Source organism: Nicotiana tabacum, chromosome 4, assembly GCF_000715075.1.
Source record: "Nicotiana tabacum cultivar K326 chromosome 4, ASM71507v2, whole genome shotgun sequence".
NCBI classification, from domain to species: Eukaryota; Viridiplantae; Streptophyta; class Magnoliopsida; order Solanales; family Solanaceae; genus Nicotiana; species Nicotiana tabacum.
The window spans coordinates 40,964,456-41,036,544 of NC_134083.1; the positions used below are offsets into that span (position 1 = coordinate 40,964,456).

Below are 72,089 nucleotides of genomic sequence, written 5' to 3' on the forward strand. Positions count from 1 at the left end.
CTCTCGAGGTACCGCCTCGTAGTCCCAAATCATAAAAAGAAATCACAGCCTTTCCTTATATCAACGCGGGAGCCTTTACATTTAGTTTTGAAAATTATTTTTTCCGAAATAGCACCCCGCGTTTTAGCCCACCTTATCACACCGCATGGCTTCTAGTAATTCCCCTACTAGCCACGCGTATCAAGCCCACTTTATCTCACCGCATGCGTTTTAACACCTAGTTATACCACCGCATGCGTATCAATACAGAATGATACGGCAGAAACCTCGTGCAAATAGTAACAACCGCACGGCAAAAACCTCATGCAAACAATATACAATGACATGGTAGAAACCTCGTGCACATAACCAAACAATCACCTCAACAATAACACGGAAGCCAAAACATAACAACTAAATAAAATTATATTTCACAACTTACACCTTGCCTCAATAGAAACCACGACCTTTGCAACTCAACACCAAACTCAACAGCAAGGTATTTCAAGGATAGCAAATTTCAAGTAAAAAATTTTCATAGTTAAATAATGAATACAGAATTAAGAAAGTAAGTAATTCAACTAAACATGTAGTACAAGTCGCAAATAAGAGATAAGACAAGTAGCCATACGAAATTAGGCTAAATATGGTGATTATAACATGCTAAAGTAACTCAATTAAGGTATGAAAAGGAAACTACGTAGCTAAAATCGAAATTTCAACATTTAGCCCGTGTATACTCGTCACCTTGCGTACACGGCTTTTACATATCACAAATTATCTCAACAGTACCCAGTCCTAAGGGAAATTTCCCCCACATAAGGTTAGACAAGTCACTTACCTCCAACCATGCTAAATCAATCAATTAGAAGGCATTTTTCTCGATTTTCTAACTCTGAACGGCTCGAATCTAGCCAAAACAATTTCATACTATAAATATAACTATAGGAAACTAATTTAAATAATAAAATAATAATCTTAGCTAAGAATCAAAAATCCCAAAAAGTCAACTCGGGCCCGCGTCTCGGAACCCGACCAAAATTATAAAATCCGAACACTCATTCGATATCGAGTCCAACCATACAAGAATTACACAAATCCAATACCAAAATCTCGCTCAAATCCTCAAAATTCGGCCTAAGAAGTTTCCTCCATTTTTTCCAATTCTTTTTCAACCCAAATCCCTAATTAAATGATAAAATCAAAGATAGATTAGTGAAATTTAATCAAAAATGAGTTAAGAACTTTTACCCCAATAATCCCTCTGAAAATCCATCGAACATTCGCCTTAAACCGAGCTTTCAAAGTCCAAATTGAGTAATATGAAATAAACCCTCGATTTTGAAACTTAAGTTTGCTGCCGCGTTATTTACACTATGCGATCGCGGAAATTCCTTCACGATCGCGAAGAACAAAATTACCAACAACTCAAAACCTTATACGCGAATGCGGAACACTAGTCGCGATCGCGGTGAGAACTTTTCCAAAGACACACGATCGCGAGCACACCTTCGCGACCGCATAGAGTAAGGCATCCATCTGCCCAGGTCCTTCCTTCCTTCGCTGTGAACACGGTAACTACCAGAGAAGGCAATAAATAAGGGATCGGGGCTAATATACTCAAAATGACCGATCGGGTCATTACATCCTCCCCCTCTTAAAATAAACGTTGGTCCTCAAATGAGTATAGAGACATACCTGAAGTGGTGAAAAGATAAGGATAACTGTTACGCATATCATGCTTAGTCTCCCAAGTCGCCTCCTCGACTGGCTGACCCTTCCATTGAACCTTCACTGAAGCAATGTTCTTCAACCTCAACTTTCCAATCTGCTTGTCCAAAATAGCCACCGGCTCCTCAACATAAGACAGATCCTTGTCCAACTGGACTGAGCTGAAATCCAACACATGAGACGGATCGTCGTGATACTTCCGGAGCATAGAAATATGGAACACTTGATGAACTACAGCTAGACTAGGTGGTAGTGCAAGCCTGTAGGCCACCTCTCCAATCCTCTCAAGAATCTCAAAAGACCCGATATACCTAGGGATCAATTTGCCCTTCTTTCTAAACCTCATAACACCCTTCATGGGCGAAATCCGGAGCAAGACCCGCTCCCCAACCATGAATTCCACGTCGCGAACCTTCTGATCCGCACAATTCTTCTGTCTAGATTGGGCTGTACGAACTCGATCCTGAATTAATTTAACCTTTTCCAAAGCATCCTGAACCAAGTCCGTGCCCAATAGCCTAGCCTCGCCCGACTAAAACCAACTCACCGGAGACCGACACTGTCTATCATACAAAGCCTCGTACGTGGCCATCTAAATGCTTGACTGGTAGCTGTTGTTGTAGGAAAACTCTGGAAGTGGCAAGAACTAATCCCAAGGATCCCCAAACTCCATCACACATGCACGAATCATATTCTCCAATATTTGCATAGTGCGCTCGGACTGCCCGTCCGTCCGAAAGTGAAATGTTGTGCTCAACTCCACCCGGGATACGCAGTTTACATCGCAGTGCTGGAGGGCCATTCAGCATGAGTTATGTATGTCCATCTGAGGGTGAAATGATGTGCTCAACCCCAACCATTAAGCCTGACAATCTCGCGAATATAAACCTGATCCAGCTGCTCTGAAGAGTAAGTAGTCACCACTAGAATAAAATGGGCTGACTTGGTCAATCTATCCTCAATCACCCAAATTGCATCGAACTTCCTTTGAGTCCGTGGGAGCCCAACAACAAAATCCATAGTGATCCGCTCCCATTTTCACTCTGGGATCTCTAACCTCTGAAGCAATCCACCTGGTTGCTGATGCTCACACTTCACCTGCTGACAGTTTAGGCACCGAGCTACATATTTCACTATGTCCTTCTTCATTCTCCTCTATCAGTAATGTTGACTCAGGTCCTGATACATCTTCGCGGTACCTGGATGAATGGAGTACCGTGAATTGTGAGCCTTCTAGAGAATCAACTCACACAAACCATCTACATTGGGCACACATAGCCTGTCCTGCATCCGCAATGCACCGTAATCTGTAATAGTGACCTCCTTGGCATCACTGTGTTGAACCGTGTCCTTAAGGACAAGCAGATGGAGGTCGTCATACTGCCGCTCTCTGATACGATCATGAAGAGAAGACCGAGAAACTACACAAGCCAAAACTCGACCCCACTCAGAAACATCCACTCTAACAAACTAGTTGGCCAAGGCCTGAACATCCAAAGCTAATGGCCTCTCTGCTACCAGTAGATATGCTAAGCTGCCCAAACTCTCCGCCTAGCAACCCAAGGCATCACCACTGCATTGGCCTTCCCGGGATGATATAGAATGGTGATATCATAGTCATTAAGAAACTCTAACCACCTCTGCTCCCACAAGTAAAGATCCTTCTATTTGAACAGATGTTGTAGACTCCGATGATCGGTGTAGACCTCACAATGGACACCGTACAAATAGTGCCGCCATATCTTCAAGGCATGAACAATAGCTGCTAACTCGAGGTCATGGACAGGATAGTTCTTCTCATGCACCTTTAGCTGTCTAGACGCGTAGGCAATCACCCTACTGTCCTGCATCAACACCGCACCGAGACCAATGCGCGATGCATCACAATACACAGTATAATCCCTCGAACCCGAAGGCAACACCAACACTGGGGCTGTAGTCAAAGCTGTCTTGAGCTTTTGAAATCTCTCCTCACACTCCTCGGTCCACCTGAACGGAGCACCCTTCTGGGTTAGTCTGGTCATAGGTACCGCAATAGACGAGAAATCCTCTAAAAATCAACGGTAATACCCCGTCAAACCAAAAACACTCCGAATCTCCGTAGCTGAAGACGGTCTGGGCCAACTCTGCATTGCTCCAATCTTCTTCGGATCCACCTTGATCCCCTCACTCGACACTACATGACCCAAAAATGCCACCAAATCAAGCCAGAATTCACACTTTAAAAATTTTGCATACAACTTCTTTTCTCTCAAGGTCTGAAGCACAGTCCTCAGGTGCTGCTCATGATCCTATCGGCTCTGGGAGTACACCAGAATGTCTTCAATAAATACAATGACGAATGAGTCAAGATAGGGATGAAGTACAATGTTCATCAAGTGCATGAATGTTGCTGGGGCGTTGGTCAGCCCAAAAGACATCACAAGGAACTCGTAATGTCCATACCGAGTCCTGAAGGCAGTCTTCAGGATATATGGCTCCCGAATCTTCAACTGATGATAGCTTGAATGCAAGAAAATCTTAGAGAACACTCTGGCACCCTGTAGCTGATCAAATAGGTCATCAATACGTGGCAATGGATACCTGTTCTTCATTGTAACCTTGTTCAACTGGCGATAATCAATACACATGTGCATAGAACCATCCTTCTTCTTTACAAACAAGACTGGAGCACCCTAAGGCGAAACACTGGGCAGAATGAAGCCCTTATTAAGCAACTCTTGCAACTACCCCTTTTAACTCTTTCAACTCTCCTAGGGCCATATGATAGGGTGGAACAGAAATGGGCTGAGTGTCCGGTAACAAATCAATGCTAAAATCTACATCCCTGTCAGGCAGCATGCCCGGAAAATCCGCCAAAAATACATCTGGATAATCCTTCACTACCGGAACTGACTCCACAATAGGAGTATTAACACTAACATCCCTCACGAAAGCTAAATAAGCATTACACCCCCTCTCAACCATATGCTTGTTACACTATGTGCATCCCAAGGTGACGTAATGAATATGAGACTTATTAATCATGATGTTTGGATAGAAAATATGATTTTTGGGAAAAATCGGATTAAAGTTGCGGAAAAATCGACTAAGGATTTGTCTTGTAAAGAGCTTTTTGAGAAATATATTTCGTGTGCTATATGAGGTATTTTTGGGACATATTATATATAAAATTGAAGGTCTTGAAATGTAGTTTCCAACACTCTTAATCGTTCATTCATTCGACACCCGAATAAAAAGTTATAAGCGTTGGAAGAAGGACCAATACTAGGGTGCCAAGTAGCACCTTTTGACTTTTCAAACAAAATGGATATTTATATCCTTATCTTGTTTCTTTCTTCAATTTTCCAGAACACACAACCAAATAAAATCCCTAACTTTACTCTTAAGCTCTCTGCAAGAGCTTCAAATAATATTATCATCCCGGGCATGGAATCGAGAAATGATAACATTAAAACGATCCCTAGGATGTAAGTATCGCTATATCGCCTCTCTTTTTCTTTGTAGTTTGAGTTTTGGAAGGTACTTCATAGTTAGGAAAACGTGTAATTTCTGTATTTAAATGTTTAAATATCAAGGAAGGTTGATAAATTCATTTCCTAATAGTTAAAACTCACGGGACGGTGATCGAAAGCCGTGAGTTCGAGTTATTCACTTGTAGCGGACTATTTTGTGGATTGTTTTGTGTTGTTGTTGGGCTACGTGTTTTACTACTATTTTGTGGAGTTTTGGAGGATCAAGGTTGTGTAGAAACACCACATAAATTCAGGGTGGTGGGCCGGTCATTTGTCATAATATTTTCAGACCGCTTGACACTACTACGGTAGTCGTTTTGTGTATGAAGAGATTGGGGTGTGTTGGGCTGTTTTGTAATATTTTGAGGTGTATATAAGGTTGAAAAATAATGTATACATGTTGATATTGTTGTGTTTGGTGTTATCTTGAATTTGAAGGAAGTAAGGATTATAGGGGAGATGCTGCCATTTTTAATACAAAATAAGCTTGTCGTTCATTGTGCGATAGTTGTACCTTTCGTAACTTAATGATTGTATTATTATTGTTGTTGTAGATTAAGGTACGAAGATGAGAGTTCAACTTGGTGATTGGAAAGATTGTGATAAGGTATGTTAAGTCTATCCCTTATTTTCTTTTTGGCATGATCCATATGATGCAAGAAATGAGCAAGTACGCAACTTTCACAAATAATTCTATTCCTAGAAGTACTAGGGTTGCCTATGTTCTTGATTCCCCATATGTCCTACTATCATATCGTATGTTCATGGGTCTCATGACATTCCAAGAGATCTTATTAACTTATTTCATTATGCACTGCATTCATTTATACATGTATATTGACCCATGACCAGATGGCGTTATATACGCGTATAGTATATGTATATGGGGTATGGGAAAAGGTTATGGCGTTATATATGCACCGCCATCTGATCAGCTGGTATACATTTATGATTTCGCCCACAGAGGCTGAGATGATATGATGGGATGCCATCAGAGGCTTGATGATGTTATGTACGCATATACCTATGCATGATATGATATTTATACGCATATGCATGACATTATAAATGTTTCGTGATTCATAGATCTATTCAGACTTACAGGTTGAGTCCTTTACTCCATGTTTCTTTCATGTCTATTATATACTAATTTTTATGCCTTACATACTCGGTATATTATTCGTACTGACGCCTCTATTGCCTGGGGGCCTGCGTTTCATACCCGCAGGTGCAGGTAGACAGGCTGACGGTCCCCCATCTTAGGATACTTGCTCAGCGAGAGTTGGTGTGCTCCATTTGATCCGGAGCTGCTATTGAGTTTTGGTACGAAACTTTTGTATACATATAGGTATGACGGGGCCCAGTCCCGTCCTTTATACAGTTGTACACTCTATTAGAAATTTGTAGACAGTCATGTATAGTTATATAGTATGTGGCCTTGTCGGCTCGCCCTACCGTATTCCGTATATATATGTATATTTGTCTTTTGGGCATGTGTTTCCCACGTATGTTGTTCATATGAATCAGTAGTTTATTTCCAGACGTTATACATAACCTACACTTATTTCATGTTTATTTCCAGACGTTATGCATGACCTACACTTATTTTATGTTTATACCTTAGACGAATGCTTAGGGGTGTTTGATAGGTAGAACTCGGGAACTCGTCACGGCCCATCGATTTGGGTCGTGACAAAAGTGGTATCAGAGCAGTTCCATCCTAGGGTTGTCTACAGACCGTGTCTAGTAGAGTCTTATTTATGAGTGTGTTGTGCACCACACTTATAAATAGGAGGCTGCAGAACATATAGGATGTTACCTTCCTTTCTTATTTTAGATTATGCGATATAAGAATTCATTTTCCTAACGATATGTTATGTTGTCAGCGATGCCCAAGAAGGCTACAACCGCCTAGAAGGGCAAGTCCGTGGATGATGAGACTAAAAGTAGAGCGCCATGAGTTACCAGGGCTCAGGGAGAGTCACATAATAAGACTCCATCTTAGACTTCACATACTCTACCCTCTCCGGAGGAGATCCGAGGGGCATCAGCTCCAGCGCCAGCCCCAGTACCCCCAGTTCCTTAGCCTGATACACTGGGTCAGAAGATGAGAGATGCTATTTAGCTATTGACTCGATTAGTGACCGCACAGGATCGGCGCCAGGAGGTAGGTTTCGGTCATACAGATAGGGCCATCAGTGCGAGGGTTCGCGATTTCATTAATTTGGACCCTCCCATATTCACTGGAGCAGATCCAGACGAGGATCCTCAAGTATTTATTGATAGGATGCAGAGAACTTAGAGGGTAATGAAGTCCACTGCGACTGAGTTAGTTGAGCTAGCTTCCTATAGACTTCGGGATATTGCAGTTAATTGGTACGAGTCTTGGGAGTTGTCCAGAGGTGAGGATGTCCTTCCAACAGTATGGAAGGAGTTTACAAAGGCTTTTCTTCATCATTATTTGCCACCAAAGCATAGACAGGCCAGAGTTGATAAGTTCCTGACCCTTCGGCAGGGTACTGTGAGTGTTCGGGAGTACAACCTTCAGTTTGATTCTTTGGCTAGGTATGCTCCCACTATTGTAGCTAAGATGGAGGATCGGGTTCACCGATTCGTGATGGGGTTGGAGTCGCACATGCTTGATGATTGTATGTCGGTCTCACTTCATCCAGGCATTGATATTTCTCGTATTCAGGCATACACTCAGGGTGTAGAGGAGCGTAAGCAGAAGTAGAGGGCTGATCGTGAGCATGATAGGGGCCAGAGTAAGAGAGCGAGATCTTCAGGTCCTTCTGGTGAGTTTCGAGGTGGTCAGAGACAGCAGTACCCGAGGTATCCAGCCCATCCATCGGCTAGTGCACCCCCTCAGTTTTTCGGTAGGAGATTTGATTGTTCCACATATTCAGGGTCAGTCATAGTTCCAGGGCCTCTAGTTCTCAGTATAGGGGTGAGTCAAGTCAGATGAGGCCACCCTTTCCACGATGTGCTCAGTGTGGTAAGCAGTATGTCGGGCAGTGCCTCGTGGGGTTGGATGTTTGTTATACTTGTGGTTATCCAGGCCACATTATGAGAGATTGTCCGACGAGAGGTGGTGCAGGTATAGTTCAGCCAGCGGGATCTTTAGTTGGTTTTTCATCATCAGTATGCCCCCTGGGCAAGGTTCACATGCACCAACCGGTCGTGGTAGAGGCAGAAGTGGAGCATCTAGCTCGAGCGGTCCTTAGAACCGTATCTATGCCTTAGAGGGTCGACTGGATCATGAGTCATCACCTAATGTTATTACAGATATATTATCAGTCTCCTCATATGATGTATATGCATTGATTGATCCAGGTTCCACCTTATCGTACGTCACTCCATTGGTTGCTAGTAAGTTTGGGATAGAACCTGAGTTGATTAAACCTTTTGAGGTGTCTACACCTGTTGGGGATCCAGTGACAGCTAGACGGGTATATAGAGATTGTATAGTAGTAGTTCTTAGTCGCTCTACAGTAACAGACCTGATTGAGCAAGATATGATAGAATTTGATGTTATAATGTGTATGGATTGGTTGGCTTTTTGTTATGCTAACATTGATTGTAGATCAAAGATGGTTCGGTTCCAGTTTCCAAGGGAGCCAGTTCTAGAGTGGAAAGGTAATACTGTATCGCCGAGAGGTAGGTTTATTTCCTATCTCAAGGCAAGGAAGATGATCAAAAAGGGCTATATTTATCACTTAGTTCGGGTACATGATGTGAAAGCAGAGTCACCGACCCTTCAATCTATCCTGGTGGTTAATGAGTTTCCCGATGAGCTTCCAGCCCTTCCGCCAGAGTGGGAGATTGAGTTTACTATTGACACATTACCAAATACTCAGCCGATATCTATTCCTCCTTATAGAATAGCACCTGTAGAGCTGAGAGAGTTGAAAGAACAACTGATGGAATTTGCTTAAGAAAGGCTTTATCAGACCTAGTACATCACCGTGGGGAGCACCTGTGTTATTTTATGAGAAAGAAAGATGGTTCCTTACGGATGTGTATTGATTATAGACAATTGAATAAGGCGACGATCAAGAATAAGTACCCGCTCCCGAGGATTGATGATTTATTTGATCAGTTGCAGGGTGCCAGGTGTTTCTCGAAGATAGACTTGAGGTCTGGGTACCATCAGGTAAGCGTTATAGAGAAGGATATTCCGAAGACAGCATTCACGACCAGATATGGGCACTTTGAGTTTCGTGTTATGTCGTTCGGTTTGACCAATGCCCCAGCGGTATTCATGGACTTGATGAACCGTGTGTTTAGACCCTTTCTAGATCTATTCGTGATTGTATTTATAGATGATATTTTGGTTTATTCTCGTTCAGAGGCTGATCATGCAGATCATTTGCGTATTGTGCTCAGAGATCTACAAGAAAGGAAGTTGTATACAAAATTTTCTAAATGTGAATTCTGGTTGAATTTTGTAGCCTTCCTTGGTCATATTATTTTGGGTGAGGGTATCCGGGTCGATACACAGAAGATTGAGGCAGTGAAGACTTGGCCTAGACCCACGACACCGACAGAGGTTCGTAGCTTCCTGAGTTTGGCAGGTCATTACAGGAGATTTGTAGAGGGGTTTTCTTCCCTTTCAACACCATTGACAAAGTTGACTCAGAAGGCAACTAAGTTTCAGCGGACTGATGCTTGTGAGCGGAGTTTCCAAGAATTGAAGGACAGATTGACTACAGCACCAGTTCTGACACTTCCAGAAGGGACTGATGGTTATGCTATCTGTGATGACCCAAAAGGTCATCTTATATTTTAGAACTCGATTCTGCACTCTTAAGCCTTAAATAAATATTCATTTTTACCCTCCTCAATTTGCGTGCGTAGTCCGGGCATGTTTCCGGAAAACTTTTATGTTGAAAATTGATAAAAATAAGAATTTTTGCCTTAAAAGTTGATTTTAGTTGACTTCGGTCAATATTTTTGGTAAACGGGCCTGGATCCGTGTTTTAATTGTCCCGGTGGGTCCGTATCAAATTATTGAACCTGGGCGTATGCCTGAAATCGAATTCGGAGGTCCCTAGCTCGAGTTATGAATTTTTGATGAAAATTAAAAGTTTGAAAATTTATTGTTTTTAAGAATTTGTTTAACATTTGATCTTGTTGGTATCGGGCTCGTATTTTGGTTCCGAAGCCCGGTACAGGTTCATTATGATATTTAAAACTTGTGAGTGAAATTTGGTGAGAAACGGAATTGGTTTGACGTGATTCGGACGTCTGGTTGTGAAAATAGAGGTCTTAAAGCTTTCTTGAAAATTTCATTAGATTTTGTGCTACATTCGTAGTTCTAGGTGTTATTTTGGTGACTTGATCGTGTGAGGAAGTTCGTATGACATTTTTAGATTTGTGTGCATGTTTGGTTTTGAGCCCCGAGGGCTCGGGTGAGTTTCGGATAGGCTACGGGATGTTTTGGACTTAGAAAAATCTGGTATTTTTGCTGTATCTGGTGTCTGCTATGTTGTGCTTCATGATCGCGTAGTCACTCTCGTGATCACGAAGGGAAAACTGGACTGGGGAGTATTTTACTCTACACGAATGCGAGACCATGGTCGTAAACGCGGAGCATTGGGGGGAGTTGCTCTATGCGAATGCGTAGTTTTAGCTAGGCTGGGCAGGGGAACTGGGAAACTCTACGCGAATGCGAGCCCTATCTCGCGAACACGAAGGTAAAGTGGGTTAAGCCTTCATGAATGCGTAAAGCCTCCCGCGATCGTGTAAGTCCTAAAGAGACTGCTCTTCGCGAGCGCAACAGTTTTCACGCGATCGCGATGAACATTTTCGCCCAGCACTTAACAGAATCTAAAAACAGGAATTGGCCATTTATTTCATTTTCTCAAAAACCAAACGGACTAGAGGCGATTTTCAAGAGTTGTTTTCTTCCCCAAAGTGTTGGTAACCATTTTCTTTCAATCACCCATTACAACCTAAAATCTAGAGTTTTCATGGTAGAATTAGGGGTTAGGGTAGAAACTAGGAATTTCAGAAATTTGGGGATTTAGACCTCAATTTAAGGTCGGATTCTAAAACCAATTATATATCGGGGCTCGGGGGTGAATGGGTAAATGGATTTTGGTCCGAACCTCAGGTTTTGACCAAGCGGGCCGGGGGTCGATTTTCGACCTTTTGGAGGAAAATTTGGGAAAATTTAATTATTGCAATATAATTGATTCCTTTAGCAATATTTGATATTATTGAGTCATTTTTGAATAGATACGAGTGGTTTGGAGGAGAATTCTAAAGGAAAAGCTTAATTGAGAATTAAGTGGCCTTTGGAGCAAGGTAAGTGTTGTGTCTAACCCTGACTTGAGGGAATTAGGAACCCCAAACTATTTGTTATGTGAAACTCATGTGAACGGCGTATATATGAGGTGATGAGTACTTATGCACCGCCAAATTACATGTTTTTCCTGTTTCTCCCGTTTTTCTTATATTGACTCTTTCCTATGCCTAATTGCTACGTGTTTATACTAGCGTTGTTAAATTGACTGTTCTTATCACGTTTATGGATTTTCTAGTGATATTTGAGAATTTATTTCAAAGTTGAGATTGATATTGTGGAACCAAATGTTGAAGTAAGGCTTGTACTTGTTATTCTATCTTCCTGTTGTTATTTATGCATTGCATTATGGTAAGAGAGAGTGTTAATGCACGAAGGGTGATGTCGTGCCATATTGTGAGTGTTTATGCACAAAGGGTGATGCCGTGCCACATTGTGAGTGTTAATGCATGAAGGGTGATGCTATGCCATATTGTGAGTGTTAATGCACGAAGGGTGATGTCGTGCCATGATATGAGAGTTAATGCACGAAGGGTGATGCCGTGTCGTTTCTATTGATTTATGGTGAGATTCAGAATAAAAGCACGAAGGGTGATGCCGTGCATTTTTCCTTTACTGTATTCGTTGTTTTTGTTGATTCATAGTATATTGGTTGTTCCAGTTTTCACTCTACTGTGGCTCTTTATTTCGTATTTCCCCAGTATGTCCCCCCTCTTGATAATTCTTGTCTAGCTTTTCTTTACTGTTATTTGTACATACACTGTTAAATTGTACAGGTTGATTTGTAGATGCCTTGCCTTAGCCTCGTCACTACTTTGTCGAGGTTAGGCTCGACACTTACCAGTACATGGGGTCGGTTGTACTGATACTGCACTCTGCACTTTCTGTTCAGATTTTGGTACCGGCTCGGGTTGATTGAGATTTTTGCTATTGGACCGCAATCCGGAGTTTCAATGTAGATCTGTTGGCGCTCATAGACCTTGAATTCCCCGTCTATCTTTTCTGTTCTACTATTTCTTTCATTCAGACAGTTGTATTTCTTTCAGACTATTACTTGTAGTGAATTCTAGAATGTTCGTGAATTGTGACTCCAGATCCGGATGGTAGTAATTAAGGCAGTCTTTATATTATTCCGCACTTATTATATTTCATCTTAGTTGGTTATTGTTATTTACTGAATGGAAATAAGGTTTTGTTTTAATGATTCTCTAACGTTGTCTTGCCTAGCAAGTGAAATGTTATGCGCCATCATGGTCCCCAAGGTGGGAATTCCGGGTCGTGACAAGTTGGTATCAAAGCACTAGGTTGCCTAGGTCTCACGATTTACGAGCAAGCTTAGTAGAGTCTGGAGAATCGGTACGGAGACGTCTATGCTTATCTTCCAGAGGCTATGAAGTTTAGGAACAAATTTCACTTATATTCTCCTCTGTCGTGCGATGTTGTTTTCTCAATACTGATTGAACTCTTCTACTCTTATTCTCTCGCAGATGGCGAAAACACGTACCGCTTCCTCAGCTGAGCAGCAGCCAGAGCCTCCAGTGGCAGCTCTTATGAGGGGCAGAGGTCAAGGCCGAGGCCGTGCCAGAGGCCGAGGCAGGGGCAGGGCTCAGCCTAGAGCTCGAGCAGCAGCCCCAATAGTGGAGCCTCAGATAGATCTTGATGAGGAGATTCCAGCCCAGACTATTCCTGCCGGGCCAGCTCAGGTTCCGGAGGGGTTCATTGCCACCTCAGTACTTCAGGACGCTTTGGTCCGTTTGGTAGGCCTTATGGAGAGTGTGTCCCAGACTGGTGCATTTTCCATGGCACCAGCCATCTCTCAGGCTAGAGGAGGGGCCTAGACTCCCACTACTCCCGCTCCGGAGCAGATAGCTCCCCAGTATCAGGCTCCAGCAGCTCATCTAGTTGGAGTAGTTCAGCCGGTTGTTGCGCCGCAGACCGGTGATGGGTTAGCTATGTCTTCTGAGGCTTTATGGAGATTGGACAGGTTTACCAAGCTCTTCCCAGTTCACTTTAGTGGTGCCCCTTCAAAGGATCCCCAGGAGTATCTTGACAGCTATCACGAGGTTCTACAGAACATAGGTATTGTGGAGACCAATGGGGTCGATTTTGCTGCATTTAAGATGACTGGTTCCGCCAAGAAATGGTGGAGAGATTATTTGTTGACCAGACCAGCTGGGTCGCCTGCTCTTACTTGGGACCAATTCTCTCAGCTCTTCATAGAGAAGTTTCTACCTATCACATTGAGAGAGGAGCGTCGTCGTCAGTTTGAGCGTCTCTAGCAGGGCAGTATGACTGTTACTCAGTATGAGACCCATTTTGTGGACTTGGCCCATCATGCTCTTCTTCTGCTTCCCACCGAGAGATAGAGGGTGAGGAGGTTTCTTGATGGACTTGCTCAGCCTATCAGATTACAGATGGCTAAGGAGACTGGGAGTGAGATTTCTTTTCAGGCTGCTGCTAATGTCGCCAGACGAGTGGAGATGGTTCTTGCTCAGGGAGGTCAGGGGTGAGTTCAGCGGTGCGTCATCTAGAGGTAGGGGTACTTTTGGTATAGGCCATCCTCCCAGGCCATTTCATTCAGCACTCCCGGCATCCCACGGTACCTCAGGTGGTTGTGGTCCTCACATGCCTTATTCCGACCAGTTAGCTTACAGTACACCACCAGCTCCTATTAGTGCATCTCCACTCCAGAGTTATCAGGGTGGTTACTCAGGTCGACGGGGTCAGTTTCAGGGTCAGCAGTCACAGCAGCCGAGGTTATGTTATACTTGTGGTGATCCGAGGCACATTGCTAGATTTTGCCCTCGGGCAACGGGCAGCTCATAGTATCAGAGTTCTCGTGCCATAGTTCCGGCACCAGTTGCTGCACCACCTGCTCAGCCAGCTAGAGGCAGGGGTCAGGCAGCTAGAGGTAGAGGACAGACTGTTAGAGGTAGAGGTCAGGCCGTTAGAGGTGGAGACTATCCAGTTAGAGGTCGTCCCAGGGACGTAGTTCAGAGTGGTGGGGCCCAGCCCCGGTGTTATGCTTTCCCAGCCAGGCCTGAGGCTTAGTCATTTGATGCTATTATTACAAGTATTGTTTCAGTTTGCAGTAGAGATGCTTCAGTTCTATTTGATCCGGGGTCTACTTACTCCTATGTGTCATCCTATTTTGCTTCATATTTGGTTGTGCCCCGTGATTCTTTGAGTGCTCCTGTGTATGTGTCAACTCCAGATGGTTGATTTTGATGTCATACTGGGTATGGATTGGCTGTCACCTTATTATGATATATTAGATTGTCATGCAAAGATGGTGACCTTAGCCTTGTAGGGGTTGCCTTGATTAGAGTGGAGAGGGACTCTTGGCCATTCTGCCAGCAGAGTTATCTCTTATGTGAAGGCTCGACATATGGTCGAGAAGGGGTGTCTAGCTTATTTGGCTTATGTCCGCGATTCTAGTGCGGAGGTTCCTTCCATGGATTCAGTGTCAGTTGTTTGTGAGTTTCCAGAGGTGTTTCCTGCAGACCTGCCGGGGATGCCATCCAATAGGGATATTGATTTCCGCATTGATTTGGCTTCGGGAACTCAGCCCATTTCCATTCTGCCATACCGCATCGCCCTGCCAGAGTTGAAAGAATTGAAGGAACAGTTGCAAGATTTGCTTGATAATGGCTTCATTAGACCTAGTGTCTCGCACTGGGGTACACCTGTGTTGTTTGTAAAGAAGAAAGATGGATCGATGAGGATGTGTATAGATTATCTGCAGTTTAATAAAGTCACCATCAAAAACAAGTATCCATTGCCGAGGATTGATGATTTATTTGATCAGCTTCAAGGTGCTAAGGTGTTTTCGAAGATTGATTTGAGATCTGTCTACCATCAGTTGAGGATTAGGGCATCTGATGTCCCTAAGACAGCTTTTCGGACTCGTTACGGGCATTATGAGTTTCTGGTGATGTCCTTTGGATTGACAAATACCCCAGAAGCATTCATGGATTTGATGAACTGAGTGTTCAAGCCTTATTTAGAATCCTTTGTGATCATGTTTATTGATGATATCTTGATCTACTCCCGCAGTCGAGAGGAGCATGAGCAGCATCTCAAGATTGTACTTCAGACTCTGAGAGCCAGCCAGTTGTATGCTAAAGTTCTCAAAATGCGAGTTTTGGTTGAGTGCAGTTGCTTTCTTGGGCCACGTTGTATCAGCAGAGGGTATTCAGGTGGATCCTAGGAAGATTTAGGCAGTTCAAAACTGGCCTAGACCTACATCAGCTACAGAGATCCGTAGTTTCTTGGGATTGGCAGGTTATTACCGTCGATTCGTGGAGGGGTTTTCATCCATAGCAGCCCCGTTGACTAGGTTGACCTAGAAGGGTGCCCCGTTCAGGTGGTCAGACGAGTGTGAAGCGAGCTTTCAGAGGCTCAAGACAGCTTTGACTACGGCACCGGTATTGGTGTTACCCACAGTTTAGGATCTTATATAGTATATTGTGATGCATCTCGTATTGGTCTGGGTGCGGTATTGATATAGGGTGGCATGGTTATTTCATATGCTTCGTGGCAGCTGAAGGTTCACGAGAAGAATTACCCTATTCATGATCTAGAGCTGGCAGCCATTGTTCACGCGCTGAAGATTTGGAGGCACTATCTTTACGGCATGCTATGTGAGGTGTTCACGGATCATCGGAGCTTGCAGTATTTGTTCAGATAGAAGGAACTCAATTTGAGGTAGATAAGGTGGTTGGAGCTATTGAAAGACTATGATATCACCATATTGTATCATCCCGGAAAGGCCAATGTGGTGGCCGATGCTTTGAGTAGAAAGTCAACTAGTATGTGTAGCCTTGCTATATTCCAGTTGGTGAGAGACCGCTTGCATTGGATGTTCAGGGTCTGGCCAACCAGTTCGTGAGGTTGGATGTTTCTGAGTCCAACCGTGTTCTAGCTTGTACAGTTGCTCTAACTTCTTTGTTTGAGCGCATCCGAGAGCAATAGGATGACGATCCTCATTTACTTGTCCTTAGAGACACGGTGCGGCACGATGGTGCCAAGTAGGTTTCTGTTGGAGATGACGAAGTTTTGAGGATGCAGGGTCGTATTTGTGTACCTAATGTGGATGGACTTCGTGAGTTGATTCTTGAGGAGGCCCATAGTTCACGGTATTCTATTCATCTGGGCACCGCCAAGATGTATCAGGACTTGTAGCAGCATTATTGGTGGAGGAGAATGAAGAAAGACATAGTTGCATATGTATCTCGGTGTCTAAATTGTCTGCAAGTAAAGTACGAGCATCAGAGACCTGGTGATTTGCTTCAGAATATAGAGATTCCTGAGTGGAAGTGGGAGCGTATCACTATGGATTTTGTTGTTGGACTCCCACAGACTCAGAGGAAGTTCGATGTAGTTTGGGTCATTGTGGACAGGCTGACCAAGTCAGCGCACTTCATTCTTGTGGAAGTTACCTATTCTTTGGAGCGGTTTGATCGTCCGTCTTCACGGTTGTCACGCCCCGAACCTAGGAGCGAGACAAGCACCCCGTGCCTCACCTAACCTGGCGTACCAAAATGCGACTAAGGGACTCTGAACACATAATGTCATACTTTGGCCATGGGGCCACCTTGCAAGACAATTTGCGAAGCAAAATATAAAACTAAATGGAAACTAGCACTAACTAAATATCAATATAAAGCTAGGCCGACAAGGCCGTCATAGCTACTACAGCTGACAAACCACCAATTTATACAAACCCAACATACTACACTAACCAACAGGATATGCCTACAAGCCTCTACTGATAGATGTACTGTGATCGGAACAGGGCCCCGACCTACCCATAACATATATACAGATATACATAAGATGTACACAAAACTCTAGTCCTGGCAACTCCGAAAGACGTGGAGCTTACCGATCAGGCGGAACTCGGAAAACACCTACTGAGGAGGTCTACCCGTCTGTCTGTCTGAACCTGCACGCATGAAATGCAGCGCCCCCAAAAAGGGACGTCAGTACGAAATAATGTACCGAGTATGTAAGGCAATAAAATAACTGAAATCTGAAACTGAACTGATAATATGTTAACTGAAATTAACTGGGAGTCAAAGATGATCTGGAGATATACTTACCTGCTGATACTGACTCAACTCCTTCAATATAGTAAGTAAAATAATTGTACGGCCTTATAAGGCTCGGTATATATAACTGCTCTGCCATAGTAGGCTCGCTCATAGGCGCTCGGCCATACTAGGCTATGTATCTCGACCATGCTGGGCTCGCTCATAGGCGCTCGGCCACAGTAGGCTCGGTATATAACTTTCCATCTGATCAGAGGTTGCCCAATAGGGGCCTGCCCATCGATTATAGCTCGATGGTAATGAAAATACTGTAATACTGTATATATAGGCTTGCTGCTCTCTTGACTGGAAGAAGACAATACTAAAATTGAATATAGAGTCTCGATAAGGAATAATATTGTAACTTATGAGACTAGAATAGTGTGAATAAATTCATGAATATGAACTTCTCTTTTTGTCTCATTACTAACACATGTAGCTACGAGATCATGCCAAAATGAAGGAAAGCTTAGCCTTAACATACCTTATCACAATCTTTTCAATCACCAAGTTGAACTCACCTCTTCGCACCTTAATCTACAAGAATGATAATAATACTATCGTTAAGTTACGAAAGGTACAACTATCGCACAACGAACGACAAACCTATTTTGTATTAAAACGGGCAGCATCTCCCCTATAATATGCCCTTCCTCCAACTTCAAGATAACACCAACAATACAAGGACAGAACAATAACAACATATATACATCATTTTCCAGCCCTATATACACCATCAAATACTACAAAACAGCCCAACACACCCCAATCTCTTCGTACACAAAACGACCACCGTAGTAGTGTCAAACGACCCGAAAATGTTATGACGAACGACCAGCCAACCACCCTACATTTATATGGTGTTTATAAACCCCCTTCCTCCTCCAAAACTCCACAAAATAGTAATAAAACACGCAGCCCAACAGCAACACAAAACAGTCCACAAAACAGTCCGCTACAAGTGAATAACTCGAACTCACGGCTTCCGATCACCGTCCCGTGAGTTCTTACAAGTATAGAACGACTTACCATGAATTTACAGCAGAAAAAATGGATGAAAGAGAGCAGTAAACTCACCTTATTTGTTGGATAACTCAGCTCCTATCTTGGTTCTTCAAACTCTAAGTTTTACCTCCAATTGGAACTTGAAAGGGAGAGAAAATCAATTAGGGTTTGTGGGAAATTTTTGGGAGGATTCTTTGCAGAGCTTATGTCTGGTTATTATGCTCTATTTTAAGTCTAATATATGAAGAAAATAGGCCCTTAAAAGGCCTCTTTGGACGACCCGAAATGGCCCAGTTTTGGGCTTTCATTTAAGCAAGTAGGTGACACACCTACTTGTCACCTAGCAGCTTGCGCAGTATCGCAAAAATACACATATCTCTCTACTCTGATGTCGTATTGACAAATGGTTTAATGCGTTGGAAAATAGACTCATAGATCTTTAATTTGATGGGTAGAACACACCATAACTCTAAGTATATTGGGAGAACATTGCAGTTACATTTGACCCAAAGTTTCAGTAAAACTTATGAATGTAACTTGTGATGACTTTCATCGACTTTTGTTCCACAACTCGCTTGACTTAAAAAAATAACACACGGATGTAATACGACTAATATAAATCATAACATAATCTCTTTATCATGTTAATCACCCTAGTCTCACCCCAAAGGTACATGTTATAACATTCCCAACTTGTCGACTTTCGATGAAACATTGTTTTATTTAATTGCTTTAGCTTCTGAACTGTCCAACCCTCTTTGTACTTGTTGTTCATGATCTTCAATATTTGTAACCTCAGAGGTAACATGATTAACTTACTTTATATACTTTTAAATATTATCTCATTTTTTTGTCCTACATTAGTTTGCTTACGACGCATTTTTACATACGAAAATATAGGGTGTAACAACGGTGTGCCCGTGTCTATCATTTCTGATCGAGGTACGCAGTTCAGCTCGCACTTTTGGAGAGCAGTACAACGTAAGTTGGGCATGCGGGTTGAGTTGAGCATAGCGTTTCATCCTCAGACGGACGGGCAGTTCGAGCGCACTATTCAGATCTTAGAGGATATTCTCCGCGCATGTGTTATATACTTCGGAGGATCGTGGGATCAGTTCTTGCCCCTTGTAGAGTTCGCCTACAATAACAGCTACCAGTCGAGCATTCAGATGGCTCCCTATGAGGCATTATATGGTAGGCGGTGCCGGTCGCCAGTTGGGTGGTTTAAGCCGGGAGAGGCTCGGTTGTTGGGCACATACTTAGTACAAGATGCCTTGGATAAGGTCAAGATTATTCAGGATCGACTTCGCGCAGCTTAGTCCAGGAAGAAGAGTTATGCCGACCGCAGAGTTCGTGATGTTGCATTCATGGTCGGGGAGAGAGTGTTGCTTCGGGTGTCACCCATGAAGGGTGTAATGAGGTTCGTAAATAAGAGCAAGTTGAGCCCTAGGTATATCGGACCTTTTAAGATTCTAGAGAGAGTGGGAGAGGTGGCTTACAGGCTTGCGTTGCCACCAAGTTTGGCAGTTGTTCATCTGGTATTCCATGTATCCATGCTTCGAAAGTATGAGGGCGATCCGTCCCATGTGTTAGATTTCAGCTCTGTTCAGTTGGACAAGGATTTGACTTACGAGGAGGAGCCGGTGGCTATTCTAGCCCGGCAAGTTCATCAGTTGAGATCAAAGAGTTACCCTTCAGTTCGAGTGCAGTAGAAAGGTCAGCCTGTTGAGGCAGCTACGTGGGAGTTCGAGTCCGATATGCGGAATAGATATCCCCACCTTTTTACCAGCTCAGGTGGTTTTTTATGTCCGTTCGAGGACGAACAGTTATTTTAGAGGTGGAGAATGTGATGACCCAAAAGGTCATCTTATATTTTAGAACTCGATTATGCGCTCTTAAGCCTTAAAAATAAAATCTCATTTTTACCCTCCTCAATTTGCGTGCGCAGTCCGGGCATGTTTCCGGAAAATTTTTATGTTGAAAATTGATGAAAATAAGAATTTTTTCTTTAAAAGTTAATTTTAGTTTACTTTGGTCAATATTATTGGTAAACGGGCCCGAATCCGTATTTTGACGGTCCCGGTGGATCCGTATCGAATTATGGGACTTGAGCGTATGCCCGGAATCAAATTCGGAGGTTCCTAGCTCGAGTTATGAATTTTTGATGAAAATTAAAAGTCTGAAAATTTATTGTTTTTAAAAATTTGGTTAACGTTTGATCTTGCTCGTATCGGGACCGTATTTTGGTATCAAAGCCCGGTACAGGTTCATTATGATATTTAAGACTTGTGTGTGAAATTTGGTGAGAAACGGAATTGGTTTGACGTGATTCGGACGTCCGGTTGTGAAATTAGAGGTTTTAAAGCTTTGATCGTGCGAGTAAGTTCGTATGATGTTTTTAGACTTATGTGCATGTTTGGTTTGGAGTCCCGAGGGCTCGGGTGAGTTTCAGATAGGCTACGGGATGTATTGGACTTAGAAAAATCTAGTATTTTTGCTGTATCTGGTGTCTGCTATGTTGTGCTTCGCGATCGCGCAGTCACTCTTGCGATCGCGTAGTCACTCTCGCGATCGCGAAGGGGAAACTGGACTGGGGAGGATTTTACTCTACGCGAACGCGAGACCATGGTCGAGAACGCAGAGCATTGGGGGGAGTTGCTCTACGCGAACGCGACCCGTTGAACGCGAACGTGTAGTTTTAGCTAGGCTGGGCAGGGGACCTGGGAAACTCTACGCGAACGCGAAGGTAAGGTGGGCTAAGCCTTCGCGAACGCGCAAATCCTCCCGCGATCGCATTAGTCCTTAAGAGGCCGCTCTTCGCGAATGCGACAGTTTTGACGTGATCGCGATGAACACTGTCGCCCAACACTTAACAGAATCTAAAAACGGTAATTGGCCATTATTTCATTTTCTCAAAAATCAAACGGACTAGAGGCGATTTTCAAGAGTTGTTTTCTCTCCCAAAGTGTTGGTAAGTGGTTCTAAACCATTTTCTTTCAATCACCCATTACATTTTATGAATTATCAACCTAAAATCTAGAGTTTTCATGGTAGAATTAGGGGTTAGGGTAGAAACTAGGAATTTCGGAAATTTGGGAATTTAGACCTCAATTTGAGGTCGGATTCCAAAACCAATTATATATCCGGGCTCTGGGGTGATGGGTAAATGAATTTTGGTCCGAACTTCGAGTTTTGACCAAGCGGGCTGGGGGTCGATTTTTGACTTTTTGGAGGAAAATTTGGGAAAATTTAATTATTGCAATATAATTGATTCCTTTAGCAGTATTTGATATTATTGAGTCATTTTTAATAGATACAAGTGGTTTGGAGGAGAATTCTAGAGGAAAAGCTTAATTGAGAATTATGTGGCCTTCGGAGCAAGGTAAGTGTTGTGTCTAACCCTGACTTGAGGGAATTAGGAACCCCAGACTATTTGTTATGTGAAATTCATGTGAGCGGCGTATATGTGAGGTGACGAGTACTTATGCGCCGCCAATTTACCTGTTTTCTCTGTTTCTCCTGTTTTTCTTATATTGTCTCTTTCCTATGCCTAATTGCTACGTGTTTATACTAGAGTTGATAAATTGACTATTCTTATCATATTTACGGATTTTCTGGTGATAATTGAGAATTTATTTCAAAGTTGAGATTGATATTGTGGAACCAAATGTTGAAGTAATGCTTGTACTTGTTATTCTATCTCCTTGTTGTTATTTATGCATTGCATTATGGTAAAGGAGAGTGTTAATGCACGAAGGGTGATGTCGTGTCATATTGTGAGTGTTAATGCACGAAGGGTGATGCCGTGCCATATTGTGAGTGTTAATACACGAAGGGTGATGTCGTAACACATTGTGAGTGTTAATGCACGAAGGGTGATACCATGCCATATTGTGAGTATTAATGCACGAAGGGTGATGTCATGTCATGATATGAGAGTTAATACACGAAGGGTGATGTCGTGTCGTTTCTATTTATTTATGGTGAGATTGAGAGTAAAAGCATGATGGGTGATACCGTGCATTTTTTTCTTTCTTGTATTCATTGTTTCTGTTGATTCATAGTATATTGGTTGTTCCAGTTTTCACTCTATTGTGGCTCTTTATTTCGTATTTCCCCCAGTATGTCCCCCCCTCCCGATAATTCTTGTCTAGTTCTTCTTTACTATTTTTTATACATACACTATTAAATTGTACAAGTTGGTTTGTAAGTGTCTTGCCTTAGCCTCGTCACTACTTCGTCGAGGTTAGGCTCGACACTTACCAGTACATGGGGTCGGTTGTACTGAAACTGTACTTTGCACTTTCTATGCAGATTTTGGTACCGGCTCGGGTTGATCGAGATTTTTGTTATTGGACCGCAATCCGAAGACTCAAGGTAGATCTGTCGGTACTCACAGACCTTGAAGTCCCTGTCTATCTTATCTATTCTACTATTTCTTTCATTCAGACAGTTGTATTTCTTTCAGACTATTACTTGTAGTGAATTTTAGAATACTCATGAATTGTGACTCCAGATCCGGGTAGTAGTAATTAAGGCAGTCTTTATATTATTCCGCAATTATTATATTTCATCTTAGCTGGTTATTGTTATTTACTGAATGGAAAAAAGGATTTGGTTTAATGATTCTCTAACGTTGGCTTGTATTGCAATTGACTTTAGCACCGGTTCTAACACTTCCAGAAGGACCGATGGTTATGCTATCTATTGTGACACTTCGGGCGTTGGATTGGGTTGTGTATTGATGCAGCATGGTAAGGTTATCGCTTATGCTTCTAGACAACTAAGAAACCACGAGAAGAATTACCCGACCCACGATTTAGAGTTAGCCGCGATGATCCATGCACTAAATATATGGAGGCACTATTTTTATGGCATTCATGTTGATATCTATACGGACCATAAGAGCCTTCAATATATATTCAAGCAAAAGGAATTGAATTTACGTCAGAGGCGATGGTTGGAGCTACTAAAAGACTATGATGTTGATATTTTATACCATCCAGGAAAGGCGAATGTAGTAGCCGACGCCCTCAGCCGTAGATCTATGGTTAGCTTATCATATTTACAGCCAAAGAAGAGTGAGATAGCTTGTGAGATTCATCAGCTAGCTAATCTTGGAGTTCGACTACTAGATTCAGGTGGTACTGGGGTTACTATTCAGGACACGACAACATCCTCTCTAGTAACTAAAGTGAAGGAATGCCAGCATAAAGATCTTGTGATAACTCACTACAGAGATACAACCCCTCAAAAGGAGAAGACACCGTTGGAGATTACAGGAGATGGAGTCCTCAGATATCGAGATCGATTATGTGTTCCTAATATGGCAGGGTTACACCAGCAGGCTCTGGGAGAAGCTCATTATTCTCGTTATTCTGTTCATCCAGGAGCAACGAAGATGTATCATGATATCAGGGGAATATACTGGTGGGACGGAATGAAGAAGGATATAGCAGAGTTTGTTGCTCAGTGCCCTAATTGTCAGCAGGTTAAGATTGAGCATCAAAAACCCAGTGGATTATTGCAGGCTATTGAGCATCATAGGCTTACCTCGTATCCAGCGTAAGTTCGATTCTATATGGGTTATTATTAATAGACTTAAAAACTCAGCCCATTTTCTGCCTGTCAGGACTACGTATTCAGTAGAGGATTATGAAAGGATTTACATTAAGGAGATAGTACAACTTCATGGTGTCCCTATATCTATTATCTCAGATATAGGTGCTCAGTTTACAGCTAATTTCTGGAGGTCTTTCCAAAAAGGATTGGGGACTCAGGTAAGTCTTAGTACAACATTTCATCCCCAGACAGACAGTTAGGTTGAGCGTACTATTCAAACACTGGAGGATATGCTACGGGCTTATGTTATGGACTTCAGGGGTAGCTGGGATGATCATCTTCCACTTATTGAGTTTGCTTATAATAATAGTTATCATTCCAGCATTCAGATGGCTCCATACGAAGCTCTTTACGGACGAAAGTGTAGGTCACCTATCGGATGGTTCGAGGTTGGGAAAACTAAGTTAGTAGGACCAGAGTTAGTACAACAGGCAGTTGATAAGATTAAGCTTATGCGGGAAAGGCTATTAGCAGCTCAGAGTCGTCAGAAGTCCAATGCAGATAATCGACGATGAGACTTGGAGTTTCAGGTAGATGACTGGGTATTCCTAAAGGTATCACCGATAAAAGGCGTTATGAGATTCGGTAAGAAAGGAAAGCTTAGCCCTCGGTACATTGGACCTTATAAGATTATACGTAGAGTAGGCCAAGTAGCATATGAGTTAGACTTGCCTTCCAAATTGGAGTCTGTACATCCAGTATTTCATGTGTTTATGCTCCGTAGGTGTATTGGAGATCCCTCTAAAGTCATTCCAGTTGACGATGTTCAGGTTACAGTGCAGCTATCATATGAGGAAGCTCCCATTGCTATACTAGATAGACAAGTTCGGAGATTAAGAACTAAGGATGTAGCTTCGCTTAAAGTACTTTGGATTAACAATAATGTGGAGGAGATGACTTAATAAGCTGAAGAAGAAATGAAGACTAGGTATCCTCACTTGTTTCCACTTCTGGAGGAGGATCAGACTGAGACATCACAGCCTTTAGGTATGTATATGGTACTTGATTCTTATGTTAGATATTGTTATTGGTCGTGTGAGGCCATTGGTGTTATTGATGATTGTGGCCCTGTCTGGCTTTTTATTGTTGGGTTTGTTGTGTGACAGGTTGGTAGTAGTACCGTTACAGAGGAGACTCTGCCAAAATTTCTATAGATTTCTGGGAGTTTAACATTCGAGGACGAATGTTTCTAAGGTGGGAAAATTGTTACACCCCGTGCGTCCCAAGGTGACGTAATGAATATGAGACTTGTTAATCATAATTTAAATGTTTTTAAAGTCATACTATGGCTATATATGATGTTTGGATAGAAAATATGAAGTTTGGGAAAAATCGGATTAAAGTTGCGGAAAAACCGACTAAGGATTTGCCTTGTAATAGAGCTTTTTGAGAAATACATTTTGTGTGCTATATGAGGTATTTTTGGGACATATTATATACGAAATTGAAGGTCTTAGAATTAGTTTCCAATGCTCTTAATCGTTCATTCATACGACACCCAGATAAAAAGTTATAAGCGTTGGAAAAAGGACCAATGCTAGGGTGCCAAGTAGCACCTTTTGACTATTCAAACAAAATGGATATTTATATCCTTATCTTGTTTCTTTCTTCAATTTTCCAGAACACACAACCAAATAAAACCCCTAACTTTACTCTTAAGCTCTCTGCAAGAGCTTCAAATAATATTATCATCCCGGGCACAAAATCAAGAAACGATAACATTAAAACGATCCTACGATGTAAGTATCGCTATATTGCCTCTCTTTTTCTTTGTAGTTTGAGTTCTGGAAGGTAATTCATAGTTAGGAAAATGTGTACTTTCTGTATTTAAGTGTTTAAATATCAAGGAAGGTTGATAAATTCGTTTTCTAATAGTTAGAACTCACAGGACGGTGATCGGAAGCCGTGAGTTCGAGTTATTCACTTGTAGCAGACTGTTTTGTGGATTGTTTTGTGTTTTGTTGAGCTGCGTGTTTTAATACTATTTTGTGGAATTTTGGAGGATTAAGGTTGTGTAGAAACACCACATAAATGCAGGGTGGTGGGCTGGTCGTTCGTCATAATATTTTCGGGCTGCTTGACACTACTACGATGGTCGTTTTGTGTATGAAGAGATTGGGGTGTGTTGGGCTGTTTAGCAATATTTTATGGTGTATATAAGGTTGGAAAATAATGTATACATATTGGTATTGTTGTATTTGGTGTTATCTTGAATTTGAAGGAAGTAAGGATTATAGGGGAGATGCTGCCTGTTTTAATACAAAATAAGCTTGTCGTTCTTTTTGCGATAGTTGTACCTTTCGTAACTTAATGATAGTATTATTATTGTTGTTGTAGATTAAGGTACGAAGAGGCGAGTTCAACTTGGTGATTGAAAATATTGTGATAAGGTATGTTAAGGCTATCCCTTCTTTCCTTTTTGGCATGATCCATATGATGCAAGAAATGAGCAAGTACGCAACTTTCACAAATAATTCTATTCCTAGAAGTACTAGGGTTTCCTATGTTCTTGATTTTCCATATGTCCTACTATCATATCATTTATTCATGGGTCTCATTACATTCCGAGAGATCTTATTGACTTACTTCATTATGCATTGCATCCATTTATACATGTATACTGACCCATGACTAGATGGCGTTATATACGCGTATAGTATATGTATATGGGGTATGGAAAAAGGTTATGGCGTTATATACGCACCACCACCTGATCAACTGGTATAGATTTATGATTTCGCCCACAGAGGCTGAGATGATATAATGGGATGCCGTCAGAGGCTTGATGATGTTATGTATGCATATACCTATGCATGATATGACATTTATACGCATATGCGTGACATTATAAATATTTCATGATTCACAGATCTATTCAGACTTACAGGTTGAGTCCTTTACTCCATGTTTCTTTCATGTCTATTATATACTAATTTTTATGCCTTACATACTCGGTACATTATTTGTACTAACGCCCCTATTGCTTGGGGGCCTGCATTTCATGCCCGCAGGTACAGGTAGACAGGTTGACGGTCCCCCGTCTTAGGATACTTGCTCAGCGAGAGTTGGTGCGCTCCATTTGATCCGGAGCTGCTATTGAGTTTTGGTACGATACTTTTGTATACATGTGGGTATGAAGGGGCCCAGTCCCATCCTTTATACAGTTGTACACTCTATTAGAGGTCTGTAGACAGTCATGTATAGTTATATAGTATGTGGCCTTGTCGGCTCGCCCTACCGTATTCCGTATATATATGTATATTTGTCTTTTGGGCATGTGTTTCCCACGTATGTTGTTCATATGAATCAGTAGTTTATTTCCAGACGTTATACATAACCTACACTTATTTCATGTTTATATCTTAGACGAATACTTAGGGGTGTTCGATAGGTAGAACTCGGGTACTCGTCACGGCCCATCGGTTTGGGTCGTGACAACCCTGAGCCTTTAGAAATGAGATAACTCTACTAGGAACATAATCTAAAGCACCTCTCTATTTTATCTGCGGTAATCCTAGCATAGCCAGTGTCACGATCTTGGCGTGACAATCGAGAATAGTATGATAGGGCGACAACCAGTCCATGCCCAAAATAATATCAAAATCTACCATAGTGAGCAACAATAAGTCATCTCTGGTCTCAAAACCACCAAGAACAACTAAACACGACTGATACACACGGTCAACAACAATAAAATCTCCCACAGGTATGGACACATATACAAGAGAACTTAAAGAATAACGGGATACACCCAAATACGGAGCAAAATAAGATAACACATAAGAATAAGTGGAGCCTCGATCAAATAAGACTGATGCATCTCTATGACAGACCGTAACAATACCTGTGATGACTGAGTCGGATGCAACTGCCTCCGTCATAGCAGGAAGAGCATAATATCTGGCCCGGCCTTCTCTAGGGCGACCTCTCTAGTAGCTGGTGCGGTAACCATAGCCTGAGGGCTCGGTGGAGCACGCGGAACCTGAGTAGTCTGTGGAGGCGCACCCCTCATGAGTCTGGGGCAATCCCTCACCATATAACGAGTGTCACCACACTCAAAACAAGCTCTCGGAGGACGTGGCTATTATGGCTATCTCAGGCCTGATTGCTGCTGGACTAACCACTGAAAGCACCCCGTGCAGGAGGTGCACTAGACAATGGCAGTGCATAATAGGGAGCCTGGGGCCTAGGAGTGCCCGGAATACCGCTGGAGGCTGGAAGTGCTGAATGAAGAGGGCAACTCACATAGTCCCTACCATGACAAGCTGTAACTGGGGCACGGGTACCACTACATGTGACAAAATCTCGAGACCTCTTGGCCTCTCTCTCCTCTCTCTCCCGAGTCAACATACACTCTAATCTCCTAGCGATCCCCACTACCTACTGTATGCAGTGTCCATCTCCAACTCTCGGGCCATGCTAAATCTGATATTGGGGTTGAGCCCCTCGATAAATTGATGGACTCGCTCTCTAACAGTAATAACCAAGGCCGGTGCATGCCTAGCCAAATCACTGAACCGGACCGCATACTCCGACACGGTCATAGAACCCTGGCGCAACTGCTCAAACTCTGCGCGCCATGCATCTCTGAGACTCTGGGGAAAAAACTCCCTCAAGAACATATCCGAGAACTGAGTCCAAGTGAGTGAAGTTGCATCGACCGAACTACTCAACTCATATGCTCGCCACCACTGATAGGCTGCTCCCTTAAGCTGGAACATAGTGAAAGCAACCCCACTAGACTCCGCAAAACCCATAGTACGGAGGATACGGTGGCACTCCTCAAGAAAACCCCGGGCATCCTCTAATGCCAAGCCATCGAAAGTAGGAGGGTGGCACTTCTTGTACCTCTCGAGCCTAAGCTGCTCCCCCTTCAAAAACTGTTGCCCTAATCTTGGGCTGAACTGGGGCAATCGGCTATAATGGTATGATCTCTGGGACCTGATCAACCTGGACCCGCTGCTCTGGGGTACGGGCAACAGGAGTCTGTGCTCCTCCCCCGGCCTGAGATGTGGCAGGAGCAAGTGGTATCAACCTGCCTGAGCCAAAGTGCCGAACATGCTTAGAAATTGGGCGAGAGTCTCCTGAAGGGCTGATGCAGTAATAGGCGTCTCAGGTGCCTGCCCTCCAACTGGAGCTACTAGTGGCTCCTCGGTAGAAGCTCTTGCGTGTGCTCTAGCTGCACCCCGTGGACGTCCTCAGCCACTACCCCGGCCCCAGCCTCGGCCTCTCGCGACGGCGTGGGTGTCTGGTCATTTGATCCAGCTGTACGCGTCCTCACCATCTGTGAGAGAATAAAAAGACAGAAATTTAGAATCTAAAGTCAAAGATTTTGCACGATAAGGAATCAAAGAAGTGAAGTTTTTCCTAATAGTTCCATAGCCTCCCGAAGATAAGTGCAGACGTCTTCGTACCGATCTGCGAGACTCTACTAAACCTGCTTGTGACCCATAACACCTATGAACCTAGAGCTCTGATACCAACTTGTCACGACCCCAATTTCACTCAGTAGGATGTCTTGATGGCATATAGTCTCTAAGACTAGGTAAGCCTAACAAACTTGCGAAATAGCTGAAATGATAATTTAAATCTCAAAAACATCAACAAGTATATGAAATAAAATCGGTAACTCAATATGTACATCTCCCAAAACCATGTGAGAATATAAGTCACAAGCTCTAGATACAGTACTGAACACTCCTATACGTCATTGTCTATAAAGATGTAAAGAAATAAGAAAAGAATAGGGTAGAAAGGGACTCTGAGGCCTGCAGACGCGGGCAGATGTACCTTGAAGTCTCCAAAGGCAAGCAACTCAACGCGCTAATACCGAGGCTGATAGGATATACCTAAATCAGCACAAAACATGTGTAGAAGCGTAGTATGAGTACACCACAATGGTACCCAGTAAGTGCCAAGCCTAACCTCAGTAGAGTAGTGACGAGGTCAGGTCGAGGCCCTACTAGAGATAATAAGAAGCAAGACCAAAAATATAATAATATACTGACATAACAAGGAAGGGAAACAATAAAGAAATTACAGAAAGTAACAACACGAAAATCAAGGAAGCTAATAAAATCACGAAAGGAAAACAAGGATTTTACATGTTGAGGAAACAACAATCAAACAATACAGCAAATAGAGAAGATCAACAGGGGCACTCCTGAGGTACCGCCTCGTAGTCCCAAATCATAAAAATAAATCACAGCCTTTCTTTATATCACCGCTGGAGCCTTTACATTTAGTTTTGAAAATTATTTTTTCCGAAATAGCACCTCGTATTTTAGCCCACCTTATCACACCGCATGGCTTCTAGTAGTTCCTCTACTAGCCACGCGTATCAAGCCCACCTTATCTCACCGTATACGTTTCAACACCCAGACCTTATACCACCGCATGCGTATCAATAATCACAACGTCATAACAGAAACCTTGTGCAAATAGTAACAACCGCACGGTAGAAATCTCGTGCAAACAATAACAACGGCACGGCAGAAACCTCGTGCACACAACCAAACAATCACCTCAACAATAACATGGAAGCCAAAACATAACAACTAAATAAAATGACACTTCAAAACTTACACCTTGCCTCAATAGAAACCACGGCCTTTGCAACTCAACACCAAACTCAACAGCAAGGTATTTCAAGGATAGCAAAGTTCAAGTAAAGAATTTCCACAGTTAAATAATGAATACGGAATTAAGAAAGCAAGTAATTCAACTAAACATGTAGTACAAGTTGCAAATAAGAGATAAGACAAGTATACATGTGAAATTAGACTAAACATGGTGACTATAACATGCTAAAGTAACTCAATTAAGGCATAAAAAGGAAACTACGTAGCAAAAACTAGAATTTCAACATTTAGCCCGTGTATACTCGTCACCTTGCGTACACGGATTTCACATATCACAAATTATCATAACAGTACCAAATCCTAAGAGAAATTCTTCCCCACACAAGGTTAGACAAGTCACTTACCTCAAACCACGCTAAATCAACCAATTAGAAGGTTTTTTCCTCGATTTTCCAACTCCGAACGGCTCGAATCTAGCCAAAATAATTTCATACTATAAATATAACTATAGGAAACTAATTTAAATAATAAAATAATGATCTTAGCTAAGAGTCGAAAAATCGTCCCAAAAAGTCAATCCGGGCCCTCGTCTCAGACCCGACCAACCATTCGATATCGAGTCCAACCATACAAGAATTACACAAATCCGTCGAACAAGGTCTGAATTACACCCGAGGCCCCGGGGACCTTAACCAAACATACCAACAAGTCCTAAAACACAATACGAACTTAGTCGAGGCCTTATATTACATTCAACAACGAATCGCACCCAAATTCAAGCCTAAGGAACTTATAAACTTTTAACTTCTACATTTGATGTCGAACCCTATCAAATCAAGTCCGATTGACCTTAAACTTTGCGAATAAGTCATAATTGACATTACAGACCTATTCCAACTTCCGAAATCGGAGTCCGACCCTGATATCAAAAAGTCTATTTCCGGTCAAACTTCCCAAAAATCTTCCAACTTTCCAACTTTTTCCAATTAACGCCGAAACAACCTACGGACCTCCAAATCAATGTCCGGACACACTTCAAAGACTAAAATCACCCTATTGAACTATTGGAACCGTCAAAACTCCATTCCGGAGTCGTCTTCACACATGTCCAACTACGGTCGACTTCTACGACTTAAACTTCCATTTTAAGGACTATGTGTCGCATTTCACTCTGAAACTCATCTGAAACCAAAATCAAACATCCCGACAAGTCACGTAACCACAATATAACACAGAGAAGGCAATAAATAGGGAATCGGGGCTAATACACTTAAAATGATCGGCCGGGTCGTTACAATATAATTGCCTCTTTAGAAGTAAAAAAGAGCGAGCCTCTTCCCATTTTCTCTATTGATTCCTTTTTCTTGATTCTCCTTGCGCAATTCGGTTGCACCCCCTTCTGCCCACTTAGCTCTGCCCTTGCCTGTAATGCAAAAATTTTATCTTCGATGTCTACTTTTTACATTGTTAAATTTTTTGTTAAGATGCAACCAAATTTCAGGTAATCAATAAAAAAACTTTTAGTCTTCTAGGTATAATTCATAATCGCAAAATACAAATCCAGCATTTTGGGCTTCTAACAAGTTAACAAATCAAGAAATTACAACTCACAATTTTATAATTCATAACTAAAAAAGTAATTTTGAATATAATTATTTGTAAGCTATTACTCACCAACACTTAATAACTGAATAAACAAATCCCATACCCCATGAAAATGCTGACGACAATAAACGGAATAGAGTGCATAAAAATTAATATTAATATATGAATATAAAATTTTAAAGAAGGGAAAAGGGCCAAATATACCCCTCTACTTTCATATATTGTCTACATTTAATCTCCGTTATACTATCGGGCCAAATTTACCCCTACAGTTATACTATCGGGCCAAATTTACTCTACAATCAACAAACTTTTAAAAATACTCCTTGATTTATTAAGTAATCCAAAATCTCCTAAATTCCTTTTATTTAAATCACTTGTTGTTCTTCTTGCTCTATTATTTTCAAAAATTACTATTGATGTGAATGCTAAAGTTACTAGACTATACAAATTATTCATAATTTTTTTTAATTACCAATGCACCCATTTATCTTCTTGTAATAAATAAAATTATTTTAGAATTTTATTTATTTTTCAATCATATACACACCGTAAAATTTAGTGAGTCTATTTATTGTGTATTATATGCAGCTAATCATCATGTATGTACATGTATATTCAAATATATTTTGTCATTGTTTGGTTAGTATAGAGTTCGATCAATCGATTAACTTAAGAGTGCACAATGTGTATGCATTTAATTAAAGTAAAGTTAAATTAGACAATGTAAAGTCTCTGAGGAACTTCAACTTCAATCAATAATACGTGCAAAGTCTCCATACATTTTTGGTGCAACAAATTCATTAAAATTGGGATATTGTAAATACTTTAGAATTTAGAAAAGCTACCTAATTTAGATTTTTTAATTTACTATATTTTATTTATTCGGTTGTATTATTTAATATTTTTTTCTCTTATTTTTTTCTCTAATTTAAAAAACAGGTAAATGTCAATTATTTCAAAAATAGTGGACCAAGAAGAAAAATAAATGATTTAAATAAAAAAAATTGAAAGATTTTGGATGACTTAACAGATAAAGGGGTATTTTTAAAAATTTGTTGATTGTATGGTTAAATTTGACCTGATACTATAATGGTAAAAGTAAATTTGGACCGATAGTATAATGAGATTAAATATAAATAATATATGAAAGTACACATATATTTCCACCTTTTACCGTTAAAGAAAGGACTACAGTACAGCGTAGATCTGCCGGCTACAAAACCTCTCGTCGCGACTCCACCTTATCCTCTCTTCTCCCTCATAAACTAATTCCTCCCTCGTTACCACCAATGTCTTTTGTTATCAAACCCTTAACCAAGCCTTTATCCATGGCAACTAATGGTTGCCTTATTTCCCTCCCTCCTTTCTTCACCCCCACCAAATCCATTTCTTCCTACCCTTTTCTCTCCACCCCATTAAAACCCATTTCACTCTCTTCTTCCTTCTCCTCTTTATTATCCCTTAAAAAGAGAAGTACCCAATTCCCAACTTTTGTTTCTGTATTATCTGAAGATGACAACACCCTTGTCCTTGATGACCAAGAACAAGGTGGGGATTTTCCTAGCTTTGTTGGTGAGACAGGGGAAACCGAGACTGAGGAGTACCAAGAACCTTCTGAGGATGCTAAATTGTTTGTTGGGAATTTACCATATGATATAGATAGTGAGGGGCTTGCTCAGCTTTTCCAACAGGCTGGTGTTGTTGAGATTGCTGAGGTAACTAACTTTAACAATGGGGCTAATTTCATTGACAAGTTTAGATTGGACCCTTTTCTTTAAAGTACAAAAAAGATTAGAGCTTTATGTGTGTGGTGGAACTGAATTTTGGTTTTGCAGGTTATTTACAATAGGGAGACTGATCGGAGTCGGGGATTCGGGTTTGTGACAATGAGCACTGTCGAAGAAGCTGACAAAGCTGTGGAATTGTACAGCCAATATGTGAGTTATACTGCTTCTTTTTTCTTTGATGCGAATTGAGATTGTAGTCTATTCTTTGATTGAGCTATCAAATCCATTACTTGAAAGCATGTTAAACAAGAGTTGTTAAATGTGTGGATTTCTTTTTCAATCAAGTAGGGCTTGAAGACGCTTTCTATAAAATTTGCAACATTTGTTCTTCTTGTTGCTTAAAAAGTGCTGATAAGAACATCCGCACCCCTTTTGAGAACTGTATAGGTTAATTTTGTATTTGTAAATTCAATGGAGGCTCCAAGAGTCCTTTTGCCTCTAAAATCTAAATTGTTTAGCTTTTCTAATATCATGTACAATGTGAGGAATTTCTCTTTTACTTTATCAAATTGTTCATAAAATTTCTGTGGAACTTAAATATCCAGGGCAAAGGTTAACGAAACAATTATTTGCAATAGAAGGTGTCTTCGAAAGAAAGGATGATGATTATATCCACCTGCTGAAATTTTGTAGTGTAAGATTTTATGACGATTTCTGAGAGTGAAAAAATGCTTTATGATAGATAACTTGTATATCTTAGATAACTAATAAGTTTATCTTTGGGATACTTTTCAAAATTGCTAGCCTGCCAGGTATGAAGTAAAGGAACTATATTTATAGTGCTGGATATGTTGTTGGTCAACTCTAGCGAACGGCAGTGTCTGTTTAAGTAGCTTGTGTATCATATACCGGTGACTTTGCACAAAGGGTCCCACGCCTATTTTTTTTTTTTTTTTTTTTTTTTTGAGAATTGAGTCCCACGCCTAATATGGTTATGAACTTTCAGCTATGCTTAGACATTACTATCCAGGTCTCCCTGTTGCTTCTCTGGACAACCATGGGAAGTTTAATGGTAGTCCTCCATGTAGTGTTTGACTGAATATGCTGGTCACTTCAAGACGAGTTGGAGTAATAGAAAATCTGATGTTTGTCATGTGCTATGCCCTTGAACAGTCTCTTGAGAAGAATCTGTCATACAATTCAGTCATTTCTTGCTTATGATGTGTGACACATGGATACCTTGATATATTACTGGATTATCTCTAGAAACTCCTTTTAATTTTCTTTTTTATTCGAGTAGGATCTCAACGGAAGGCTATTGACAGTCAACAAAGCTGCTCCAAGAGGATCACGGCCAGAGCGTCCACCTCGAACATTTCAGCCTACTTACAGAATCTATGTTGGCAACATCCCGTGGGACATTGATGATGCACGCCTTGAGCAAGTTTTCAGTGAACATGGTAAAGTAGTAAGTGCTCGGGTGGTTTTTGACAGAGAGTCTGGACGGTCACGAGGCTTTGGTTTTGTGACGATGTCAAGTGAAGCTGAAATGAGTGAAGCAATCGCCAACCTTGACGGACAGGTGATTTGCACACAGATTATTACACTCGCATTGTTGCGCACACATATGCACACATGTAGTTGATAGTAGTTGATCATCTCCAATGCCTGTGGACTGTGGTCCATCCATGTGTTTGATTCTAACTGCTTCGACACCTTTAACTTTTAATCTGAAAAAGAAAAAAGTTGATGCCTTTTCAAGATTTTTATGATAGATCAACCCTTTTACTTGAGAATTTTAATGGGGTTTCTCTTTTAAATTGACTGCAATCTAAATTTTGAACTAAAATAAATTAATCTCGAAGTTACTAGACATTAATCTTGATCTCTGACATCCCTATATTTGGAGTCCTATAAGATGACATAAACAGTTACGTATATGTGTTTCCATATTGATCATGAAACCAAGTTTAAACTTTGTAGATTTCTAGCTCATTCATCTGTTAGTCATTACATGTAGTCTTTCTGTACTTATTTAAGTAATTGACGACGTACATGATTAGAAAAGTTAGACGTGTTAACTTTTTGGAAAGAGAAGTTGCTTGCCTTACACACATTATTCACCTTAGCGCCGGAACTTTTACCAATGGAAAGCTAGGTATTATATATCTGATTCATTTTCTTTAGATAAGAAACTGTGGATCTCTTAGTGAGGACAACTGGATTAGTGTACTCAAATTTTAACACGATTAACTTATTCGATAAGACTTGCAAATATGCAATGATAATCACTCGCTTTAGTATAGTCTTAGTATTTAGATTCTTGATGACTTGTCCACAAACCAAACACCCTCTATGTGTATTATTGGCAATACAGACGTTAAAAAGTTAGTTGCTTGGTTGGTGGTTACTTTCATTGATTGATTCTTGTTTTAAGATATATTTTCTTTCAAAATCTTTGATCTTGAAGCTAAAAATTTCTCATTCGGTGTATTTCAGACTCTGGATGGGAGGACTATCAGGGTTAATGCTGCTGAAGAAAGACCTAGGCGTAACACATACTGAATTTGATCATATATTTATTTGTTCGATTGACATAGCAGTCATGCCAGCTATGAGTAGTTAGATTTTCATCAGACGTCTTAGATTGAGCTCTCTACTTCTTTGTTTTTATTCCTTGATTGCTTATATATAGGTATGGGAACTTCTTTTTTCTTTTGGCTCTTGCCCTTCGGAAATTCCGAATTGAAGGGTTGAATGCATTAAAATTTTGACTGCTATCAACTATCTGTGGTGTACTGATTTGCCGTTAACCTTGGTGTGCACTGGTTGCTGTATGCTGTCAGTTTCCTTATATATCTTGGGATCTCTAACGATGACTAATCTCATACTTGTCCGATTTCATAATTAACATGATAAATGCATAAGTAACTCTGCCGATTGCGCTAGATTATGCAGCTGCAATCTGCTCTTCCGGCTCACATAGGTGGAAGGTGCTAGAAGGGGTGAATGGTTGGAGGTTCTATAGGATTAGGGGCGGGAAGCAGAGAAAATGCGCATAAGGAAAAGTATGAAATGACTGGGCTGCAGTATTGTTCTTTCCAGATGAGGTACAACCTACCCAATTTCTTAGGGTGGGATTTAACGATGAAGAATAATAAATTCTCGTTTGGACATTCCACTACTGTTATTGAGCAAAGCCAAAACAAAACTCAGCGAAATGAAACTTTTATCTTCTCAATTATAGTAGTAAAACATAACTTATTGACATTTTGGCGCAGAAACAAGAAATTGCATTGAAAGCTTCGTTATCATTGAGTAACTAGAGGAGAGAATTTGCATGGAGATTAAATACAGAATCATCTGGATTGTTCATTCTTTACAGGCTAAGAGGTGAAACTGTACAAAGCATCAAAGGAAACTGCAAAGGAAATAGAAGCTAGTTATAATGGGTAACCAAGACTATCACCACCCGACTCGACAGCGTTATGTGCCCTTTAACTGTGCTTCCCGACTAGTCAGTGGAACATAACGGACGGAAGTCTCACTTCGAACACTTAATGAACCATCCAAATTCTTGTCTATAACCTTGAGATCTTGGAAAAAAGTACCCACTGGAATCACCATCCTTCCCCCGGGCTTTAACTGGTCGATGAGATCCTGGGGAACATCAGCTGCAGCTGCTCCAACGTGAATAGCATCATATGGTGCATGCTCTGGCCAACCCTTCCTCCCGTCTGCAATGATGCAAAAGTCGTCATTAAAAAACACTTATTTGTCAACGTACTCAAAAAATCCCACAATAAAACTTGTCCAATGGTTGGGTCATGGTAGACAGGAAACAAGAAATAAGATTAAGCAACCATCTACGAACACAAACTACTTTGGTATGTCGAGTGTCTCCTAATGCTCTCTTTGGTGCGAATTATTTGGTTGTGATCAGCAATTACAGAGACGCATCCAATTAAATTACTTAAAACACAAATCTCTCTATGACCTAATCCATAAGTTCCTGAATAAACTACATGAAAAGTACAAAACCATACCACCAACATGCAATGAGAGAGACCCTTCTTTTAACAAAGGAGCTGCTGCACTTCTTTCAACATTCTTGGTCGACCACGCAACCAACTCGGGTATATGCTCCACACCAACAGCTCGACCTTGTGGTCCAACCATCAGAGCAAAACATGCTGTGAGATACCCAGTTCCTACACGAAACAAAGCTATTAGCTTTGGCAAGAAAAGGTCATCCTTCATTCATTGAATCAATCAACTATTCTTTAATCCCTATAGATAGGATTTCATTGCTAACAACAAAACAAGAAAGATTCTAAAAGCTTATCAGTATCTCCTGATGTTTTCCATAAGAAAAAATAATGTCCGTCAACAATGGCATGAAAGTTCCAAATCTTTTTTTTTTCCTTTTTTGAGACTAAATATGAAAGTTACAGAAAACATTTCTACTAGTGAGATAAAAGCTACCTTGAAGACAAATCTCGTCATTACATAAAAATAACTCATGGTAAATGAAACACTCACTTATAGTTAATACAGGAAGAACTTATCCAAAAAAAGAAAGCACAGAAAGACCAACTTTTCAGTCAGAGCAACGCAGAAACACCAATAATCTTGGTTCAATCTACAAGTCAACATTATCCTCTTCCTCTAACCAAACCCCAGATTTGATTCTTTCACTTCTGTCTAATTCCGACCCATCAAATACCCAATGATTTTCCTAACATAAAATCAAGTTTTGATACCTACATAAGATATATACACCAAACTACACAATCTATTAACTGTTCACCCGGACAGGCCAATCATGCAAAACATTTAACATTCTTCTGAAACTATTATTTCCCCCGTTGGATTAGAGGTTATTTTTGATATTAAGATCCATGGAGCTCATAGCACAAGTGTAGAATTGATACTACACCAAAGTGTTATGCTCTGCTAGATGGCATCCGTTTGACAAGCAACCACAATACAAGGAACTTGGAAAATGAGAGAAAAAAGTTGCGCAGCAAAAACTGGTCATGTTCAATCCACTGATGGTATTGATACATGCTCACACGTCACAAGCTATTGACCTCGGGGAAACAAAAACAACCAAGTCCAGAATATTGAGAACCAACAATCTGCTATTAATCTCTCACTGAGTGCATAAACCAATGTCATTTCTGATTATCCACCACATGAAAAACCATGCAAATTATGAGAATGTCCGTCCACCTTAGGGAGCTCTATAAGTATCACATTTATTCCTGGGAGAGCACAATTCAATCACAACTTGGACAGCTGAATGTTTGACGGATAGAGTCAAAATATATCATAAGGTCCCAAATTAGAGCAATGAAATAATGTCTTCTATGTTTAAAACTAATAAATATGTGCTTTTGAATTGTTCTCATATTTAAAATTAAATATCTGCTATCTACTATCTTGATTGAGTTATTATCAAGGAACCTCTTATTATTTGCGCAAAAGGATTTGATATTTAAGGCTTGTGCTATCTCTACCCGTGCTTTTTGACACCTATATACTCGTTTTGAAAGAAATAATGATATCCCCCAATTAATTTGTAGAAACAAGTGAGCTCATTAGACAATTACCTGAACCGACATCCAGAGCATGCATGCCAGGCTGCAACCTGTCCTCCAATAATTCAAGACACATAGCATGCATATGAGGAGCTGAGATAGTGGCATTGTAACCTATACTCATGGGGCTATCAATGTAAGCGGGAGTACCCTCAGGTACAAACAAACCCCTATCAACAGTTTCCATTATTTCTGTTACTTTCTTTGATTTTATTACTCCATATCTTTGCAACTGCTCAATCATTCCCTTGTTTCTGTTAATGCCACTTCCACTCAGAAAATGCTGTTGACAAACATAAAACAAGATTGAAGTAAGAGATAACAAATATGCCCATCTGTTGACCTGCTCAAGGTTGACAGGAAAACAGGAAAAAAAATGCACAGCAGTTAAAACATTTGAATTATGTAACACAAGAATGGTAGGTGATGTAAGATTTTATTCGTAAAGGCGGATCAGGTAATGTATCCGGAAAATTTGCATCCTAGAAATTTCCAAGAGTATGAAAATACTTAGTTATCTAGGCACACCAATCTCATCTTTCTGTTCAATTTCACATTTAAGCTTGAAAAGAAAGCTCAATTAGAAGAAATTCATAGCTTTCTATCACAGGATATTCTTAGATTGTACCACCCATTTAGGAATACTTATCCAGCCTAATATAATATAAAACAACAACAACTATATACCTAGTGTAATCCCCCTACCCCGAAGGGGTAGAGAGACTGTTTCTGAAAGACCCTCAGCTCAAGAAAACAAGATAAGAACAGGAAAACAGTAAAAGAAAGTCATGTCGGAAATACTAAAGGTAAGAACATTAACAACAAAAAACAAAGCATTAATATAACCAAACAAGGGGAACAACAAATGTTACTAGACACCACAAATAAGATAACACTAAAGTGATAATACTAGTACTGGTATATAAAACAAAAAACAAACAACCAAAACAAACATAACTGATACGGAGTCCTAAACTCGACGGCCTACTAACCCTCAACCTTAATCTTCGACCTCCATAACTTTCTATCTAGGGGTCATGTCGTCGGTAAGCTGGAGGCATACCATGTCCAGTCTAACCACTTTTTCCCAATACTTCTTCCGCCTACCTCTACCTTTTCTCAGACCCAAAATAGCCAACCTCTCACACTTGCTCAATGGGGCATCATCCTCATTTCATACAAGCCTAATATAATATACAAGCCTAATAAAAGAAACAAAGTCTTGCCAAACTATTGAGTAACCTCCTTAAAAGAAAAGAACACTCCACTCCTCCCAGACTCCACTTGTGGGATTTTACTGAGTTTGTTGTTTAATGATCATGCTTACAATAATTAGAAATCATCCTATCCTCACAACTCTATTTTTTATTCAGATTTTTTCTTTTAGCGGAAAAGGAAAAACAATGTGCACCGAATATCAGCTAATTGAATGCTTATTTGAAGCTAGGACACTAACAATTTGAGAGGGGTGCGGATTTGGGGAGGGGAGGGGGACAACCTTTAACATTATGTACACTTCCAAAAGGCCACTTAGAACAGAAGGGCATGGCTTACAACGTATCGCTGATTATAATCTCAAATAAACTTAGCTATCAAAATAAAACCAAGACCAGATAATTACTTCCACATCACAACAATTAGGAAAAATCGCTAACGCCGAAACTACTACAGGGATATGGTGATGAATCCTGTAACCTAGCACTCAAAATGTTTCCAGAAACTTGTAAGGAATTTTGCCAAAGAGAAACTAATCATCCGAACGAGTTTCATTGCAGTTGTATAACAAAGTCAAGTCATCAAACATTCTCTGTTACTAGTCCATTCACTGTTCGGAAATTCGCCATCAGTATTGACTATCAGGAAGAAAACGATCATTTCTAACCACTGAACTAAAACAAAATTACTAGAAATATAAAATATACTTCTATAGATAGAATTATTACCTCCATTCGAGAGAAGAGAGAATTCCCCGTGAAGAAATTGGGGTTAGGAACACGGCAAAAGGATGAAGAGAAGAGGGGGAAGTTAGGAGGCTGAAGAGTATAGAGTTGGTGAGTGTAGAATAAACAAGTGTGCTTTAAAGGCGCACGGTAGCGGAAACCATACGCTATAGCTGACACAGAATGCAGCAAGGGTATTGAAGACGGCATTATTTCAACTCTAGCTACTTCTCGATCCTTTAATTTAGTCCTGTTTCTTTACTCACTCTACTCTTCGCACGTGTCTTCTCCAACCCCTTTTGAAGAAGGGTATTAACCCAATAATAATTGGGCCTTCAAATTCCACTCTATAATGGGCCTTAGCTAACATGTAGTGTGGATGGGCTGTGGCCTATTTTGAGGGTGAAGTGCAGCAATAGCCACTTTTAAGCTCAGCTATTTAAAATATATCCATAATTTACATTGTATTTAAAGACTAGCCAATTTACCCAAACTTCAGGACTAACTGTTCTAAATTTTTGAGCTGCTAGTTTTAAATTCAGGACTAAGTATCTTGAATTTCTGAATTATTAATTTAAAATTTAGGACGTAAGAGTCGAATTTTAGGACATGATGTTCTGTAATTTGAACTTTGAGGTTTAAACTCTAGGACTCTATGTCCTAAAGTTTGAGTAAAATTAACTAATCTTTAAATATATTGTAAACTGTGAATATATTTTAAACAACATGTTTAAATGTGAATACCTTGTGTGTCGAGAGCCCATAAAAAGGCCCATGAATAAAATTCCTTTTGATAAGGAACTCATGTAAGGGAAGCAAAAATGAAGGGGTTGATTATAACAAACATTAAACTTACAATATGTAAGGAGTTTAAGTAGCAAAATGAAGGAATTGATAACAAAAACATTAAACTTATAACATGAAAGGAGCTTAAGCTTTATGCACTGTTAGTTTAAAAAATTATATACATAATTATCTAACTTATTAGGTAATTGTAATTAAATCTTTTAGTGAATATTAATAGATAATTTATTAAATATAATAATAAATTATTGTTATGATGTCAAAGGTTAAAACTCATAATGTGAATAACTATTTATGATGTCAAACGTATATATAACTTAAATCCACCAAAAAAAATATATACCTATATCTTTTGCATAAACCTTGTCACTTCAACTATAGTTAATTCATATTTCCATCTTTTATTGCACGCACCTAGTCCGAGTAAGTCTTCTCGAAGAAGAAAAGGTAGTTGGAGTTTGGTAAGTCACTTTAGTATTGCTCTCTAGATTTAAAAAACACATTATAATTATTTAAAAGAAATAACTTAACATTTAATCAATGAACTACACCTTGTTGCCAAAAAGAAAATATCAATTATACCTCAACTCTAAATTATAGGGTCGACAATGTATATTTTGTTTTATGTGTGGCCGTTTCATTTAAATATTGCTAAGTCATTGAAGTGGAAAAATAGTGAATAAACGTATTTGTGCAGCAGATTAGACTATGGTTTATTGCAGGACTCAATAAAAATGATATATATGCATTTCTCAACAAAAGTTGGAGGCATATCCAAAAATACAGATCCTATATAGATGGCGACAAAAAGTAAGAATTTTGGAAAACAACAGCTCGTTTCTTCTTTTGTACATTTATTAAAGTTAAAATTAGAGGATTCATATTCCAAAATCCCTTTAGAAAGCCAACATACCACATGAAACATGCTATTCGTACGTACTTCTTACTGAACTTTTTAACCAAGGGGGAAGAGTCCTCATTCCGCGTTTTTTTTCATATTCTAAGATGGATTAATTAGATAATTTTTTTAGTCCGGTGTCTGCTACCTATAATGTGGCATGACTAAATTGGATTTGTGCCGAGAACGCTCACAATGGAGGGTAAAATACTCCTTAATAAAGGTGATTCCGTACACATGATTCGAACTCGAGATTTCTGATTAAGGATGAATAATTACGTATCACTCCACCACAACTTTAGTTGGTAATTAGACAATATACTTATATATAGCTATGCCAATTTTACATAGTTGGTGTCAAATTAAAGTTTCCATCACTATTCTAGTTCAATCCAGTTATGACTACTTGGATCTAAACATCACACACAAATATAATACCAGAAATATTAAAGATCCTCCCGACATTTTCCTTTCTTATCATAGTAGGTCAATATGCTCTTTTTAATCAACTAGCTTTTAGAGAATAAATTAGATTAATTGTAATTAGAATTACAGTCAGCAGGGGCGAAGCTATGTTGGTCCAAGGGTGGTCAACTGATCACACTTTGCCAAAAAATTATACTACGTATAAAGTAAAATATTACTTGTTATTGAATAAAAATAGACTTTGAATACCCTTGCATAGCCCACTGGCAAAAGGTGTTCAAAATATGACCACCCTTATTGAATTTCCTGACTTCGCCACTGACAGTCAGACCTCTCTATAATTGTCATAATCTATAACAACATTTTATTATAACAGTCAAGTATTTTTGGAAACAACTTTTAATGTTAGTTATAATCTATGCTTTTTATAACAACACTTCACTATAGCAATCAGAAAAGTGTAGAAACAAACGAAACGGTTATAAAGAAGTTTGATTGTACGTGGATCTAAACTTCCTACCAGTGATATAACTCCTGATACTACACCTTAGATGAATCTAAGATCAATATTGTTTTTTTCAAATTTATTTGGACAGAAAAGGACCCCTGAATTATTAGAAAAGAGGAAGATACCGGTAATAATTGATCCTAAGTTTTCAGAATGAAAACATGGTTGAACTTTTTTGTAAAATATTTAGTGACAAATGTGAATATTAATCCATGAAACTGGCTTTTGCAGGAAAAGAGATGTACTGACTACTGAGGATTTGTGTTCTTTGCGTCTTCCCAGAGACTTTTTGCACTGTGCTTACCTTGGAGTCTCCAGAGTTTAATTGCTTTCTCTATAGAATTTAGAAAATTAGTATAGCAAGATCTTTTACTTTATACAAAGTGACGTACCATTTCATCCTCTTTCCTATCGTCACATTAATTACGTCCAAACTTCCAAGTTTAAGGCACTCTATTAATCTTAAAATTTACTGTTTATATCAAATTAGTAAATGAAAGTCAAACATCTTTAAAACAATCTCGTTTGTTATAATATTTTTTGACTGTTATAGTAAAGTGTTGTTATAGAGGACATATATTATAACATAATATAAAAATTGATTCTAAATAAAACTTGACTTTTATAATGAATGGTTGTTATATAGAGATAATATTATAGAAAAGTCTGATTGTACACACGCTTATCACTTAACTAATTTTTGTATGATATTTTTGCTATTATTTCTAATTATTGAGTTAAATTGATCAGTTTGGACTTTGATATAAACACTTAGAGTAATTATTTAGCAAAATGGAATACATTTCAATTACGTTTAGAAATTGAACTCAGGAAAAATAGACAAAAAGAATCTTGGAAAATAATAATCCAGCTTTACGATTTTTATTTTTTTAACTTTCTTATCTTTAGGTACGTTTATTAAAGATAATAAATCGAGGAATCCTCGTATTCCAAAATCCCCTTGGAAATTAAGCAATCTTAGCAAATCAAAAATGCTCGTTGTTCCCAAATTTTCACTTAACTTTATTAACACAAAAGAAGAAACAAAAAGAAGAAAAACCTATACACAAGAAGCTCATTGCAAATATTTTAATATTCCAAGTTTATGATCCGTTACTTGGAGTGGACAACTTACAATTTGGATAAGACCTAGGAGTATAAAGTTATGACTCAAGTTAAAGTTTGAAAGTGGTTGCTTTTTTAAATTGGGATGTCCCCTAAAGGGACAAGTGGTAGTCTAATTAAACCTAGTCTTGTTAGGAACCCCTCACTAAGCGGGGTGAGTGGAGGACAATACAAACAAGAGTTTTTTTAAGTTATAAAAAAAAAAAAAGAATCACACTATTATCCATAAGGAAGCCTTCTTAACATATAAAATTTATAATCTTAAAAATAAGACAGATTACCTACTAAAACAGGTAAAAATAATATGATAGTGTAAAATTTCTTATATTGACAATGTACTCTCTTCGTTCACTTTTACTTGTCCACAACGGATTTAACATGCCCCTTAAACCACAACAACAACAACAACAACAACAACAACAACAACAATGAACCCAGTGTAATCTCATAAATGGGGTCTGGGGAGAGTAGTGTGTACGCAGACCTTACCCCTACCTTATAAAGATAGAGAGATTGTTTTCGATAGACCATCGGCTCAAGGAACAGTGGAGATAAGGCAAAAGTAGCAAACAATAGTAACAACAATATATTAAGCTAACGGGCACGAATGACACAACATGTAATAGTAAAGAATCATGAATAAGATAACACAAAAATAGTCCTAGTACTACTGGTAAGCCTACGAGGAATACACTACTATCTGTCAACCTACAACCCTAATCCTTGACCCCCACATCTTTCTATTGTGGGTCATATCCCTAGTAAGCTGGAGTAATGACATGTCACACCTAACTACCTCTCCACAATACTTCTTAGGCATTGCCCCTTCCCTTTCTCAGACCCGCAATAGACAACCTCTCACACCTCCTGACCGGAGTATCTATGTCTCTCCTCTTCACATGCCCGAACCATCTCAGCCTCGACTCTCGCCACTTGTCCTCCACAAATGCTACTCCTACCTTGTCCCTAATAACTTTATTCCTAATCCTGTCCTTCCTGATATGGCCACACATTCATCTCAATATCCTCATTTTAGCTACTTTTATCTTCTGTACATGAGACTTCTTGACAGGTCAGCACTCAACCCCATACAACATAGCCGGTCTAACCACCACTCTGTAGAACTTGCCCTTAAGTCCAAGTGGCACACTCTTATCACACAAAACCCCCCGAGGCGAACCTCCACCTCATCCACCCCGCTCCAATACGATGGGTAACATCCTCGTCAACCTCCCCATTGTCTTGAATAATTGACCCAAGATACTTGAAACTATCTCTTTTGGGAATGACTTGAGTATCAATCTTCACTTCCACTCCTTCTTCATGCATCCCATCACTGAACATTTACTCCAAGTACTCAATTTTTAACCTACTCAACTTAAAACCCTTAGACACCAGTGTCTGTCTCCAAACCTCCAACCCAACGTTAATTCCATCACGCGTCTCATCAATCAGGACTATTTCATCAGTGAATAGCATACACCATGGCACCTTCCCTTGTATGTGTCGCGTCATCACCTCTAACGCTAAGGTAAACAAAAAACGGGCTAAGAGTCGATCCCTGATGCAACCCCATCTTCACTGAAAAATGATCCGAGTCTCCTCCCGCAGTCCTCTCCCGTATTACAAATACGAAGCAGGAATGATAGAACCTGAAATGTCTACGGATGCCAAAATGGTGTTGACCAACAACAACTACAGTCCGAAAATACCTACACGTCGCCCGCCTCCAGCTGCCCATGTCTGGGCCTCACTTGACTCTCAAGGCTCGTCAGAAAATTGCCCTTGTGCAGAATCCTCTACCGCCACTGCTACACCGAAGAATTCGAAAAGCAGCATACCGGGAAAGGACAGAAGACGACCAAGAAGGCCTAGCCACCCAATGAGAACGTCGCTGCCCGGCGGAGATGCCCGACGACAGAGAAAAAAAACCAAAAACAAGAAACAAAAAAAAACACAAAAGCTGGAGAAAAGAAGACGGGGGTAGAGGAGAAGAGGGATAATGGAGGAGGAAGAAAGAAGAGCCAGAAATAGTGGGAGATAAAGAGAAGGGGAGAAAAAAAAGGATGGGGGGAGGGGGCAGATCCGCCGATCTGGGGTGGGGAAAGAGGAAAGAAGGGGAGACATTAGAGAAGGAAGGAGGGGACTTACCTGACTCCGGTGGAGGTCGTCGAAATTACGCCGGTGTTATCAGAGGTTAGAGAGAGACACGTTAGAGTTGTTAGGTTAGAGAGAGACGTTAGGTTAGAGCCGAAAAGAGCTCAACATGGATTTAACATGCCCCTTAAAAATGATAAATGAAGTACATATTTTACTATAATACTCATAATAATGATACCATTTTAACAAGTCTTGGGAAAATGTTTTGGGGAATGAGTAGTTAATGATAAGGGTAAAACAAGAAAAGAATTTTTGTTTTCTTTTTAATTTATGAAAATTGATAAGTAAAGTGAAAATGTATTTTTAGTATAGTGGACAAGTAAAAGTGAACGGGGAAATATATAACATAAACTAAAGACAAATATAATAGAAGTAACATAAAAGAGTGAAGGTCCACCTACACCGTCCGATCTTCTACGTAGTCAATAGTCATTTATATAATAGGCTAAATGCTCTTTTTTAATGCACGAGTTTGGAGAATCAAATTAGATTAATCAAAACACTCTTTCAACGGAATCTTTTAGTAAGCTCTTTTTCTTTTTTCAATTCCAATTGCTAAGAAAATTATTCGTGTAAGAATGTGAGGTATAACATAGAAAGAAGATTGTTGAAAGCTTTTTACAACTGATATAACTTAAATTAGGATATTATCTTAGATCAGAGAACTATTCATGATTTGTCTGTTTGAAACGAAAATGTTGAAGATCTTTTCTTTTTCTCCTTTTTAAAATGGAAAAATATTCAAATTTGTCCCTATACTATCTAAAATTGCTCAATTCTATTCTCAATTATACTTTTGGTCTATTCACACCTTTCTCGTATGCAACTACAGGTGGCAAGTGGGCCGGTCTCGTGGGTTGCGATCCCGGTCCTTAAATAAATGGGTTTAGCAGTCCCGGGCTAAACAGTCTTTTTGTAAGAACCGGTCCGGGATTGGGCCCATGAACTCATGGTCCAGGGCTAAACGGGTCGGGGCCGCGTGCTAAGTGGGCCCAACAGCTAAGTTGTGATTTTTTAAAAAATTAAATAGAAATTAAAGACAAAAGATATTAATAAAATATCTAAGGCAATGCCTTGTAAATTTATTATAGAATTGTGATCTATTTTTTAATTCAAATTTAAGGACAAAATATTATAAAAAAATATTCAAAGTAATGCCTTATAATTTTATTATATCAATAAAAATTATGGCAATATCTTTCTTAGTCTTCCTCCCCCCTATGGAATGAGAACAATAAAGTGCTAATACCACCATTGAGAAGAAAAAGGAACTAATCAAGATTTGCCAAAATACAAGTTACATAATACATAGTACTAATTTTTGTTCATACAAGTTACATGCTATCTCTTACAAATTTCATAAATCCTTCAAGGTTCGGAGGGGGTAAAATAGGAAAAAAGTGTAATTATAAAGAGTTTGGAATTAAAACTAAGTTGGGGGGAGGGGGTTAAATAGCCAACGACTATTTTTTAAAGCCCAACAACTTTTTTTTAAATAGCCAAACGACTAGTTTTTTTAAAAAAAAATATTCGTTGAGCCCGTTTGGCCCGCCAACGGACCGGGGCCGGGACGTTATGGCCGGGACCGGACCGAGCCTTTGGCGGGCCAAACGGACCCGATCCTAATGGTTCCTAGGCAAGAACCGGCCCAAGCCCACCTCTAGCGGTCCTACCAGTCCCGACCCACTTAACCCATTTAGCCAGCGGGTCTGACCCGACCCACTTGCCACCCTTATATGCAACTTATCTTGTATTGCGCTTGCTTTAATGGAGCTTTAGCTTGAAATTAGTAGAGTATTTTGCTCAAATTCTTCAAGAAAAAAGATTCAAATTGATCCTTTAACTTTTGACTATGATTTAAAATTACCATCATGTTGAATAGTTGGAGCTCAATTAGGGGTCAAGTGTATATATAAAAAGGATTTTTTGAGTGACGCATGCAATGATATGAGATCAAAAATTTAACAGAGGTTAAAGCTGCCATGATTTTGATAGTACAAGAATAAATTTGACCCTTTTCCTCCTAAAATAACTACTCACTACTTACCTTTTTGATAAATTGGAAAAAAAATACAAAAACTTAAAATCTTTTAAATCTGCTAGGAGAAGAAACTCTACATTTTCATTCCTTGGTCTCATCTTCCCATATTAGTAAATCTTTTGTATTTGCGCCTTTCGTTTGCCAGAAAGTTGGCACATGCCTTCGTCCGAATATATTTATAGCCCGTTTGGACATAAAATTTGATAGAAGATTTTTTTAATTTTTTTTTACTTTTTTTCGAAATCACCGTTTGTTCATAAAATTTTCAATTTTCACTTGAAGATACATTTAAGAAATTTTCGAAAATTTGAAAAACTGCAAAAAGTTATTTTTCAAAATTTTCACTCAAATCACTCACAAAACTTCAAAAACAATCCAAACTAAAATTTCACCATTTTTTCGAATTTTATAATTTTTATGTCCAAACGCCTACTTAATAACTAGTAAACTTACCCGCACTTTGCACGGGTTCAAGAAACATCAATAAAATTTTAAAAAAGAATTTATCGAGTTAATAACAAATGTAGATATTATCCCTCTTTTCATGAGAAAGCAAATCGCCAATAAATAAAATACATTTGGTTTAATTCATAAATTTAGTTTATTTGTAGCAAATAATCTATATGATGTATAGTTAACTGTATATTATCAATGAATATTACTTAAGTTTTATCTAATTAAGAAAGTCCAAAACTAAGAAAAATAAAACCTAAAATTAAAATAAAAGTTGCATAGATTCTTAAAACTATCAATTACACAAATAAAATAAATTAAATTATTGTTAGTTGTATATTGAGAAGCTGAAAATTTCTATGAGAAAAAATATACTTTTTGACAAAAGATCATTAGGAAGACCTCCTCCTCTTACTTTGCAACATAAATGTTTTATTCCGTTAATTTATTGTATTATTCTGGTAGTTAAAGCATGCTTTTATGTGATACATTTAATTGAGTAATTGTAATATTAAATTAGAGATAATGTCACACTTTAAAGAATAATATTCACCAAGCATTCACATGAACATTTAATTTTTTTAATAAAAAAATCTTTCACTAACACACTTAATAAGATAAGAATCAAAACTAATTATGTGTAAATTCTAACATTAGAATAATGAGTATTGTTTGCAAGTTGATTATGAACTTCACTAAATTTTCAATCATAGATAGTATAACCCCAAAATAAAAAATACTTTATTTTATAAAGTTAATAACTCGTTGTCTAGTGAATTTTAAACTACTGAAAGCCTATCCCATTCAGAATGTTAAAATTTTTGATCGGTAATAACCTATTATTACAAGTGATTTCTTAATTAATTAGATTACATTATATATTAACTTAAAGTTATCTACAAATTGTCAATGTCAAAGATTAATGCCTAACTAAAAAAAATTCATTGAAGAAAAGAAATAGAGGCAAAAAAAATTAGAACATATAGAAACTTATATATTTATAAAAATGATAAATGTATATGTGTGTAAATCCTAACATTAGAATAATGAGTATTGTTTGCAAGTTGATTATGAACTTCACTAAGTTTTCAATCATCGATAGTATAATCCGAAAATTAAAAATACTTTATTTCATAAAGTTAATAACTCGTTGTCTAGTGATATTTAAACTACTGAAAGCCTACCCCATTCAAAGTGTTAAAATTTTTGATCGGTAATAACCTATTATTACATGTTATTTCTTAATTAATTAGATTACATTATATGTTAATTTAAAGTTATCTACAAATTGTCAATATCATAGATTAATGCCTAATTCAAAAAAGTTCATTGAAGAAAAGAAATAGAGGCAAAAAAATTAAGAACACATAGAAAAATATATTTATAAAAATGATAAATCTATATTGTGTAAATCCTAGCATTAGAATAATGAGTATTGTTTGCAAGTTGATTATGAACTTCACTAAGTTTTCAATCATCGATAGTATAACCCGGAAAAAAAATACTTTATTTCATAAAGTTAATAACTTGTTGTCTAGTGATTTTTAAACTATTGAAAACCTACCCCATTCACGGTGTTAAAACTTTTGATCGGTAATAACCTATTATTACATGTGATTTCTTAATTAATTATATTACATTATATGTTAACTTAAAGTTATCTACACATTATCAATGTCATAGATTAATGCCTAATTCAAAAACGTTCATTGAAGAAAAGAAATAGAGGCAAAAAAATTAAGAACATATAGAACAATATATTTATAAAAATGATAAATCTATATATAACAAGAAAAGAAAAACACATTAGAATTTCTCACTTCGACATCGGATAAAATCACGACTCAAAGTAATTACAATTGTAGAGTATAAATACATACAACAAAAAACAGATATCAAAATCTCTATGTATTATTTGAAAAAAATCACTACTTCAACTTATACAACCTAAACCTAAAAATGACAAAATCAAAGACCATTATTGAGAATTGTGAAATACGCTTTACTTCGATCTTCACCTCATTATTTGATACTTCCTCTTAAACATTCTTCTTAAGATTCACACATGTATGGAATATCTTTGTGCATTTACCTTAAACAAAAAATAAAGAATAGAAATTATACCATATCTCAGTATAATTTTTCTTTTCCACTATAACATTTGACATAGAGATAGCTCAAACAATATAAGCAGAATATAAAGTTAGTATCAATCATATTTGTTCAAAACATAGAAGTCCTTATATAGGTACATATGGAGGAACATATAATAAATAGTCATAAACTTACACATTAAATATTTAGAGGTTAAGAATATAAAATGCATGAGAGTTATTGATATTATTAAAAATATAGGTTTGAAGATAAAGAGGTGTGAGTTATAAAGATAGAATTTTTAATATAAAATAAATGAAAAAAATGATGAAAAACCCAAAAAAAGGAGAAAAAAGATAAATGTGTTTCTTGGCTTAAGAGAGGTGCCACCTCACTTTTCTATCGTCCACTTATATATATATATATATATATATATATATATATATATATATATATATATATATATATATATATATATATATATATATATATATTAGTATTTACCCGGAGTGACATATTAACTACCACGCCTTTTCAAAGAATAGATCCGTTCCATGAAAAGGAATGACCCATCCTCACACTTAAATTTTTTATTCATCTAAAATAACTACAATATTCTTCTTAATTTTCATCATTTGTTTCTCTCCATCTCTATATTTCTTTGTTACTCATTGAATGCTAATTTTCAACGTTTAGAGGATTGATTTAAAGAAAACAGAAGAGGCATAAGATTAAAAAAAGAAAGTAAAAAGATAAAATGCATGTCGTGAAAGCATGAAGCAAAAGCCAATTTAATTCCTCCATTATATACATTATGCAAAGAGCATAGCAACAATTAAAGAGCATAATAAATATTGAATCACATTACCTGTGAAAGAGAAAAACCATGGACAAAGAAAAGCACATCAAGAACAAAAATCTTTACATTAACATAAATGTACTTCAAACCACACTTGATATACCTAAACGAAACAGGAAGCCCAAACAACTAAAACAATAATCTATTAACATACTCTCGGAAGCCCCCGTTAGCACCAGAAATGTGAAACCAATTGAACCATATAACAAGCCTAAAAAATGGGGATTGACATGTATATGAAATCTATATGAATGAATTTATTGAAAAAGGAGATGTTAAGGTGAATGGGGAGGTGAAAAGTTTGTAACTCATCTAAAATTATAATAATCCCGTTAATTAGCGATTCAATCATTATGATAAATATGATTAAGATTTAAGAGCATTTGAGAATGTCTTTTGTGTTTTTTAATCTAGCACGTAAATGGAATAAAAAGGATGGAAAATCTAAAAAATTGAGGAAAAAGATAAATAGGTTTCTTGGGCAAAGAGAGGTGACAAGTCCGTATTATTTTCAATAATAAATATTTGCAATCTTCAATATTAACTCTCAGGAGGTGTTATTGCATGTCGTGCTCATTATATTGATAAGTTCTAAAATTAATTACTACTGAGACAACTGCTAATTACTCCGCAAATTGACTTTTGAGGGGAAAAAACAGATAGAATGAGGATTTATATATGTTCTTTGCCTCTTCCCTCAAGCGTTTAACCTATATTAGGTATTAATCTAATTATATGCAATAGGGGAGTAGCCTAATTAAATCAACATTTCTTATTTAGAAGAAAAGTCAGTGATAACTCTACTTCAACATAAAAAATAGAGAACATTCTTTCCAACCTAACTTCAAAATCTAGGACCTGTCCAAGTTGTAATAATCAAATCAAAAAGTATTTTATGCTTTAACCCTGTAAAGAAAATTTCAAAGGGACCACCATAGGCAGTGTAATAATTACTCCCTTATCAAATTCGGAAGTGCTTTAGCATATTACACCCTCTTACAAGCAAGGTACTCGATTCATTTACATTTTTCCTCCCCCTTAATTTATTCCTATCTTTCTCCTCACTATATATAGCTTGAATGCATGCTTAAGTTAACATCATCGAACCAAAGCCAGTTCTTTTAATTTCTTCTTCAAACCCAAACTAAAACCCCCAAGAAAATGGCAAGTCGTGCTTTGGTGCCATCTGCTCATCATGGTAAGCCTTCGCAGCCAATGGCTAGGCGAGAACGCCCAGTATTCTCATTGTCTGATGATCATGCTATGTCCAAGAAAATTCTTGATACTCACAATCCTGATGGTCGCGAAGTTGATGTTAAAATCATCCTCCATGTCGTTGAGGAGATTTTTCAACATGCCTACCCTGCTAGCATTGATGGCGTGCTTCATGTAACATTTAAATTTTTTTAGTTTGATTACATGATATATAATCTAATTTTCTGAACACATTTCTTGTCAAAACAACGACGTTTTGTTTTCTTAACTTTTGTTTGCTATGCTATATGTTTTCAGGGCACTACTCAGCCTCTTGAAGCCAACATTGAAGCATTGAAGTTAGAAGAAAATGCATCACTTGCCTTTGATGGCATACTAGAAGGATTGGCTTATATCATACACAAAGTCTCTTGCGAGGTTGACTAATATTCCGTGTGTCCACACACTTTTCTTTTTATTAGATTGTTCTTTTTGGCTATAACGCGTTTGTCTTTACAAAATGTAATTGCAGTTGACATGCAAGTGCTCAGGTGGAGGGGATACTCATTCAACAACAATGGCAATTTTAGCTATGCTCTCTGGCTACCAATGGGACGCAAAACTCGTGCTATCTTTAGCAGCATTTGCCATTACCTATGGTGAATTCTGGCTGGTGGCTCAGATGTTTGCTACTCATCCTTTGGCAAAATCTGTGGCTCTCTTGAAACAGCTACCAGATACTATGGAACACCATGCTTCCCTCAAGTCGCGATTTGATGCCATCAACGAACTTATCAAGGCCATTTTGGAAGTAACCAAACGCATAATTGAATTCAAGAGGCTTCCTTCTCAGTACATCTCTGAAGATCAACCACCTCTGTCTATTGCTATTTCCCACATTCCTACTGCTGTTTATTGGACCATTAAAAGTATTGTTGCTTGTGCTTCTCAACTTACTAGCCTTCTTGGAATGAACTATGAGTAAGCCCCTCCGTTTAACCACAATATTTCTTCTTCTTTTTTTTGTGTACGAATTTAATTTTGGTCAATGGAAGTAACATTACTACATACAAACAAATGGAATATGCAGGATGATAGCAGCTACCACATCAGACACATGGGAAATGTCAAGCTCCACTCACAAGCTGAGAAACATAAGCGATCACCTCAGAGCTGAATTAGATCGTTGCTATCATCATATTCGTGAGTAGATTTAATCATCGAATCATAAATATACAAGAAAATGGAAGAGAAGTGACAGATTAAGATACATAATAAAGTATCTTAGTGAAATTGAAACTTCAAAATCCTTCACAAGGAATTAAGAAATCATCATAAAGTAACAAAATCATGATTTAAACTAGAATTTGAGCTAGTTCTTGGAATTTTCTATAAGGGCTTAATTATATCAATACCATGCAGAGGAGAAGATGCACGTTGAGTACTATCAGATGCTGGTGCACCTCTTTGAGACAACCCAATTCGACAACATGAAGATAAACAGGGGAATGATTTACATCAAGGACGATTTACTCCCACTTGAAGTAGGAACCACTCACACGAGGGTACGTTCAAATTTTACTTCTTTTAACCTTAAAGAAAGATTATGTTTTTTCCTGTGTTAAAGATTATGTTTTCCCTGACTTCAGGCTAGTATTGAGGTGCTTAGAAGAAAGACTGTTCTGCTTCTTCTGTCAGATCTTGACGCCAGCCCTGAAGAGTTGTTAGTACTGTCTCATATATACACTGAATCAAGGGCAAGGCCAGAACTTCAATACGAAATAGTGTGGCTTCCGATTGTGGATCGATCAAGGGGGTGGAATGAAGAGCAGGAAATGAAATTTAAGGCGCTGCAAGCAATAATGCCGTGGTACACATTGCACCATCCTTCCTTGTTAGAGCCAGCAATCGTCAAGTTTGTCAAAGAAAGGTGGCATTTCTCCAAGAAAATGATGCTTGTAACCTTGGATCCACAACAGGGTAAAGTGGCTTGTCCAAATGCTATTCACATGGCTTGGATTTGGGGAAATTTGGCGTATCCTTTCACTATTTCCAAAGAGGAAGCTTTGTGGAGCGTGGAATCTTGGCGTCTTGAGCTAGTCGTCGATGGCATTGATCAGAATTTAATTGAATGGGTAAGCTTACAACAAAAATCCCTTGCTATTTTATGCTTATACTCACATCCATGATCCATGTACTAATTAATTCTAATAAAAATCTTGGTTTTATAATGTGGCAATCAGATGACGAGTGGGAAGTTTATCTGTTTATATGGAGGAGAAGACATAGAATGGATCCGTAGTTTCACGAAATCAGCAAGAAGTGTGGCACAGAGAGCTGGGATTGATCTACTAATGATGTATGTAGGGAAGAGCAATAACAAGGAACGAGTTCGAAGGATCAACAGTATGGTAACAGCAGAAAATCTGAGTTATTGTTTGATGGACTTAACATCAGTTTGGTACTTTTGGACAAGAATAGAGAGCATGTTTTACTCTAAAATGCAACTTGGAAAGACAATCCAAGAAGATAAAATTATGCAAGAAGTGTTGACAATGCTGAGTTTTGATGCAAGTGATCAAGGTTGGGCACTGATAAGCAGAGGATCATTCGAAATGGCACGAGCCAAAAGTCAGATAATCACTAAAACATTAGATGATTATACAGTTTGGGAGGAAGATGCTAGAGAAAAAGGATTTGTGCCTGCACTTATTGATTATTTCCTACAATTGCACACTCCTCAGCACTGCAATCGCTTAATTCTCCCGGGACTTGATGGTGATATTCCAGAAATGATAGTTTGTGCAGAATGTGGAAGGCCAATGGAGAGGTTTTTCATGTACCGTTGCTGCACTGATTGAGGGGTTGTTTCTATTCAATCTATTGCTTGCTATATAGTAATGTGCTTCCTTAGTTTCTATGCTAAGGGATTTTCATCTTTGTTGTCCAAAATAACAGGTGGTCTTTGTACCACCTTTCTTTTACTATATGTAAGTCATATGTTGTATGTATTTGTCTGGCTGTCAAAAGATGTCTTTGATCAGCTCTAGACTACTATTGAGTGTGTAATAATTTATAGGTAATTAAATTGAGGCACGCCTTTTTTAGTTACTTTGGCCTTTTTTTCTAACTTCCATAGAAGAGTTTCCTTGTTATGTGGCTGTCATAAGTCATACCCGCTCCTATTCTATAAATAATCACATTGAACTAAAATGCTTCGTCATATGATGGTAAAGAATGGAACATTGAGACACATAGAGGCACAGGAACAAGGGAAATTACGTTGTTTTTCTTGACATCAAGTGACATCATGTGATTTGTTCCGCGGCGCCTTCTTGAGATGTCTTGGAAGGGCGACGTAAGGCTAAGCAATCGATGTTCGTGCGGTTATTATCCGCCAACTGGGGTCCCTTCCGTACGCTAGACGAGACTGTCACTGCGAGAAAACCGATGTCAAGAGCAATTGAGAGAATAGAAAAGAAAATGAGAATGAAAGAAAGCTTGATTGAATTAATGCAAGCTATTATAGAAAGGCAACACGATGTCGAGGGGGAGAGACAGTAGAGAATTATTTGCTTGCTTGAAAGTTTGGCTACTTGATCCCCCTAATAATGCTTAAAAAAATAAACCAAAGTTACAAGACTTGACATAAATAAGCTAGAGACTCGTAATGGAAATACAAGAAGTAAAACTACTCTATATTTATAATAAAAAGGACTTAGATTCCTACAAAGTAAAAGCAGCTCCGTTGGAGGCATCATTATCTTTAGCATCAGGGTTTGCGCGCGCGGCGCAGCCTGCCGAGGGGCGCTGTTAGCATCTGCCTGCGGCTGGGCACTGGCGAGGTATATTGATGAGGCGACATAGGCACAAGTGCGCTTGTCACTTAGCGCGGCCAAGACCACAGGGTCGTCCATGGCGCTAGGCGTTGGAAGGCATCCCAGGAAGCCATGGGGCGCGTCCAAGGGGTCATGGAGCATGGCTGGGAATGCCCTCCATGACAGATTACATGACTACACGTGTAGGATTGACCAAATTGACTCGGATATGATTTTAAACTTCCCAATCTTTTCTATTTAACTTATAAAATGATTTACCCCCTCCAACTTCAGAAGTTGATTTACTGCCACGACTCCAAATATATATACATATAGTGAAAGAATATTTAAGGAAAAAAAATGAAAAAAAATCTTTGACGCTGATACAAGAAGAGATTAAGGATAAAGGCATATATCGCGTCAGCTTGATTCAGGTCGTCCTGTTTACAATTTTCCCTTACCTATAGAACAGAATTTTTGTGGCTTAATATAAATAATAAAACTGTAACTTTCGAATTTATTAATTCTCTTACGAATAACGGTTTAAGTAAATAAGATTAGCTAATTAAATTTATGAATATTGTTTTACAATCTGAAGACTTTTTCCAAAAATATACTTAACATACACGCAGCGCCACGCGCTACTAGTTAAAGAGAGAAATATAGACCGTTTCCCCCTTAAACCAGTCAAAGGAGATAGCTATTTCTTTTTCCGTATTTCCCTAATCTATTTCCTTTTCCTGTCCATCATTTTCTAAAGAAGTGTAATTCTTTTCTTTATTCATCCAGCGTTAATCTTGGTCAAGCCCGAGGCAAACGTTTGGAACATTTTCTTATCCTCTCATATATTCTTAGTCACCCTAGTGCAAATATTTAACTTATATAGTTATATATATCATTTTCATTTCTTTTCTATACCATTTACATTTCTTTTCTATATCAATTTTCTCTTGAGTCCCACATCAGTTGTAAAGGGGTAGGACGATCTCTTTATATAGTCTTGAGTAATTCTTATCCCATGAACTAGCTTTTAAAGTTGAGTTAAACTCAATATTCATATCTCTAATATGGTATTAGAGCCAGCTCCATCTCAATTTATTGTTTATTCGGTGTTGGGGCCCATCTTATATTGTCCGCACTCCAGATGTCTAGTTCTAGATGTGCGAAGGGTGTTGATCCCCACACCAGTTCTAAAGGAGTGAAATAATGAAGAAGATCAAAATTTTCAATGCTTAAGACCATTTGGAGGAGTTTCTATTTATAAATTGAAATCATGATAAAAACATTGGGAAGTATTACTTCCATTGAGGAAAAGGTATTCAGCATATCCGTGCAATATCTAATAAAGAAGAGGGACATACAAATTATAAATGGCTCAGATAGATTTCAAAGAAAACAAAATCCTTCTAAAAGATGACAATTAAGGTTTTGCTGAATAATCTTTTAAACTACAATTAATGCCTGAATTCGTCCCAGATTTCGCCAATGCGAAGGCTAAATTCCATCTGGCTCCAGGCTAGCCTCCCTGCTTACGCGACTGCGATCTCTTCACCAGCGAACACGAAGAATAAAAATACAGCTGCCCAAATGAGTCTCTGCGATCTCGAGACCTGCTCCACAATCGCGAAGCACACTAGGCACCAGAAGTCATCAGCAACTCAATCAAGCTCCGGGTGGTCCGAAACTCACCTCAGCCATCCGTGACCCCTTCCCAATAAGTGCATAAGTACTATTCGGACCTATCCAAAGACTCCAAACACGTGCAAGATCACCATATCTATGAATCGACAATCAAACCATCAATTGAACTTCTCTTAAGTTCATAAGCATCTAAACTTCCAACCAAACGTTCTCTCTTTAATTATATACTCTTGGGCAATCATCAGCTTATGAATTATGTAACTTTTGAGGTTAATTTGGACGCAAAGTTCATTTCTTTATCATCTTTCTTCTTTTTCCCCCTTTATTAGTATCTTCTTTTTCACAAAAATAATTGTGTGGTTCACAGGGCATGGTTGGAAAAGAAGATGAGACAAAAAGAAAGAAAAGAACAAAAGGGATTCATTTTAGTCAAATCAGTATGATGTGAACGTTATACATAATCTACATAGAAAGAGGATTGATTTAAAAGCATATAGGATTAATTGTCTCTATAATTATTCCGAACATACGTTCTTTCGACCAAAATCAAATCGGAACTGGTTAAATTTGGTTGAAACTTTTAGAAATTTAAAAAAAACACTATCCTATAGTAAATGGGATCCTTAAATATATCAGTCAACTTTGTTTTTTTTTTCCTTTCAAATAACATACTTGAAGACAAATATATTTAAGTTGAAGTTACAAAAGATATATGTTAGCCAATTTGCAAATGTTAGATCAAATTAGATATGATCTCATTTAATTTTTAAACTAGTTTGAAGTTTAATTGATTAGTTCAATCCAAGTCGTATTTGAATTGTTTGGTAAAAGTTGGTTCGTATCAACCAATTAAGATTTTTTTTCTATCCTTATTTAGCAATTTTATTTGCCATGATTATTTTTCAAAACATAATTGTGAGTGGCACAGCTTAAGCTCTGACTTCATCGTTTTTAATAAATAACAAAAATAATTTTACTAATGACTAAATTGTACTTAAGAGTCGTACGATTCTAATACTCTATTTTATATAGCAAACAATACAAAAAATATTATAATATGTTTATATGCAAATAAAAAACTGAACATTTCAATAGTCTTCATAGGAGACTTGTTTTTAGAATCAAACCGATCTGAATTAAGCATACGCAATAAACACTTTCGGTAAACAAGCTTAGGGAATTCCTAAATGTTCATCTGGATGTTAAACCACAAAAGAAAAATAGGGATATTTTGGACTAGTCTTACGTAACTAAGACTATGAACGATGGAAGGAGAATTATGTACGTACTCTTTTCCACTTAAAAGTTTGAATTAGTCGTACACAAGTCATACATCTAATCAACGTAGAGGTTAATTGGACCAACATGGTCTTGTAAGTGTGTTATTTTCACTACATCCCTATATTCCCATATAACCCTTGCAATTTGTAGGCATATAAATTTTATTTAAATTAAATCCATAAAATAATTTGGACTATATTTTAAATTCAAGATTTATTGGTCCAAATAAATATTATAGGCTAATATAATTGAATTAATTATATAAGTCCAATATATATGGATTAAATAAATAAGTCTTAATCCATTGGGCTAGCCCATTTAATTGGGCTAAAGTGATGACCCCACTTCATTAAGCCTATCATCTTCCTAGACGCCCAATTTGGTGCCACATGTCAAATGACGTGGCACGCCAAGTCAAACGAAAGAGCCAATAGGATCGTGCCACGTGTCAAAATGACAAGGCATGCCAAGTCAAATTAAAAGGCTAATGAAACTGCGCCACGTGTGCAAGTGACATATTCTGGCCAATCAAATGTGGCCTTGTCACACTTCAATCTGATTGGTCGGAAAGAGTTTGTTCTTATCATAACTCTTCCCTTCCACAACTATAAATAGGGGTCTTCATAACTCAGAAAAGAAACCAGAAGTTTTAACAAGATGCAAGAGGGAGCTCGTGGATCAAACGTTGTAGATTTCTCTAAAAGCTACAAGCATTCAAGTGTTCTAAGAATTAAAAGATCAAGATGAAGATTCAAGAAAAAGCTGTAAGCGCTTGGATTAAAAATACGTCAAGATCAAGATCAGGTCTCAATAAGGCTGTCCAACGGGACGGGCCGTCCAATCCCGTATCCCGTCCCGGCCCACTTAATTATAAACGGGATGGGCCAATGTTAAACGGTACACGGGATGCATCCCGTCCCGTTTATCCCATTTCAGTCCCGTCCTGTCTGTCCCGCGTGTTTTTTTTAATTTTTTTGAAATATAGTCGTTGGCCAACGGCCATATTTGCCCCCCCCCCAACAAAAAAAAATACCCCTAGGGAAGAAGAAATCTTGGTTTTGCAAAGGTAACCACTGGGGAAGAAAAAGAATACAATGAGATACTTAGCACTGGAAGCGATGACGACAAGGAACTCATGGAACATCAATCAACATTGCCAATTCTAGAACAATGTCCGAGAGAAATTATAGATAAGTTATAACGAAACTATATAGAAGCTTATAAATATTAGTATGATAATTTGTAATTGGCTACTAAGAGGCCTAGTTCAAATAGAACCCTTCCTGGAAGGTGGCTGCGTAGATTAGGTGCTCTTCAAAAGAATTATATTTGTATGTGAAATTTGAAAGTTCTATTAATAAAATAAAAGACTCTAAGCCTTGAAATTTTTTATGAATTGTCTTACACTCTTACTTAGTTACTTAATGGCTTGAAATTATATTAAATAAATTATAACTCTATTATAATTACTTAAATATTTCATTACAAGTCTTTTATTTTTAATATTTTATAATTCTTTACTTAGCTTCTGTAACGACCCGGCCGGTCGTTTTGAATATTGCAATTCTGTTTCCCCATTTACTACTCAATTTATGTCTTGCAATTGATTTATGACTTATCGGGTTAGTTGGTTCGGGTCCGGAAGAAACTCATAGTAAAATGAGACACTTAGTCTCATAATTAAAAATTTAAGTTAGAAAAGTGGATCGGATATGGAATTATGTGTAAACGACCTCAGATTTAAATTTTTATGATTCCAATAGCTCCGTATGGTGATTTTGGGATTAGGAGCGTGTCCGGAATATTATTTAGAGGTCCGTAGAGGAATTAGGCTTGAAATGCCAAAAGTTTAATTTTTGAGAAGTTTGACCGGGGGATTGACTTTTTGATATCGGGGTCGGAATCCGATTCTGAAAATTTGAATACCTCTGTTATGTAATTTATTACTTGTGTGCAAAATTTGAGGTCAATCGGACGTGATTTGATAGGTTCCGGAGTCGTTTGTAGAAATTAAAAATTTCAAAGTTCATTAGGCTTGAATTGGGGTGTAATTCATGGTGTTAGCGTTGTTTCAGGTAGTTTGAAGATTCGACTAAGTCCGTATGATGTTTTAGGACTTGTTGGTATATTTGGTCGAGGTCCCGAGGAGCTCGGGTAAGTTTCAGATGATTAACGGGTTGAATTTTTGACTTGGAACTCTGCTGGAATTTTTCTGAAGCACCATCTGGTTTCCTTCATCGCGTTCGCGAAGAGGAACTGAGAGGCTGGTAATATTTGCTCTTCGCGTTCGCGAAGAGAAGCACGCGTTCACGAAGGGTGGACTGGGTGTGCACCGCGAACGCGAGAGGTGTCATGCGTTCGCGAAGAAGAGAGGAAGCAGTTGAGGACCCCAGGCAATTGGTCTACGCGTTCGCGTAGGGGGTACCGCGTTCGCGTAGTGAGGGGGAAATAATCATCGCGTCCGTGAGGGGTTGAACGCGTTCGCGTAGAAGACATTGAGGTAGAGGCATTTTTGTGCTTCGCGAACGCGAGGGTGATGTCACGTTCGCGAAGGAGGAATTTGGATATGAGCTATTTTGTGCTTCGCGTTCGCGAAGAAGAAAAGTGTGGGCAGTGAGTTTAAATTCTGAAAATGGGACTCAATTTTTGACGATTTGGAGCTCGAATTTGAGGCGATTTTGGGTGATTTTCAGAGAAAATAATGGGGTAAGTGTTCTTAACTCAATATTGGTTAAATTACTCGAATTCATGGTTATTTTTATCATTTAATTGGTGAATTGAGTTGGGAAAAATTGAAAACCCTCTTGGTTTAAATTGAAGATTTGAGGGTCGAGTTGGGGTCAGATTTTGGTAAAATTGGTATGGTTAGACTCGTGGTTGAATGGGCTTCCGGATTTTGTAACTTTTGTTGAGTTCCGAGACGTGACCCCATGAGCGATTTTTGAGCTAATTTTTGGATTTTTATGGAAAATAATTATTTTCTCATGGAATTATTTCCAATGAATTTGATTGATTGAAATGAATTATTTATGACTAGATTCGAGGCGTTTGGAGACCAATTCACGAGGAAAGGAAATTTTGGAATAAGAATTTCATGGCTTGAGGTAAGTAACAGTTTTAAATCTGGTCCTGAGGGTATTAAATCCCATATTTTGGTATCATGTGATTATTTTGGAGGTGACACACATGCTAGGTGACGGGCGTGTGGGCGTGCACCGAGGGGATTGTGACTTGGTCCGTCCCGAAAAACTGTAAAGTTGAATAATTTGTTGTTAGCTATATGCTCTCTATGTGTTGATAAAATTTGACTGTAAATCATGTTAGAAATCATGCTTAGGCTATGTGATGGTACTATTGGGGACCACAGAGGCCGCGTACTTGTTGAATTACCTGCTAAATGCTATATGTACTCAGTCTCAGTTTTTACTTGCACATTTTATCTCAGTCTCGGTTATTATTATTGATACATCATATCATTGTTGTTTGGGCTGACTTCATGATTATTGAGAGCCCGAGAGACTGGAGAGATTTATGACTGAGTGAGGCCGAGGGCCTGATTGTGAGATATATTATACTATAGCACGTGAGTTGGCCGTGCGGATCCTTATATTATACTATGGCACATGAGTTGGCCGTGCAGCGCGTGAGTTGGCCGTGCGGATCCAGATATTTATATTATGGCACGTGAGTTGTCCGTGCAGCACGTGAGTTGTCCATGCAGATTATAACACTTGGGCTATAGGAGCCCCTTAGTCTGTACACCCCCAGTGAGCGCGGGTACCCATTGAGTGAGTGATGAGGGTTGGGAGCCCAGAGAGTGATTGTTGTTCTGAGAGGTTGTACTTAAATTCCATTTGTTGTTGCATTTAGTTGCTATCTGTCATTGTTGTGAAATTTCTGAAAGATTGTTGATATACGGATTACATGAACAGGAACTGTATAAAAATTAATTTGACGTTAAACTGCCAGATTTGATAGCATATCTATTCTTTGCTGGGATTACTGGAAATGAACCATAATTGTGTAGCTCGTTACTATCTTCAATTTCTTATTTATTATTGTTACTTGCTGAGTTGGTTGTACACATACTATACCCTGCACTTCGTGTGCAGATCCAGGTGTTCCCGGACCTAGCGAGTGTTGATTCTTCCGTACAACTGATTTTTCGGAGATTCATAGGTAGTTGCCGTGTTTCGCAGACCTTGTCGCTCCTTCCCTATCTCTGTATTACTGTATTTTTTGTCCTAGACTATTGTACACCGTACTTTTCCAGATTTGTATTCATATCAGATGCTCATGTACTCAGTGACACCAGGTTTTGGGGAGTGTTCGTATTTGTATTTGGGAGATTTTGTATTGTATTTAAATAATATATTTTCAAACATAAAAGAAATTGTGGTTTAGTGACATTAACGGCTTGCCTAGTATCGAGATAGGCACCATCACGACGGGTGAGATTTTGGGTCGTGATAAGTTGGTATCAGAGCCTAGGTTACATAGGTCTCACAAGTCATGAGCGGGTTTAGTAGAGTCTTGCGGATCGGTACGGAGACGTTTGTACTTATCTTCGAGAGGCTGCAGACACCTTAGGAAAATTTCACTTTCTTGTATTCTGTCATGCGAATTTGTTGATTCTGGAAACTAAATTTCTGCTATTCTATTCTCTCACAGATGGTGAGGACACGTACTACTGGATCGAACGGTCAGCCCCCAGTGCCACCAGTTAGGGCCGTGAGAGGCCGGGGCCGAGGTAGAGTTCGAGGTGTAGCTCGAACCACAGTTGGAACAGCACCTGTAGTACCACCAGTTATTCCAGCTCAGGAGCAGATTCCAGCTATAGTTGAGCTAACAGGATCAGCTCAGGCACCAGCTGTGCCCATTGAGATTGCAGGCATTCAGGAGACTTTGGACCAGATATTGGCAGCCTGCACGGGTCTTGCTCAGGTGGTTTCGGTTCAGGCCGCACCTACCACTTCTCAGGCTGGGGGAGGTACTCATACCCCCGTTACCTGTACTTCAGACCAGGTAGTACAAGGACTTTAGATACCGGGGGCACTACCAGCCCAGCCGGTTGTAGCTGCTCAGGCCCCGGTAGTTCCTGTTATGGCAGATGATGAGTAGAGGAGACTTGAGAGATTTGAGAGGCTTCGATCTCCACCATTTAGCGGTATTGAGTCAGAGGATGCTCAAGATTTTCTAGATAGGTGCCAACGGATGCTTCGAACAGCAGGTATTCTAGAGACCAGTGGGGTCTCATTCACTACTTTTTAGTTTCTGGGTCTGCACTCAGATGGTGGGAGACTTACGAGAGACGTAGGCCTGTTGGCCTAGCCCTCCTTACTTGGAATCAGTTCTCCGTGGTCTTTTTGGAGAAGTTCGTACCTTAGTCCCGTAGAAAAGAGCTGTGCAGACAGTTTGAGCAGCTTCGCCAGGGTGATATATGTGTGACGCAGTACGAGATGAGATTTTCTGAGTTGGCTCGTCACGCAGTCTGGTTGGTTCCCACTGATAGGGAGAGGATTAGGAGGTTCATTGATGGCCTCACATATCAGCTGCGGTTACTTATGACTTGGGAGAAAGTATCTGGTGCTACTTTTGATGAGGTAGTGGACATTGCTCAGCAGATAGAGATGGTTCATAGCCAGGGACGTGGAGAGAGAGAGAGGCTAAGAGGCCTCATGGTCCGGGTGATTACAACGGTGTTCCTTCAGGGGGTCAGTTTCACCGAGGTAGGGGTCGTTCTTACAGACATGCTCAGACGGGTCGTCCAGCTCATCGTGGTGTATCATCTAGCCATGGTTCTTACAGTGCTCACTCAGGCCAGTCTTCATTCAGTGCACTACCAGCGCAGAGTTCTCATCATGCCTCGTCCGCACAGGCTTCTGCAGGTCATCCCTCGGGATATCAGGAGCAGCAGTTCCGTTAGAGGAAAGGTTGTTTCGAGTGCAGAGAATTTGGTCATTTCAAGAGAGAGTGTCCTAGGGTGTTGAGTGGGGTTTCACAGTAGAGTTCTCGACCGACGGCACCAGCACCAGCAGTTACACAACCCGCCCTACCATCTCGGGGTGGGGGTCAGGTAGCTAGGGGTCGCCCTAGAGGGGGAGGCCGATCAGGAGGTGGGCAGGCTCGATTCTATGCTTTTCCTGCCAAGCTAGATGCTGTTGCTTCAGACGCAGTAATCACAGGTATTGTTTCAGTGTGCCACAAGGAGGCTTCTATATTATTTGACCCTGGTTCCACTTATTCATATGTATCATCATATTTTTCTCATTATCTGGATATGCCCTGTGAGTCCTTAATTTCACCTGTTTATGTATCTACACCGGTGGGTGATATTATTACTGTGGATCGTGTGTATTGGTCGTGTGTAGTTACTATTGGGGAACTGGAGACTGGAGTTGATCTCTTATTACTCGGTATAATTGATTTCAATGTAATCCTGGGTATGGATTGGTTATCTCCATGTCATGCTATTCTGGACTGTCACGCAAAAATCGTGAAGTTGACGATGCCGGGGTTGCCAAAGGTTGAATGGAGGGGTTCTCTAGATCTTGTTCCTAACAGGGTAATTTCTTATTTGAAGGCCCAACGTATGGTTGGAAAGGGATGCTTGTCATATTTGGCCTTTGTGAGAGATGTTGATGCAGATGCTCCTATTATTGATTCAGTACCGGTCGTGCGAGACTTTCCGGATGTATTTCCTGTAGACCTGCCGGGTGTGCCACCCAAAAAGGATATTGATTTCGGTATTGACTTGGTGCAGGGCACTCAGCCCATTGATATTCCTCTGTATCGTATGGCACCAACTGAGTTAAAAGAATTGAAAGAGCAACTTCAGAAACTCCTTGAAAGGGGGTTTATTAGGTCTACTATGTCACCTTGGGGTGCACCGGTTCTGTTTGTGAAAAAGAAAGATGGTACTATACGTATGTGCATTGATTATAGGCAGTTGAACAAAGTTACAATCAAGAATAAATATCCATTGTCACGTATTGGTGATTTATTTGACCAGCTTCAAGGAGCGAGGGTATTCTCCAAAATTGATTTAAGGTCTGGGTATCACCAATTAAAAATTCGGGATTCGGATATTCTAAAGACGACATTCAGGACTCGTTATGGCCACTATGAATTTCTTGTGATGTCTTTTGGGCTAACCAATGCCCCAACAACATTGATGCATTTGATGAATAGTGTATTTCAGCCATATCTTGATTTATTTGTCGTGGTATTTATTGATGATATTTTGGTGTACTCACGTGGCCAGGAGGAGCATGCACAACACTTGGTCATTGTATTACAGAGGCTGAGAGAGGAGAAACTTTATGCCAAATTCTCTAAGTGTGAGTTCTGGCTTAGTTCAGTGTCATTCTTGGGACATATAGTGTCCAGTAAAGGTGTTAAGGTGGATCCGAAGAAAATTGAGGCAGTTCAGAATTGGCCCAGACCATCCTCAGTTACTGAGATTCGGAGTTTTCTCGGCTTGGTCAGTTATTATCGTCGTTTTGTGGAGGGTTTCTCGTCTATTGCATCTCCTATGACTAAATTGACCCAAAAAGGTGCTCCGTTCAGGTGGTCGGATGAATGTGAAGAGAGCTTTCAGAAGCTCAAAGCAGCTTTGACTACAACTCCAGTATTGGTATTACCTACAGGTTCAGAGTCTTATACTTTGTATTGTGACGCATCGCAGATTGGTCTCGGCGCAGTACTTATGCAAGACGGTAGGGTGATTGCCTATGCGTCCAGACATCTAAAGGTACATGAGAAGAATTATCCAGTCCACGATCTTGAGTTGGCAGTATTGTTCATGCCTCGAAAATTTGGCGGCATTACTTGTACGGTGTCCAGTGTGAGGTGTATACAGATCATCAGAGTCTGCAATATTTGTTTAAACAGAAGGATCTTAACTTGCGGCAGCGAAGGTGGTTGGAGTTGCTTAAGGATTATGATATCACAATTCTCTATCATCTCGAAAAGGCCAATGTAGTGGCCGATGCCTTGAGTCGTAAGGCGAAGAGTTTGGGCAGCTTAGCATACTTACCGGTAACATAGAGGCCTTTAGCCTTGGATGTTCAGGCCTTGGCTAATCAGTTTGTTAGATTGGATGTTTCCGAGCCGAATCGAGTTTTGGCCTGTGTGGTTTCTCGGTCTTCTTTATATGATCGCATCAGAGAGCGCCAGTATGATGATCTACATCTGCTTGTCCTTAAGGACACGGTTCAGCACGGTGATGCCAAGGAAGTCACTATTTGAGATGACGGCGTATTACAGATGCAAGGCAGGCTATGTGTACCTAATGTAGATGGTTTGCATGAGCTGATTCTCCAGGAAGCTCACAGTTCGCGATACTCTTTTCATCCAGGCGCCGCAAAGATGTATAAGGATTTGAGACAGCACTATTGGTGGAGGCGGATGAAGAAAGATATAGTTGGGTTTGTATCTCGGTGTTTAAATTGTCAACAGGTAAAGTACGAGCACCAGAGACCGGGTGGATTGCTACAGAGACTTAAAATTCCGGAGTGGAAGTGGGAGCGTATTACCATGGACTTCGTAGTTGGACTCCCACGGACTTTGAGAAAGTTTGATACTGTTTGGGTGATAGTAGATCGGTTGACCAAATCTGCGTATTTTATTCCAGTCGGTACTAATTATTCTTCGGAGTAGTTGGCTGGGATTTATATTCGCGAGATTGTTTGCCTACACGGTGTGCCGGTGTCCATTATTTCAAATCAGGGTACGCAGTTTACCTCACAGTCTTGGAGGGCAGTGCAGCGAGAATTGGGCACACAGGTTCAGTTGAGTATAATATTTCACCCTCAGACGGATGAACAGTCCGAGTACACTATTCAGATATTGGAGGATATGCTACGTGCTTGTGTCATTGATTTTGGGGGTTCTTGGGATCAATTTCTGCCACTCGCAGAGTTTGCTTACAATAATAGCTACCAGTCAAGCATTCAAATGGCTCTGTATGAAGCTTTATATGGGAGACGGTGTTGGTCTCTGGTGGGTTGGTTTGAGCCGGGTGAGGTTAGGCTATTGGGTACTGACTTGGTTCAGGATGCTTTAGAGAAGGTCAAAGTGATTCAGGAACGGCTTCGCACGGCACAGTCTAGACAAAAGAGTTATGCCGATAGGAAGGTTCGTGATGTTGTACACATGGTTGGGGAGAAGGTTCTGCTCAAGATTTCACCCATGAAGGGAGTGTTGAGGTTCGGGAAAAAGGGCAAGTTGAGCCCTCGGTATATTGGGCCTTTTGAGATACTAAAGAAAATTGGGGAGGTGTCTTATGAACTTGCTTTGCCACCTAGTGTATCAGGTGTTCATCCGGTGTTTCATGTATCCATGCTCCGAAAGTATGTTGGGGATCCGTCTCCCATTCTGGATTTCAGTACAGTACAACTGGACGGTAATTTGACTTATGATGTGGAGCGGGTGGCTATTTTAGACCGACAGGTTCGAAAGATGAGGTCAAAGAACATAGCATCAGTGAAGGTGTAGTGGAGAGGCCAGCCAGTCGGAGAAGCTACTTGGGAGACTGAGCAGGATATGCAGAACAAATATCCACACTTATTTGAGACTCCAGGTATTATTCTAAACCGTTCGAGGACGAACGTTTGTTTAAGAGGGAATGTAACGACCCGGCCGGTTGTTTTGAATATTGTAACCCCGTTCCCCCATTTACTGCTCAATTTATGTCTTGCAATTGATTTATGACTTACCGGGTTAGTTAGTTCGGGTCCGGAAGGAACTCGGAGTGAAATGAGACGCTTAGTCTCATAATTGAAAATTTAAGTTAGAAAAGTGGATTGGATATGAACTTATGTGTAAACGACCTCAAATTTGAATTTTAATGATTCCAATAGCTCCGTATGGTGATTTTGGGCTTAGGAGCGTGTCCGGAATATTATTTGGAGGTCCGTAGAGGAATTAGGCTTGAAATGCCGAAAGTTTACTTTTTGAGAAGTTTGACCGGGGGTTGACTTTTTGATATCGGGGTTGGAATCCGATTCTGAAAATTTGAATACCTCTGTTATGTCATTTATGACTTGTGTGCAAAATTTGAGGTCAATTGGACGTGATTTGATAGGTTCCGGAGTCGTTTGTAGAAATTAAAAATTTCAAAGTTCATTAGGCTTGAATTGGGGTGTAATTCATGGTTTTAGCGTTGTTTGAGGTGATTTGAAGATTCGACTAAGTCCGTATGATATTTTAGGACTTGTTGGTATATTTGGTCGAGGTCCCGAGGGGCTCGGGTGAGTTTCGGATGGTTAACGGGTTGGATTTTTGACTTGGAACTCTGCTGGAATTTTTTGATGCACCATCTGGTTTCCTTCATCGCGTTCGTGAGTGGAGCCTCACATTCACGAAGAGGAACTGAGAGGCCTGCAATATTTGCTCTTCGAATTTCGAGGAGAAGCACACGTTCGCGAAGGGTGGACTGGGTGTGCATCGCGAACGCGAGAGGTGTTACGCGTTCGCGAAGAAGAGAGGAAGCAGCTGAGGACCCCATGCAATTGTCTACGCGTTCGCGTAGGGATTGCCGCGTTCACGTAGTGAGGGGGAATGAATCATGGCGTTCGCGAGGGGTTGAACGTGTTCGCATAGAAGACATTGACATAGAGGTTATTTTTGTGCTTCGCGAACGCGAGGGTGATGTCGAGTTCGCGAAGGAGGAATTTGGACATGAGCTATTTTGTGCTTCGCGAACGCGAGGCACTGACCGCGTTCGCGAAGTAGAAAAGCCTGGGCAGCAAGTTTAAGTTTTGAAGCTTGAATTTGAGGCGATTTTGGGTGATTTTCAGAGAAAACAACGGGGTAAGTGTTCTTAACTCAATATTGGTTAAATTACCCGAATTCATGGTTGTTTTTATCCTTTAATTGTTGAATTGAGTTAGAAAAAATTGAAAACCCTCTTGGTATAAATTGAAGATTTGAGGGTCGAGTTGAGGTCGGATTTTGGTAAAATTGGTATGGTTAGACTCGTGGTTGAATGGGCTTCCGGATTTTGTAACCTTTGTCGAGTTCTGAGACGTGGGCCCCACGGGCGAATTTTGAGCTAATTTTCGGATTTTTATGG

At 39.4% G+C, this 72,089-nt stretch overlaps 3 protein-coding genes across 3 annotated transcripts; 2 read left to right on the plus strand and 1 right to left on the minus strand.

Moving 5' to 3' along the window:
- Window positions 1–33,609: 33,609 nt before the first annotated feature.
- On the plus strand, window positions 33,610–36,951 carry LOC107774439 (28 kDa ribonucleoprotein, chloroplastic). The gene is made up of 4 exons (XM_016593964.2): window positions 33,610–34,155; window positions 34,276–34,377; window positions 35,468–35,749; window positions 36,667–36,951. Exons 1-4 carry the CDS (start codon window positions 33,730–33,732, stop codon window positions 36,730–36,732), a joined length of 876 nt encoding a protein of 291 aa, XP_016449450.1. The 5' UTR covers window positions 33,610–33,729; the 3' UTR covers window positions 36,733–36,951.
- A 507-nt stretch (window positions 36,952–37,458) lies between these two features.
- LOC107774438 (protein-L-isoaspartate O-methyltransferase 1-like) lies at window positions 37,459–42,008 on the minus strand. The gene is made up of 4 exons (XM_016593963.2): window positions 41,714–42,008; window positions 39,783–40,053; window positions 38,214–38,378; window positions 37,459–37,904 (listed from the first exon to the last, which is right to left on the minus strand). The coding sequence occupies exons 1-4, from the start codon at window positions 41,918–41,920 to the stop codon at window positions 37,654–37,656; spliced, it is 894 nt and encodes a 297-aa protein (XP_016449449.1). The 5' UTR covers window positions 41,921–42,008; the 3' UTR covers window positions 37,459–37,653.
- Window positions 42,009–54,072: 12,064 nt separating this feature from the next.
- LOC107774440 (protein SIEVE ELEMENT OCCLUSION B-like) lies at window positions 54,073–57,383 on the plus strand. The gene is made up of 7 exons (XM_016593965.2): window positions 54,073–54,467; window positions 54,591–54,710; window positions 54,805–55,253; window positions 55,363–55,475; window positions 55,695–55,837; window positions 55,922–56,407; window positions 56,516–57,383. The coding sequence occupies exons 1-7, from the start codon at window positions 54,240–54,242 to the stop codon at window positions 57,131–57,133; spliced, it is 2,157 nt and encodes a 718-aa protein (XP_016449451.2). The 5' UTR covers window positions 54,073–54,239; the 3' UTR covers window positions 57,134–57,383.
- The last annotated feature ends 14,706 nt before the right edge of the window (window positions 57,384–72,089 follow it).

Coding starts and splice junctions, on each gene's coding strand:
- LOC107774439 (XM_016593964.2), top strand. CDS start 33,730: ATGTCTTTTGTTATCAAACCCTTAACCAAGCCTTTATCCATGGCAACT. Junction 34,378..35,467: donor TGGAATTGTACAGCCAATAT/GTGAGTTATACT, acceptor TTATTCGAGTAG/GATCTCAACGGAAGGCTATT. Junction 35,750..36,666: donor TCGCCAACCTTGACGGACAG/GTGATTTGCACA, acceptor GGTGTATTTCAG/ACTCTGGATGGGAGGACTAT.
- LOC107774438 (XM_016593963.2), bottom strand. CDS start 41,920: ATGCCGTCTTCAATACCCTTGCTGCATTCTGTGTCAGCTATAGCGTAT. Junction 40,054..41,713: donor CTCTCTTCTCTCGAATGGAG/GTAATAATTCTA, acceptor GTTTGTCAACAG/CATTTTCTGAGTGGAAGTGG. Junction 38,379..39,782: donor TGCTCTGGATGTCGGTTCAG/GTAATTGTCTAA, acceptor TGTTTCGTGTAG/GAACTGGGTATCTCACAGCA.
- LOC107774440 (XM_016593965.2), top strand. CDS start 54,240: ATGGCAAGTCGTGCTTTGGTGCCATCTGCTCATCATGGTAAGCCTTCG. Junction 55,254..55,362: donor CTTCTTGGAATGAACTATGA/GTAAGCCCCTCC, acceptor TGGAATATGCAG/GATGATAGCAGCTACCACAT. Junction 55,838..55,921: donor TAGGAACCACTCACACGAGG/GTACGTTCAAAT, acceptor CCCTGACTTCAG/GCTAGTATTGAGGTGCTTAG.